Raw genomic sequence first — 53,239 nt, forward strand, 5'->3', positions numbered from 1 at the left:
AAACTCGATTTTGATAAGTAGTTGGTTTCCCCATAGGTTTGAGTCCGAGGACCATGCAATACCTTGGTTCTGTCCAAAACTCGATTTTATAAGTAGTTGGTTTCCCCATAGGTTTGAGTCCGAGGACCATGCAATACCTTGGTTCTGTCCAAAACTTGATTTCTATAAGTAGTTGGTTTCCCCATAGGTTTGAGTCCGAGGACCATGCAATACCTTAGTTCTGTCCAAAACTTGATTTCTATAAGTAGTTGGTTTCCCCATAGGTTTGAGTCCGAGGACCATGGAATACCTTGGTTCTGTCTAAAACTCGATTTTGATAAGTAGTTGGTTTCCCTATAGGTTTGAGTCCGAGAACCATGCAATACCTTGGTTCTGTCCAAAACTCGATTTTGATAAGTAGTTGGTTTCCCCATAGGTTTGAGTCCGAGGACCATGCAATACCTTGATTCTGTCCAAAACTTGATTTCTATAAGTAGTTGGTTTCCCCATAGGTTTGAGTCCGAGGACCATGCAATACCTTGGTTCTGTCCAAAACTCGATTTTGATAAGTAGTTGGTTTCCCCATAGGTTTGAGTCCAAGGACCATGCAATACTTTAGTTCTGTCCAAAACTCGATTTTGATAAATAGTTGGTTTCCCCATAGGTTTGAGTCCGAGGACCATGCAATACCTTGGTTCTGTCCAAAACTTGATTTTGATAAGTAGTTGGTTTCCCCATAGGTTTGAGTCCGAGGACCATGCAATACCTTGGTTCTGTCCAAAACTTGATTTCTATAAGTAGGTTGTTTCCCCATAGGTTTGAGTCCGAGGACCATGCAATATCTTGGTTCTGTCCAAAACTCGATTTCGATAAGTAGTTGGTTTCCCCATAGGTTTGAGTCCGAGGACCATGCAATACCTTGGTTCTGTCCAAAACTTGATTTTGATAAGTAGTTGGGGGAATCACCCCCTCGACTATGGTGTGGGACCTTAGTTTGAGGGGAATTAGCTCCTCAGCCAAGCCCCTAGAACCATTCGTGCTGCTGACGCTACGAAGCGCAGCCCCTAGTAAAGTAACATAACCCCTAGTGGAACTTTACGCTTGAACACTACATCCGGCTGCTGGAGATGATGACCCCCTCAACTATGGCGTGTGACCTTGGTTTGAGGGGAATTAGCTCATCGGCCAAGCCCCTAGAACCATTCGTGCTGCTGACGCTACGAAGCGCAACCCCTAGTAAAGTAACATAGCCCCTAGTGGAATTTTACGCTAGAACACTACATCCGGCTGTTGGAGATGATGTGAGGGATTGTCTCAACCCACTACCTGTGCCAAAACACAAGCATTTTCCACAGACGACATCAATTGTAAGGACTCAGTTTGTAACGACCCATAATAGTGTTGGATTTGCATGTAAAAAGGCCCAAACAATATCATTTATAGAGCGTGGGTTTGAAAGGTTAGGCCTTAGTCACCAGACGGTGGGTTTTTCGTGGTGTTCATACATAATTTAAATCGTATTCGCCCTGAGAGTCTTTCTCCTGGAGGCGGGCTAGGAGGCTCTGGTTTTTGGCCATTTTTCCCAGCCCCAGCTCTGGATTGCTTACTTTTCCTTTTATACTCGCATGTGTTCCTTATCCTTCGTCCACGTGTAGGATCGACTTTTCCAAGACTGATACTTGTCCCATCAGCCTATATCCGGAGTGGTTGGGGGTGGTTGTAAAAGCTGGAGAGTATGGCTCTGTCAAGTGCAGAGTATTGAATGGCAGTAAGGGCAGCTTTCCCTGGTCGTTATACTTTCCAGCGTATCCTTCTCTATTGACCTAGATATTTTAGATTTTTTCTAAACCGTTCCTATACCGTTTTTGCCCTTCCTTCCAGTGAGACCTTGGACATGCCGAGGACTGAATTGTCCTCGACTGTGTCCCAAGACTATTTTGTACTTGTATTACCGATCCTGAGCCATAACCTTCCTCGGCTCGGGCCTTGGGCCCCAATGAATAAATGGGCCAGGGCCACAAATTATTGGGCCCCACAATAATAATTTAAAAATTTTTATTTGTCTACCCTTAAAAAAAAAATTGGGAACACCCTCAGTTTTTTTTATGCCAATAAAATAAAATTTTGCTCCATAATTTGTTCTACATTCAGTGGATGAATGATTACTTGGTTGTGTACATTGAAAAAGATGTAGTTTGTAGTATTGATAATGAGACAATCATGCAATAATTTCAAAATATAAAAACTCGTAGAAGACAGTTGTAAACTTTATGTATTTGCGTTTTTTTTTTATTGTTGTTGTCAACATATGAATTTCTCTTTTTATTAAATAGTATAATTTATACTTTTTAAGGAACACCCTGAGAAAAATTCCTAGAGCCGCAACTGATGATGAAAGTACAGGGGTGGGTTATGGAAGCCTAACGAAGTGAACCTTAAGTGGGTAAAGTGTCAACTTTTAAACCACAAGTAGGCAATATAAATTTTGACAAAATCACAGGTAAGTAAGTTGTAATTTGACAAAAGCGTGGGAAAATGGAAGTATATATTGGCTGTTAATACAGCCAGCAGCGCATGCTCATGATATATATCCAGCTATATATTAATTGTAGGATTTTGTTGCCTTCATAGAATTTATCTAAAGCTAATAATGAGAAAAAAGAACACTCAAAATTAAGTCAATGCATCATGCATGGGAAGGGTTCCATCACTCTTTGTGTGGATATGGTTTGTGATTTGCTTTCTCCTTCTAACTAAATTAGCTTTGTTTTTCTTGTACTCCTATATTGCTATCTTCTGTGCGTTTCTGTATGAATTTATTGATCTTCTTTCTTATTTTATAGATTAGTTGTGCATAGACATGGAAATATTGTAGCTGGTCTCATGGCTCTCAAGAAAATTACATGTTTAGACCCCAAATTACGGCTTATATCAATTTCAAGTTAATTACCAATTTAAGTCAAATTTTTAATATGCTTAGCCAATTAACATATTCATGGATACACAAACGCAATAGCAAAAAATCAATTCCTGTTGTCACAGAATTTTTAACCAATTGACTTAAAGCCAAAATTGTTTTGGCGGTGTACTCCATAGCCTTTTCTGTTCATCAAAACTTCCTATTATTGCAGACTGCTTCATATCGCCAAGCCTATTTGCAAATAGATCATAATAGGCTGTAGGTTTCACATTTTCCAATATTTTGACCAATTTACCATCTTTTTCATCAATAACGGTTTGTCCATCTTTAGATTCAATCCCTTCAGCATAGATTTTGACGGGCTTTACTTGCACAGTTGGCTTCAAATCACCAGCAAGTGCAACTGCACCAAGGATTTCCCCAGAGAATATATCCTGTAACCAAAAATCATGAAAGCTAATATGAAAATCATGGAAAGGGGAAGAGGGGCCGGGCAGTAAGTGCTTCAATTAAAAGATTAAAATTTTGGCTAAATCTTGTTACACACTCCTTATTGCTCACTCCCGTACACACTTCCAATGAAATTATGTTTTCAAAACATGATTCCAGCCAACATGTGTGTACAGTGAATGTGCAATAGTTGGTGTGTGATAATCATCATCCTAAAATTTTTACCATATGATTATATAAATGGTGCAATTCTTGCAAGTGGTGTAGCCTTGACAGTAATCGGCTGGCAAACTTAGCTTCAGGTGTCCTCTTTGCCTCCTGCAACCTTGCTAAGATCCTTGGTAATGAACTGACTCTACGCTGGATGCCAAGTGGAATAAGTGTGATGTTAAGCTATGAATCAAAAACTTTCTTTGCAGCCATAGGGTCAAGAAACATATTGAATTCTGCATATTTGTTGGAGCGAACAGTAAAGACATTTCCTTTGTCCCAGTGACCATGACTGATGTGCCCTCCAACTATATACACATCCTGCAATGAGATTTAAAATCATAGGATAATGTTAATATCATAAATATGTGTTTTATCCAATACCTGATTTATTTTAACATAATGTCAAGGCAAATGTTGAGCTATTTCTTCCAGCTTGGCAATACAGCACTTTGTGTAATGAGAAAAGAACAGCATGCTTCTCCTAGACATCTCTATATATATTTCTGCAAAGATTTTGGGTGGTAATTTTACTTAACTCTTAAGAGAAGATTAACATCCATCACAATAGTTGGATCATAATCTTAGATTGCCCATCCGGCCACTTTCAATTCCTTCTCAAATTTAATTTACCTAACAGATTAACAAGTACAGTTACCTGGATAAAAGAGGTAGTATTTTTCTCCGATAGAATTATCTTTGCTAGATTAGTAAGGGGTCCATTGGTCAGTATGGTAATCTTAGATCCTGGATCAAGTGTTTCCACAACAGACTCCCAAACTTCCAATGCAAGAGGCTGTCTGAGTTCAGGGTGATCAGTGTTTCGAGGAGCTCCATACTTTACAGAGTTCTCTGCTGTATACCTGGTACAGAACTCTAGATTTCAGCCTCACCCTCAAGACTCTTCACACCCAAATATACAGACAACAGCAAGAAAACACTAGCAACATGACCATGACTGAGATAAGATATAAACATGCGCAAGATGATAGAGCCAAAAGTTATTCTGATGTTGACAAAAAGCTGAACAAGTATAGGATCATGACAATGCACAAACGTATAAATCTTGTGGATTACTTTATATATGAAGCTCCTGATGCTTTGTTGCATGAAGAAATTGACTTAATCATCTGCATCTTTAATTTATACCGGATATCGATTTGTCTCCTCAAAGACACCTAGAAAAAAATGTATTTTTTCCTATTAAGTATATAGGAGGGAAATGTTTCCTTATTCAAAATGAAAATATATATATATATATATATATATTTATTAAAATGATGACAAAAAGGTTGTGCAAGTGAAATGAATACTGAAACAAAATAAATTGACCGATGACACTAAGATATATGTTGTGAAGCAAAAACTGGAAAACAACAAAACATTATGAAAGTGTCAAGACACAAGCCATCAAGGAAAACAAAAAATAAAGACATAGGCATTGTTCAGCCGGTCTGGAAGGAATCTATTTGACATAATTTAGAGAGTTCGCCATCTTACTCAACAGAACAATGTGTCACCTCTAAATATTCGAGCTCGCTCACCCAAGTTTAACCTTAATGTTTCCTAGTCAATCAAGGGTATATTCTTGCTCTCATTGATTACATGGCTTCCTTTAGTACAGAACATTTTTCATAGGAGATATTAAATTAAATTCTTTACTTATCCTAGCTGTATTCACCCATGACAAATTGCATCTTCTTCAGCTAATAAAGTACATCAATAATAAGTCTTTGCCTTTTATCAACTCTAAATGTGCAACAAAATGCTTATAAATACAATAAAGGAACATTAGAGTTAATGAGCAAAGTGTTAACAAAATATTAATGATATATGGTAAAGAAGGAAGTAACTGTACAAGAGTGGTGGCTACACAAGATAAAATAATTATTACAGATTGTCATACTTTTTAAAATAAAGCAAACAATTTATTTCAAATTATATGTCCCTAAAGATCTAAAAACTAACAAATTAATGCACCATATATAAGAGTAGCCTTCATATGCAGTTGTTATAGGAACATAAGTACCTTCTGGGGCTTCGTGGCAATTCTCGTGCCAAACCATAGAGAGTGTCAGAGTCGATAAGTCCACCACTCCCATGTGGGATGGCCTCAATGTATTTGCAGTCTCCAACAGCTGAGAAGATTGGATCAGATTGGTTCATTGCAAAAACATCTCCAAGACCAACCGAAATATCATCACGGCCCATCATATGAAGCAAATCATAAATGATATCTATCGTTGCAGCATCTGCCCAACCGGTTGGGCTTACTATTATTGCCTGGATGAAAGAAAAAGGATAATGCACATTAAAACTGCTGCTATTGATATAATTGAATTTTAACAACCAAAATAGTTTCCATTTTTAGTCACACATATTTTGTGCAATATGTTAAGAATGAGTCAATGTGTGGTAGTATTTAAGCAGAAAGAAACTTGTACAAAGTACTCAGAATTACAAATTGTTAGAATAGTGTGGAAACCAAAAGCTAATAGTCATAAAAGAACCTAAAACATGGAGTCAGTGAAAGATGAAAAATAAAAGACCACTCTACCTTGAGGTTGATCACTTCCACAGGAACCTTAAGCAGGTAAAACAGAGCTAGAAAATCTCCAGCACTCATATCCATGTCAAAAACAACAGGTTTCCCAAATTGTTTACTTCCAAAATTTGGTTTGTGAAAAATTTCTTTGTAATGAGGAAACTGTGTTGTAAAATTAAATCTGCCAGAATGTTGAGGGCGGTTTAGAGTCTGCAAAAAAAGTGTAACATAAATTGATCATATATATGTCATTGTCAGGGCCGGCTCAAGGCCTAGGCAAGTTAGGCCTAGGCCTAAGGCCCCACCAAAAAAAAAAAAAAAATTCCTTAGGAAAAAAAGGCCCCACCTTTCATAGTTAAAAGCCCAAATTTTTATACAATCATATATATTTTCTAAAGGTTGTATATTTTTTTTATTAGTGATATACAAATTTTACTATTGGCTTACAAATTGCCATGTTATTAATCACAAAAAACGTGATATAAATACTCATTAGTTAAATTGATGAAGTTTATCAATGAGAGACAATATCACATTATATTTTGAACATTTTATAGTTCTTTTAATTAGCGCATTTTTCTTTTTCATTTCTATTAAGACTCTCAAAGTACGAGACCAATAGAACCTTAACTCAATTGAAACCTAAAATATTTCAAAAAGATGTTACAAATGTGTTAAATCATCAATTATAGATTAATCTCCCCTAAGAGTTTGAGACTTTGATTTTTGTAAATTAATATCTTACAAAACCATACACCAAATAATATCTATCTCTCTCTCTCTCTTAAAATCAAAATATAAAATTAAAAATTAGATTACAACTTTATTTAACTATACATCTTCTTATATCCAAAATAAAGTATCTTTTTCAATCATAATATATTTTTATTTCTTTTTATTAATATTTATAATTCAACTATGATATTCAATTCTCTATATGAAATTAACATTAGTCTAGTTGGTATTATTTATGTATTTAATATATCAAATTAACCTTAATTTGATTAGTATTAAATAATTTTGTTTAATTAATATTTACATATTAAAAGTCCTGTATAAATTTTTCACCTTAGACCCCAAATTATGTTGGGCCGCCCCTGGTCATTGTAAGGATGAAAAACAACCATAATGAGTGCACAAGTGTACTTCAGGATACAGTTACACACGAATTGTGCATGGAAATCTTGTGTGTGTGTGTGTGTGTGTGTTCAAGAGTATCATGTGTAAAATATTAAATCAGAGATGAACGAAAAATATTCAAGAATTTATGAACAAAATGAAACATAGATAAACTTAAATCCAAGAAACTTATAAAAAATTCTGTGTCTAGTGGGCTGGCAATATTCTGATTAGGTTTTGCTTTCATAGCAACTAGCACATGAACGGCTTCTGGACCAGTTAGCTTTGCTGTATAACCATCCTATTGAATTGTTGCAATAGATAGCACATGAAAATTTGAACAAGACAAAATATAAGTCTAAGCGATATTATTAATTCTCAAAAATAGAAGAACACTACAGCACAGCCTGCATTTAAGTGTTACATATGTTTTTATATGTATCAATGTATGTATATTTGTATTTCCCCAACCAAAGCAAAATTATGCAAAAGAGAAGCGATAGCTTTTGTGGGCAAGATGGAACAAAAATGAGGCCAATTGGTGGCAACATCTAAAAGGTTTCTATGAAATGTTACAAGACTAAGCAAGAGATACTACCTGGCACTTTCCCTTCCCATTCTTAACAATGCAAAATGGATCTCGAAGTCCAGTCTGAACATGACCACTATGTACTCCACCCTTCTTTAACTTGAATTTTGGAACCTGACGGCAATCAAAGAATGGATTGGAGCCATCATACACCCCATAAGGTTTGTTTGAAGTAACTACAATAATATTCATATACTTCATTTCAGCAAATTCATTTTCCCCATTATGGTTGTGTGAGTTACCCATGATTGAAGTTGCGATACCAGATAAAAAAGAGTCCCACATAAAATAGCTCTGCAATAAGTTAAATTGTATTACAATAACTTGATCTATTAAATTGATTCAAATCATATGTTTCAAATCATATGTTTTGTAACAATGTATGTATATATCATATAGATAACTTGTAGTCAAAAGTCTTGAAAAGAGCAAGATCGTGTCAACATACATTGACTGAAAGTTAAGCTTAAGCAACTTTAAGAAATTACCTTATAGAATTGGTCATCAAACCATGTATCACGAGCTATTTTCAGTGACTGGAAGCAGTACTGTGCCTCATATGTATTTTGATTCTTTTCAAATGTGTCAAAGAAATCCTTATTGATGGGGATGGTGTTTGTTGCATCCAAAGGAACAAGGGTGATGGGAATACCAGAATGAAAAACCTGAAAAAAAAAAAAAAAAGGAAACATTGTCAAATGCTGGCACTTTAACTTCTAGAGATACACCAATAAAAGAGATATACTATATTGATGTAATGCCATTATAAAAAAATAATAATAATAATAAATAAAAATAAAAAAGGAAAACCTGTATGCTGTGTTACTCTGTCAACTAAATGAATATTAATGACAATGGTTGGTTAATAGTAAGTTTTACAAACTGCATTACCTGGTATGCAGCAAAAGGATCTCCAAATATATTGAACTCTGCATATGGGTTACTAGTATAATCTGTGAACATATTACCACGGTCACCACACTGCTGAGGCATGCAAGATGAACTTGAGTTTTGAGGGCAACAACCAGTTGGGTTCTTTGACCTCACTCCACCACCCATGACATAGATATGCTTGATATGTTTCTTTAGATGTGGATTATTCATAAGGAAAATAGCAAAATTTGTATGTGTTCCTATAAGAAAAACAGTTATGGGACCTGCTGATATTTTGTCAATCATCACTTGTTGTGCCGTTGGTTGCCAAAGAGGAGTATACTTCCTTCTCCCCTGATTACATGACTAATTATGTGAGCCAGAAATATAAATGATATGACCATCATGAATCAAGAAATTAACAAATTTTTAGTTTTCTCATGTGTATTAATAGAACAGTTATTGAGGTTTAGATACAATATTTGCAAACAAAAAGCATACAGATGGTTTAGGGTCCTTGGCTACTACTATAACACCTTTCCAAAATCAAGCAATAAAACATCAACTTATGATTTGTATAATAATGATGGGCACTAAGAACTATTTACTTTTTTTATATAAGTAAGGGGACTAAAAACTATTTACTTTTACCTTATGTAAAATACAATAAACCTAATTTATACAAAAAATTTGGTCAATGCTTTGTTTCATACTTAAATAGTAAATATTATTGTAGAGGAAGTACATTTACTATATAAACAAACCGTAACATCAATTCTACAAAGGTAGAGATTTGCCCTGTTTAGGTGTCTACATTATTCCATGACCTTATTTTGCCACTCTGGTCACCATGATTTCAAGTCAGAATTTCAACTTGTCTGTTTTTTCTTTTTTCTTTTTTGGAGAATGTTCTTTTTCATGTTTCATTGGTACTTTATGTTAGGATTTTTCATTTCTGTTTAACAGAAATATCCTTGCCACTTCCTTCCTCAGACCATTTCATTTGCACACTTCCAACTCCCACATCATAATCATCTGGCAACCTACAAGAATTTGGGGCTTGGACTCAGCTTGCTCAATCAATCACAATGTCAATCTATAAATAAATTTTGCTGGACATTTTTATTTTTTTGATCATGTACTTTTTTTAAGCAAATAAAAATAACTCCATTAAAAAAACAAGGAGGAAGCTTAAATAATATGGAAACATTTACTGTATCTTATGCTCAAGGTATCCAGCTCTAGCTAACTTCTACATATAAAATGGTTTCAACTAAATACAAATTGAACATAAGTTCTGAATCCTAATAGGGCATACAGAAGGAGAATAACCATTTACAGAACATTCAATGAAAGTTCTATACTTACAAATGCAAAGTTAAAAGGATAAATATAAAGAAGTAAAGTAGGATACTGAGACAAACTTCCCCAACCAAAGCAAAGCCATATCCGCAAAATGCAAAGTATCAGCCAACATGTTTCAAGTAAATTATTAAAATAAGACTGCTGGGTCAATGCGCAAGTAAGCCTATCAGTTCTAGTTGCTACGGAAAATCAGACAATGATTTGAGCATTTCAATTGCTCATGTGATACCTTATTTTTTTCTAAACCATTGTCAACTGAGGACGCAAAGAGTCCATGGAGAGTATCATTATGCAAGTAGATCAACGTGCTGTAATTTATGGGGATGCAGATCCACAACAAGCACAAGCAACAAAGATTTCATCCAATATTGAAATTACTGTACAAATTCATACCTGTGGGAGGAAAGCCTTTCGGATTCCATAATTGGAATCAATATCCAATCGCCCTCCTTGACCAATAGGAATAGCTTGTCTATATCTACAATATCCTAAAGTTGTAATCCCCTAATACATCAAGCTCATGGTTAGACCATGCACATAAGAACATGGGTAAAATTAAACCATTACATTGCGGATTCAGTATGGCTTTTAAGCTAAGCATCCAGAATTATGGATTTTAAACTCAATATAGTGTAAGGATGCTTTCAGACTCATTAAAGATTTATTTTAGGATGTCAAGGTAAACGTATATGATCTTTCTTGTAAATATTACATAAAATTCACACCTGATCAATAATAGGAAGATAGCCTCCAACATTTGGCAGTATTGTACCATCTTCTAGTATCCCACCGTCACCCCCACCTCCAATAGCAATGTCATCACGGCCCATCATGTAAAGAATGTCATAGATTTGATTCACAGAATGTCCAGCATCGGTCCATGAATTTGCATTGATAGTGACTGCCTGCAGCAATATAATACATGATTCACTATTTCTCTCTCTGAAATAATAAATATAGTTGGTCCATTTAAAACTTGAAGCAGATAAGTTGGTAAAATATACCATTGAAAACAACAGCAGATAAAGGCACATTATGTAAGTATATGATGAATGGAACAGTCTATCTATTACCAAAAGCAACTTATTAGTTATCTAATCTGACTTTAGCTTGAGAATAAATTCTAAATTCACATGCACTGAATCCTAGAGATGCTTAACATGGCAAGTCAGGCCAAATTATGTGAATTATCTGATTCACACATCATTCATCAAGGAGTAAAAGAAGCATGAACCATAACTTCCAACAAACATCATATAACACAAAATTCTGAGTCTTCAACTTCCGACGCAAGATATACTTATGAAAGTTTCTTGAAAATTTTTCAACAGTTTGCTACCAAATAAAATGCTAAAAATTTAATGACGAACTGACTTACTTCCACCTCAAACTGTGATCTATTTTGCTTCAAAAGGTACAAGAGGGCAAAGAAATCGTCAGTATCAACATCTGTATCTAAAAGAATTCGATGTGGGAGACCATCCACAGTGTACAGATTAGCTCCAATAACAGCAACTCCTATAATCCATAACACTACAACCCAAAAATTTCTCTGCAATAACATTCTCATGGTTTCACTCAAAACTCAGAATTCTTTTTCCTCCAATAGCACAAAACATTAAAAACAGATCCTTCTCGGTCCTGAAACATACAACACAAAACAAAGTATTACAAAAAACATACAAAAAAAAAAAAAGATAGTCCTTACACTTGTCCATCATGCACACACCTAGTTACATGCACGTAAATGACCATAAATGACACAAGTTCAAAATAGAGGAAAGAAACAACTACTTACTTCTTGCCACGTCAAAACACTATATATTTTTCTCTCTCAACTAAATGTTTTAGCAAAGCACGTTCTTGACAAACCCACCAGCAACCTCCCTCCCTCCTTCAACATTTCTCTAAGGAATTGAAACTTTTATCTCTTGGAAGAGCATTGGTGAAGATGTCTGATGCTTGTTCTCCAGTGTTACGTGCAAAAGAAGTAATTGCATTGCATATGTATTTACATCTTAGTAGGATAAGGGAATCTGTTAATCATTTGATTGGATTGTAATGGCTAGTGGAGCTAGTCTTTGAGTTTTATTAGGATTGGTTGTTCCTAAAATGCAGGGGTTATCTTGTATAAAAGGAGCAGTAGTTTATTTGAATAAAATCATCAGAAAAATTATTTAAGCAGAGTAATCTGTTGAGGTGTCATTCAACCTTGCAATATTTGAGTTGAATTTCATCATCTTCCAAAACCTCTCTAATGATGTGATGCTTGAAGGCAATATGCTTAGTATGACTATGGTATATGTTTCATTTTGTTCATAAATTCTGGAATATTTTTCATTCAACTCTCTAATTTTAATATTTTACTCATGATACTCTTGAACACACGCACACGCACAAGATTTCCATGCACAATTCATGTGTAACTGTATCCTGAAGTACAGTTGCGCACTCATGATACTATGCACAATTCATGTTAACTGTCTTTCACTCACTTACAATGACATATATATTGATGAATTAATATCACATTTTTTTGCAGGATCTAAACGGCCCTCAATATTCTGGCAGATTTAATTTTACAATACAGTTTCCTCATTACAAAGAAGTTCTTCACAAACCAGATTTTGGATGTAAGCAATTTGGGAAACCTGTTGTTTTTGACATGGATATGACTATGAGTGTTGGAGATTTTGTAGCTGTGTCTTACCTACTTAAGGTGCCTGTGGAAGTGATCAACCTCAATGTAGAGTGGCCTTTTATTTTTTATCTTTCACTGGCTCCATGTTTTAGGTTCTCTATGACTATTACCTTTCGGATTTCACACCATTCTATCAATTTGTAATTCTGAGTACTTTGTACGAGTTGCTTTACTACGATACATTGACTCATTCTTAACATATATATTGCACAAAATAGGTGTGAATGTGACCCATGTAAAAAATGGAAGCTATTTTGGCTGTTAAAAGTCAATTATATCAATAGCAGCAGTTTTGAATTTTGATGTGCATTTTCTCTGTTCTTTCATCCAGGCAATGATAGTAAGCCCAACCGGTTGGGCAAATGCTGCAACGATTACTTCATATGATGGGCCATGATGACATTCCGGTTGGTCTTGGAGACGTTTTTGCAATGAACTAATCTGATCCAATCTTCTCAGCTGTTGGAGACTGCAGATACATTAATGTCATCCCACATGGTAGTGGTGGATTTACCGAGTCAGACACTCTCCATGGTTTGGCACGAGATTTTTCAATTAGCCCCAGAAGGTAATTACGTTATATAACAATTTGTTATATACATCAATTTGTTAGTTTTTAGATTTTTTAAGAAACATATAATGTGAATTAAATTGTTAAAAAGTACAACCGTAGAAATTATTTTATCTTTTGTAGCCACCCTTGTACAGTTCCTTCTTCATTTTATACAATAAAGTTTGGCTCCAAACATGTTTAGTTACTTGGACTCCAATCACTAATAGGACAATGACAATATTAGTCCTTATCATGTGTAATACACATGACTTACTTAACACAACTAACCAATGAATCATATGTGCATTACACACAACAAGACACATATCATCTTTTTATTAGTGGTTGGAGCTCAAGGCCCCAAACATGTTTGGAATCAAACATTTTCCTATCATTAATATTCTGTTAACTCATTGCCATTAAAGCTAATGTTCCATCATTGTATACAAGCATTTCATTGAGACCTTGAGTCAATGAAAGGCAAAGACTTTATTCTTTGAGCTACTTTTATTAGCTAAAGAAGACCCAATTTAATATGGGTGAATGCTGCCAGGGAGAAGTAAAGGACTTATCTCCTAGGAAACAACTACACAGCAATCTAAGCGCATCGTCAGGCCTCTTCCGCTCACACAACCTAGCAGAATAATAAGTTATTTCATTTGGGCAAATATCCCCTTTGAGTCATTTCATCAAACAATTGGAATGCATCCTTAGAGCTGCCACTATTACACAACCCATCAATTAAAATGCAAAAGACCACATTGGGAGGACAATTTAACTTCAACGTGTGATTACAAACAGCTAAAGATAACAACAACACCTGCTGTTGAACTATAACATGTAAAACAGAGTTGTAAGTAGTGAAAAAACCAGGCTTACAGTCGTCAAAACTTTAATAGTAGAAAAAGACTTCCATGGCCTTTTCAGCAATACCCATTTGAGCATACCCTGAAATGAAGCATCAGGAGGGATTGGAAATGCAACGGTAGAGTTTTTGAGTGTGTTCCAATACAAGTCAAAGGAATGAGGATGGTTGGTTTGGGGTGGCTTTGTTGAGGAATGAGGATGGAGAGAACTACATTTGGGAATAGTGGTAGTCACATGGAATTTAATTATTGCTTCAACTAAAAACTAATTAATGTCTTAATCTATATCTATATCAATATATAATACTAAAAGTTGAAGCCTAGTATTTAATGTTGTTACGCTCATGTTGAGCCAAGTTAACAGTTATGTCATTTCTATCATATATTTTTTTGTATTTGTCCAACAATTTTAAAATAATTTCTATCAATTTTAAAATACTAAAAAATATGAAATAAATCTCATCCCTATCTCCACCATAAAACCCACTTCTTATCTATATCTCTCTTTCAACTCATCATCTTCCTCTTCTCAAAAAAAAAAAAAACACACACACACACATCTTCCCACCAAACAAACTGCTAATGTTTCTCCTATTAATGACATCACCATTAAATCTCAATTGCCTTAAATTCAACAATCAATTCTCTCTCTTTCTCTCTCTCTTTTTGACATATCATCTCCTTATCTCCACCATAAAACCCACTTCTTATCTATATCTCTCTCTCAACTCATCATCTTCCTCTTCTAAGAATAAAAAAAAACATCATCTTCCCACCAAACAAATTGCTAATGTTTCTCCTATGAATGACTTCACCATTAAATCTCAATCTATATCTATATAATACTAAAAGCTAAGACGTAGCATTTAATGTTGCTACCCTCTCATTGAGCCACATCAGCAGCCATGTCATTACCAACATTTTTCCTGAATTTCTCTTATAATTTAAAATGCATTTCCTAAATTTTAAAATACTAATAAAAGAAAAATGATCTTCAACTTTATCTCCACCATAAAGCCCAATCTTTATAGCTTTAATTATAGACTTGTATCTCACATTAATGATGACCAGCATGAAGCCCAAACCTATATGTTGTCCACCATAAAGCCCAAACCCAGCGGAATAGTCTTTAATTTTTAACGGCAAAAAACCCTTTCTGTCTCCCCATCTTTTGCTTTACCCCTGTTTCACGGTTTCAAGCTTGCTAACGGCAGTCTCTCTCTCTTCCAAAGACAGTTTCAAATCTTCACAGTTTAGACTTCAGATTCATAATGCCAGGGCTCTCACGGCTCTTCCTTCCTCCCGATGTTCAAGTCCTTTCAGTTGCTGCCGTTTCAAAAAAACCAAAGGTAGGGTATTTAACGCAAGGTAAAATTTTTACGGTCTCCATGTATCTTTTAGTTTTGTTTTTTATTTTTCAAATTCTACTTATCTTTCAACCTTGCAGTGCCATGACTACACAATTGAAGAGCTCATCACCAAGAGCTTTAATAACGTCATCTAGCAATCAGATTGGCTAGATGAATATGGAGAAAGGTACATCATGAAAACAATACCTAATCTTTCTCCCTCTCTCTGTTTGGTATTGGAACATCCACGTTTCATTTTTTAATCCTTTTGGGTTTTCAATTCTGGCATATTTTTATTTTATTTAGTTTCTCAATTTTTGGAATTCTTTTTTTTTTCTTTGGTTTCTTAATGACACACAAGTGTTTGAAGAAATGCTTAAATTGAACTTTGGATTGGATGTGTGGAACCCAATTGCTTATGCACGTGCAATGCTATTTACATATTTCTTTTAAATTTTGTTGTCGATTGTGATATCAATATTAGTTCTTTGGAAATTTGGTTTTCTTTTTAATGTTGTGGTTTTATTCAAGTATATGTATGTGAGATTGACCCATGTAAGCTCTACATATATATTCATATTGGTATATTCAATTTGTGTTTACCAATTGGGTTTGTGTGTGGCCTTGGGTCATTGCTATCTAATTGGTACTTTCTCTCCCTCAAAAGGTTGAAAACTTTGTTATATTGAGTTATTTGGGTTTCGTTTGAATGGTTTTTACTGTTTTTTACAGGTAAACTTTGGCTTTGAGATTTTTTTTTTTTTTTTAATTTTCTGTTAATAAAGCATATTTACACTCAAAAGTTATTGGGTTAGTAAGTGAAGGGTTCCAGTGTTGATTAGCTTCTTATTTATGGTTTTTAGGGTGCATATACTTTATAGGAATTTGTAAATGTTTTGGCGTTTTGGCTGCTTTTTGTTCAGGTGAATTTCATGTAAGACGTGGTTGAGATTTGTAATAGAAATTGGATGTGAAGTTGACCACAAAGCACTTGCATGCCTTAAAATCAAATCCACCATCTGGTATGGTTGTGCATATTCTACCTCCAATTCTTAAAGTATAGTAATGTCCTCTTCAAACTTATCAATCTTTGAAACCTTTTTAGTTACATGATAAATCATTTCATCTTGGGTCTTTCACATCTTAATTCCCCAGAACCATTATTTTCCATAAATTCAACCATTAGTGCAAATTGTTCAATGTTGATTGGCTTTTGAAAGGTTAGGCCTAACAAGTTTTCATGGGGAATTCAATTGCCGACTTTGGTAAGTTGGGTCCATCAAATTAACAAATCATTTTTTTTTTCATGAGTCCTTCATTTGCTACTTAATATAACATTGCAAGTGAGATTTTAGATGGTGGTTTGTTCTAAACCTCATGGATGCTATTTCAATGCAAAGGACCTGGTCACTTTCTGAACATGTCAGCCAAGCAAATTATAAGTTTGAATTTCTCGGTTGCAGTTAATCAAATTTTTTTTTCTGGGGTGGGGTGGGGGGTTATTTTCAATTGCAAAAATTAGGAACTTTTCTATGCAATTTGGATTTTTTATATGAAAATTTCAATCTAGGACCATTAGCTATTTAGGTTTTGCAATGTTAGCCCATAACTGCAGCTCCTAAAACATGGCAATGGTAGCCACCTATTTCTCCTCATCTCAAAATGAATATGGCACTTACCTTTTTCAAAAAGCCACGAATTATGCAGGTTTGGGCATTATTGTTAAAGATAGTTATGGTTCTCTTATTATAGTCCATACTGAATTAATTCCTTGCCAAAGATTGTGGATGGTTGCCACAGCTATGTTGAGAGCATCACACGCGTTAATTTAATATTTTCATTTCAATACAGTAAATTGATTTACAAAGCAAGTAGTGTTATGGTCAAGGGTGAAAGTTTTTAATTTGAGTACTCTCTCTTTCTCTTGGCTTTTAGATCCTTTGGACATATTTTGATATGATTAGGCAAGGTCATTGTGCAAAATCCATTGTACCATTTAGAGTACTTAATATTTTGCATTTCTTACTCTATGCAAATTGAGTGCAGTTGATTTTATTTGTAGGAACTGAGGGCAACAATACCAAATCACAAGAAAAGGTGGTGGCATTGATGAATAACTACCAAATTTGAAAGCCATTGAAGGTACTCCCTTTCTCTATCTCTCTTGCCTTTATTTTTTTTTCTTTGAACTGTATATGGAGGTTGCATTGGACTTGGCCAATACACCACTAAAAAATTATGACAAACTGTCTGAAAAATGAGGGGGAAAAACCTCTTCCTTTTTTTATGGACCATACAATAAGGGTAAGTTTGTATCTTTAAGATTTTTCCTTAACGTTCCATTTTTTAGGTTTTAAGTATTATTGAAGAGAGACACAACTTGATTATTTACTATTTAATGGTCCTTTGTTCTTTTTTTTTTTTATTTGGTTTTGTTGTGTAGATTGCAAATTGTCAAAGTTGAACTTTAATCTGAAGGAAAATTACTGGCTAGGGTGCTTCAACGTTATTTTGGAGCATGGGTTGCTTTTTTCACTATAGTGAGGAAAGTCAATTTACTTTCTATAATATTGTGCCTTTTGTTTTCCGTATCTCAATGCATTATTTCTAATACCTTTCAAAAATTAGGATCTCTATGGACTAATCTCAGAACCTCCAGCTTTATTAGGTAAATCAATTAATTTACGAGAGGTTTATGTGTAGATTACTATGTAGAAGTCAGATTAATCTCTTGAGAGGTTTATGCTTTAAGGGAACGGAACGGTCAACTCTTGAGATTAAATCTCTCCTCCTCCACTCTTTGTTTGCTTGGTGTTCTGCTTTCTCTTCTTTTTCTTGCTCTAATCTTTTTGTTATGCTTGATCATTGTAATTTTTGATCTTGATGTAAATCTTTCCATGTACACTCCTGATGTACCTGGGGCTTTTGTTTTCTGAAATATCGTTATTTATAAAAAAAAATAATAATAAATAAATAAATAAAATACCGTGTAGAAGTCAGATGGATATAGGGAAAATAGAGAGATTGCAGAGAAATGGGTTCAACTATTTAGTACTCCCTATTTCTTAGTCATAGCTATGAATGCAATGGACATATTCAGTTGATAAAAATTAACTTTACAAATTAGTTGGTTAGAAATATGAGGTATCATAGTTGCAAATTGTTTATAAAATTCTTGACATGAATAAAGGAATTTTCTTAGAGTGATTTGTAAGTAGATTTTAATACGGTAGAAATATAAATATAAATTTCCATTTTATATGTTGGGTATGATTTGGTGCACATCAATCAATCATTACATTCATGCTTTGTTCATAATTTCTTTATATAATGTTATCAAATTAATCCATGATGTGGAAGGAGTTGAACTATGTGGTACCCTTAAAAATTTTGTTGACTTAACAGCATGTTAGTAGTACAATTTAGTTCTTTCTCTTCTTCTTTAAACAATTTTTATAAGTAATGGAAGAATTATTCACTAATGGGATAGGTTCTTTGGATGACTTGGAGATGGGAAATAACACAAAATTAAGTGCAGAGAATACTCAATTAAGCTAGAAGTTTTTTAAGTAGTTTATTAGTTTCTCATTTGCTTTACTGTTTATCTTGGCTGTTAATGTATGTTTAGACTGCAATAATGAAAATTAGTTTATAAGAGATGAGGGCATTTACCAAGTTATTGTATTCATTTGTCAAGGATCACCTTCTTTGAGATCCATGGTGTGGTTGATCTAAAAAGAACATTCTAGGAAGTAGATAATTGTAATATTTATTCATGCATAATTTGCAAAAAGAAGCAACTACAAGTTTACAGCATAAAGGCAAGTTAAATGATTTATAATATAAATGCACAGACCCATAAGATAGTTGGAGATGACTGGATAATCTACCAATGGTTTCTTTGCTATATTACATGGAGAATCATGCTAAGATTAAGTACTGGTAATGATCTTTTTGTGCAAGGATAATTTGTAATTAAAAATATATATGTGCAACATAGCAATATGACATAGAAGGAGTTTGGATTCGAATTATAAGTGGCTGCGTTTGCATTTTCTGACCTTTTTTTGGTTCCAGCCGCACTATTTGACCAAGTCAACTGTGAACAGTGCACGGATGTACTGTTCACGGACCCACAAATTCCACTTTTCAGTTACTTTTTTATTAAAAATGGGTCCCACAATACTATTTACACATTTAAAAATTATTTTGCTACAATGTTTTTAGTTTTCAGTTTTCAGTTTTCAATTTTAGCAAAATAAGTTCTATCCAAACAGACCCATAAATGTTTTGGTTTACAGACTCATCAAGTTTAAATGTCGAGGTGCTTCAATTCTGGGGGTAGTAGCTCGAGATGAAATGTAGTCTTATGTTAAAGCTTGGACAAAGAAATTTAATTTGAATGATCCTTTAATGGCAAAAGCAGTGTTCATTAAAGGATCACTGTAATCAAAGGGTTGGAGCATATGGTTTATTGTGTAGGGTCTGTGGCATTATTATGAATCCAATGGATGAATATTTTTAATAGAGGAGTTTGAACAGATACTTTGATAGGTACAATCTCTCTCTCTCCAACATGAGTTGTAATGAAGCTGAAAAGGATAGAAGTTGTTAACATGCATATTCTTTTGAAAAGCTTTGAGAATACAATGTATTTAAATAGATATTTCAAAGTATCTTACTCGTGCATCACACGGGTTAGCGACTAGTTACTTTAAATTCAACAATCAATCCTCTCTCTCTCTCTCTCTCTCTCCTTATTTTATGGTTTGTGCTAGATTTTTTTTACAATGTTGTAATATAGTGTTTTTATTTTTTTTCCACTTTTCAATTTTTAGTCTTTTTCTTTATTTTCATGTTTACAATTTTTCTATACATAATTGCATTTTAACCATTTAAATTGTTTGTGTCTAAAAAATTGGAATGCATTTTATTGATTTAGTACATGTGAAACAATTAAGCTCTTTTTTTCTTTTTCTTTTTTGGTTTGGTAATGTTTTGTTTTGTATTGTCTGTTACTATGTCTGGATTCCATAGATAGAAAATAAAGAGTATAATTTTAATGGTTTCGTTTTTTTTTTTTTTTTAAATCTATGGCAAACTAACCTTTCTCCTAACCTCCTCCACAATAAAAATCATTTAATGCATTGATATTAATGTTATGGTATTTTTTTCATCAATATTAGCCCAATTGAAGGAGCTTTCCTAATAGAGTTTTTTTTTTTTTTTTAGAAGAGTCAAAATAAGAAGTTAATAATTGATTAAGGTAAGAGAGTCATTAATTAACACATGGCAGCCATTTTAAAACGGCTTTTCTCCCCATCAAAACATTCATTTGCCTCCTTTTGTATTTAAAACCCACTGATTTAATTTTTTTTATATAAATTTTGAATTGCTCTCTTTCCACCCCATAAGTCACCAAATTACAAATAGAATTGGAAACTCCCTTTGAGTTCAGTTTTTTTCTTTTCTTCCCCCTCAACTTCTTTGCTTTTCAGCTACAAATTTTATGGTTTGTGCTATATTTATATATATATATATATATTTTACGATGTCATAATACATTGTTTCTTTTTTCTTTTTTCCAATTGTGAATTGTTAGTCTATTGCTTTATATTCATGTTTAAAATTTTCCTATACATAATTGCATTTTAACCATTAAAATAGTCTAAAAAATTGGAATGTGTTTTATTAATTTAGTACATGATCATTTCCCTCCCATTTATTTATTTTATTTTATGAATGGCTTTGTTATTTGTTCTATTTATGTTTAATTCTTGCTAATTTTCTTTAGTCTCATCTAAATCTATGCTAACTTCTAACTTCTTAGGGTACTTTGGAAGAAGAAACAAAATCTTCTACATATTATGATCAATAGGTCTGGAGCATATGGTGTTCCTCTTTTTCTTTTTATTTGAGATTATAACTTAGTTTTGTATGGTTTTCTCATTAATTTTACGATGTAAATAACTTAACGGCAAGTCATATATACTAATGTATTTTTTTTTTTTAAAGATCTAATCTCTAATTCTTACCATTTATCATCTCAAAAAAACAAATTCTTACCAATTATAATTTTTAAGGAAACAACTCTAAAACGCTTACAATGTTTAACTATTGCTTTATATTTTCCATGATAATACTAATATCCATTACTCTTACTTGAAGCATATACCTCGATGTTATCTCATTCTCACATAAAAAAATTTGGGAAAAAAAATAATGAATATGGAAAGTCTCTAATTTTCCATAAACCAATATGGTAGTCCAAAAGTTCTCTATTCAAAATTGCTATTATGTTACCACATTTAATTCGATGAGTTTATACACACACACACACACACACACACACACACACACATAAACACCCATATATGCAACTTAGCAGTTACAAATACAATTTTTAATTACCAAAATATACAAGGTCACTTCCTCTTCTCTAACCTTTCCCCTCTCACGACACTTATGTATCATTTATAGCTTTTCCCCTTCTCCTACATATTTTAAATATATATATATTCTCTTTTTATCTCTTTTAAAACCAATAAGTTTAGTATTTGTGATGGAAAAATTTCAATTATCAATACATGTTTGTTTTTTTATATCTACTACATATCTTTTTTCTTTTTCTTTTTTTGATACAAAATAGAATTTCTACTCTAACCTAATTTAAGTATATATGTGTATGAAGCTCCTTCCTAGAGACTTGAACCCCGGCTCTTACCCCCACACCCCACAAGCACTTATACTTGTGGAGTGACCACCGCACCAAGGGTGCGCGGTGGTCATATCTATTTGTTTTAATGCTTTATGATAGGCATTTTACAAGTTCTAGAAGTTCTTAGATTAATTAGAGTGGAGAAAGTTAATATATGAAGGCTGATAAGTATTGTCAAGATAATAACAATAGTTTTTTATGTTAGTAAAGCAATTTGAATAACATAGCTTAAATGATAAATGGTTGTTAGGTTGTCTATATGTTGGTATTACTAATCAAATTCTCTTACATTATTTCACTTTTTGTATTACTAAATTTTTTTTTTACTTTCACATAGGTCACACTTTTTAGCAAGTTTTCCTAACCATATATATATAGTCATCTACTTGGATGATTTCCTTAGCAATTCTACAATCATCAATGCATTACTCTTGCAGTGTAATTATAGATTATTGCATTGTTTGTTGACACATGATAATTTATAATTCAAGATCTTTTCCAACTATTTTCTTGGCTAATTTGTTAAAAATTAGAAATTGTGTTTGGCTTCATCTTGCTAGGTTCTTTTTTCATGATCATTGGTTTATATGCTGTGAGTTGGGCTAAAGTTAAAGACCTGGGAGAGATCAAACAAGATACAGTTGTACAACTACTACATGAATCTTTTAGAGAACATGAGTATTAAATGTATAAATTTCTCAGTAGCTTAACATAATGAGGTGATTCCATGGTATAAAAAAACAAATATGGACATGTATAAACAATTATATCATGAATACGTTTGCTTTTATCTACCCCTTTTATGTTTTTTATTGATTGACTAAAATCAACTACACATTTAGCTTCTTCTCAAAAGAAAAAAAAAAATACTACACATTTAGCTTCCTTAGTTTTTCAAAATTTTTAAATTGTGTGTAAAGGAAAAATATAAATTAATACATGTTTTGGGGAGAAATTTTTAATAGTTGATTCTCATATATGAGTTTAGTGATTATCGAAATATAAATTGTTATAACTTTGTTTAATAATTCTTATGCAAAAAAAATGAAAACAAATTTTGAATATGTAACGCCCCAAAATCATAAATAATAAAAGTCTATTCAATCTAAATAATCCATAAAAAAATATATTAAATAAAAGCAACCAGCAACTTAAAATTTCATCACAAATGTTAGAGTTCTAATCCACCAAAGGTAAAACATCTTCAAAATAATTCTCCAATACAATGTTTAATGTCATAAGAATAATAATAAAATCCTCAGTTCCACAAAATAATTCGTAACCGTTATCTTCCAAGAATCTCTACTCCAATAATCCCTCTAATGTATCTATAAGGGGAAATAAAAGGAGGTGAGATAACTCAATAAGTGGAATTTACTAACATTAGGGTATGGGAACAAACCTTTCAAATAAATAATTCTTACAACAAATTCATAACTTGTAACTCATCAATATTTTATCATCAAATATTTCATTATAAAAAAATATATTTATATTGTGAGCCATAATATATATCAATACCATCATATAAATAATTTCATAGGCTTTTCTCGTAGTCAACATTTACGCTCCATTGACAGGGTTGTGTTGTCCCATTTTAGGACTAGAACCTCCTTTTCATCCCTTTTCTTAAGGATGGCTCCTTTAGAACCTAAAGGTACACTCCCTTGCTAAGGAGCTTCTTTTTTGGATCCTCAATAGTATACTCCCTTGCTAAGGAGCTATCAAATGTGCACTGTCCCCTTTTCTGATACCGTCCCTTGCTAAAAACTAGCTACAGTATGATTGTCCATTGTTAAGGACGAAATACAATATTGAGCTTTTAATCACGACTTGCCATAGGTTTTCAAAACATATTCAATATGCTCACAAAAATAATCCATTCATAATTCTCAAAAATATAAAGATATATTCACACATACAAGTTTAAATAAATTTAGGTTGTCCCACAAGGTTTTCATAAAACAAATAGTCAATGTGCACGTCAAGCATTTATAAAATATCAATTTATATATAGAATATCAACACATTTCTCGATATGAGAATAGTTTGATAATCAACATTGTTTTGGAAAAACTCCCAAAATTAGTAAACACCATTTATCTCTTATTTGCTAAAAAAAAAAAAAAATCAACCATCCTTGAGTCACAATAAATTAGTAGAATTAGAACCTAGCAACACCAAAAGTAGGTCCATCAATACACAATTTCCCACTTAACCATCTGTTTTCACATTTAAAGGGTTTAATCTATCAACATTAAAGCCTACGAAGGTGTTTAGTTTCTTTTAAATACTCTTCAGCTGTGTCAAATTTTGAGCTTACAATTACTGCTGCACAATCATATCTTTTTGGCTCTACCTAATCGGATTTTGGCTTAAAAATATTGCTGCATAATCAGATTTTTGGGCTTAAAAGTTGTTGCATACTGTAGTGGCTTAGAGATGATAATTAGTGTCACTAGAACGATGCAGAGGTAGGTATCTAATAACATAATGCTGCCTTTTTCCATTAACATAATCCTAGCTATGCAAGAAACTTTAATATGGCAGAAAGATGGACATGTGATCAACCTAATTTATACCTTACTTTATCAATCCAGTTGCCTAGTATTCCCTTGATGCCACTGGACTAGGATTTAGACAATAATAAGGGTGTGGATGCATGCCAGTTTGACGATGAATAAAGTGAGACTATAAACAATTATATACAAACCACAAGGCACTCTTGTTCTAATATAATAATCCTAGCTTTAGATCTATAATAGCAGCCCCTTTTTTTTCTATTAGGTACGCCAAAATAGATGCTATAAGAGTGGGAACAAAAGCTAGCCATTGAGTATTTCAACCCTCCTAAGTTTAGAGCAGAAGAGGGTCGTACCTGCAGTCTCCACTCACAGCCACAGTGAAGCAAAGCAAGATTCAGTAGTGTGTTGCCGTTGAAGCAAAAGGAAGCCCCATCAGCAAATACACGTGTAGCTTAAGAAGTAAAAGACTAGATTTTTTTTTTTTTTTTTTAAGCTTATCAAGACCCATATATTTACTTATGCCACCTTACTTGGGCTTCATACTCCATAGTATTTATCTTATTTTTAATATCTTAGGCCCAAATCAATTAAATCCATTTAATTGTGGGCCTCCTTTTTAATTTACGTATAAGAATTAAATTAGTATCTGAAAATTCAATTAGTGTACAAAACACTAATGAATGTTTAGACCCCCAAATACAAAAATACCAACACAAGCTTATAAACAAACAGTATATGTGCAGAATATGAAAGATAAGCTATATCCAAATTGGTAACACACTCTAAACCATAATTAATTACAAACACAATAGCAATTAAAAGGTAAAGAGAAAGAAAAGAGAGATGCAAACACAAAGATATCACGGCAATGTGTTATTGAAGAGAAAATCGAAGAACTTGACGAAAAACCTCTCCGCCACCCTACAAACGGTAAATGATTCACTAAATAATATAGTTGGGATACATGAATAGCAAAAGACTCTCCAAGTCTAATCTACCCAGTGCACCTAAGCCATCCAAACTTCTTGCTCCAACAGGGTTACATCAAACCTTGTCTTCTTTAGCTTACCGGATCCTGCAATAAGCCCATTGCATCAACCAAACGAATTGGTCATCTCTAAACTACTTCCCAAGCACCAAAACACCTCCTCACTTATATGGGTATGATGAGATAAGAATTTGGCAAATATACCTCTCAAGGATATGTCAATGGAGAGAGTGAGAATAGAGGAATTTGGAGAATCAAATGATAAAGATTGTGGATGAGTCAATCTTGTTTTTCTCTAGGGTTTCTCTCTCAAAATTCTCTCTGGAAGCTCTCTACATTTCGTGGGTATAAGGGTATTTATAGTAGAGTGTATGAGAAATGCGAAAAGTCAGTTTTCATCCAAACAGGGCATTTTGGCAACTCAACCTCACGACTGGAACGAGTTGCGAGTCTGAGCTGCAAGCTAACTATCTGGCCAGACTGGAATTTTTTGTCCTGTAGTACTCTAGCTGTCATGACCCTTCAGCTTCCCTACATGCTCTACACGTGTGTCACTTTGGCGACTTTCCAGTCGCGAGTCAGTCGTGGACTCCTTTGATTGCACGCATCTTAAGTTTTCTTCACACTCTCTCACACACAACCCTTACATAAAACCCACCTAAATACTGGATATTTAATTGCTAAATTACAAGCAAATTTGGCACAAAATAAAGTCAACACATGATTAAATAAATTCAACCTTACAGTATCAAAATTATAGGGTGTTACAGGATAAATTGCTCATTAACATCTCCAAAAATGCAAAATAATATTAGCTTTCATATGAAACTATCAAGATTCATTTTCATGTTCTAATAAAAATTATACATTCTCCTTTTTTTTTCCTTTTTTTTTATTGTGTTGCATTTTGGTGCATATCTCACTATATTATAACGTATTACAAAATATTTTGTCATATATAATAATTAAAAATAAAACGCAACGTGTTTCCTTGGCAAAAATATATATATATACAAAAAATCAAGATATAAACTTCTTTAGTCACATAATATATATATATATATATATATATATTTATATATATTATATATTATATTATATTATATTATATATTACAGTGTAATCACATTATTGTAAGATGGGTTTAGGACTATTATTTATAAGTCTTAACCACTATTTTCATTTTTTTACTTAACATAAAAGAATATGATGTCAAATTTTTCAGCGTATCGCACGGGTTTACGACGAGTTTAATGATAAAAATCAACCATCATAGAGTAAAAACCATACTATCATATCTATTTTATGGTCTTATATTTAGGAAATTAACTTTCATTATATTACATGTCATTATATAGAAAAAAAAACAAATTATTAAAAATAATATAATTTTTATAATTAAAAAAAATCCTATAAATTCACTTTATATAAAATACTTGTGTTATGCATGTGTTCAATCATCAATGACTTTTATTTTTTTTTAATTAAAATAAACATGTTTATATTGTGACCGTAATTAGTTTTAGTTTAAGTATAAAATATATGTCCTAGTTTTACGGAAATGGATTTTAAAATGTAGATTGGGTTTCCCCACAAATCAACACATTAAAAAAATTTAACATGAGACTCAGTATAAATGTATTGAAAATTTTAACATGAGTTATTTAGTTTGAACAAAATAAGTGAGATTACAAGGAAAACTAAAATAACTTCTACACGATAGCTAATCTAAGAAAAGGAATTTGCAAATCTGAAAGTGTTGTAGATGCAACATCCATAACTAGCATATTTAAATTTATTGTTAATTAATTGTACAATTGCAAACTTGATAGGATGGTAAAAAAATAATTAGACAATGAACATTTGCTACAACAAAAACATAGAGAAAGAACAAATTTGAGTGGAATTTTGTGACCACTTTAACATGAAACATGGTCTTATAAACATTCTATGTAAAGAATACCAGCAATTTTCTGTTATCAGAGAATTTTTAACCAATTGACTTAAAGCCAAAGTTATTTTGGCTGTGTACTCCACTGCCTTTTCTGTTCATCAAAGCTTCCTATCACTGCAGATTGCTTCATGTTACCAAGCCTATTTGCAAATAGATCATAATAAGCTATTGGATCTACATTCTCCAATATTTTCACCAATTTTCCATACTTTTTATCAATCACAGTCTGTCCATCTTTGGATTCAACCCCTTGAGCAAAGATTTTGACAGGCTTTACTTGCACGGTTGGCTTTAGATCACCGGCAAGTGCTACTGCACCAAGGATTTCCCCAGAAAATATATCCTGCAACAGAATAACATTTAGTCTAGCAGCTAAACAGTGGAAATAACTAGTAGGACATCCAAGATTCTTCAATTGAGGGAGATCCATGGGAGAACCAACATTCCCCTGTATCCAATTTGTCATCATCTACAAAACTATTAGCATTTTAAGTGGGCGGCTACACTCTAAAAAAACCATCCCAATGATACAATCTAAAGGCCTTTATTAAAATAATGTTGAAATTGGATTGGATATCTCAGTAGGGAGGCCAGGACTATGCCATGTAGATCATTGAATGTGCATGAAAGCTAATATGTTTCTATCCTTAGTATGAAAACCATGGAAAGGGAAGGAGTGGCAGTAAGAACTTTAATTAAAATATTAAAATATTTTACCATGTGTTTATATAAAAAGTGCAATTTTTGCAAGAGGTATATCCTTGACAGTAATCGGCTGGCAAACTTAGCTTCAGGTGTCCTTTTTGTCTCTAGCAACCTTTCTAAGATCCTTGGTAATGAACCAACTCTACGCTGGACGCCAAGTGGAATGAGTGTGATGTTAACCTTTGAATCAAAGACTGTCTTTGCAGCCACAGGGTCAAGAAACATATTGAATTCTGCATATTTGTTGGAGTGAACAGTAAACACATTTCCTTTGTCCCAGGGACCATGACTGATGTGCCCTCCAACTATATACACATCCTGCAATGAGATTTGAAATCATTGGATACTGTTAATATAAAAGATATGTGTATCATCCAATACCTGATTTATTTTAACATAATGTACCCGTTTGGATTCAACTTAAAATGGCGTTTGCATTTTGTAAAATGCGTTTTTTTTTTTTTTTTTTTTAGCCCGCAATTGTTGACAGGTCAACTGTGAACAGTGCACCCGTGCATTGTTCGCAGGTCCCACAAATTACATTTTTCAGCAACTTTTTCATTAAAAATGAGTCCCACAGCACTATTTACACATTTAAAAATTATTTCGCTATAGTGTTTTCAGTTTCAGCAAAAATAAGCTCAATCCAAACAGACCCAATGTCAACTGTCAAGGAAAATGCTGAGCCATTTCTTCCAGTTTAGCAGTATAGCTTGTGTCATGAGGAAAGAAAAGAATGCTTCACCTAGAAATCTCTCTATATTTCTGCAACGATTTTGGGTGGTAAGTTCATTTAACTCTTAAGAGAAGATTAACATCCACCATAATGGTAGGATCATAATCTTTGGATTGCCCATCCACTTTTCAATTCCTTTTCAAATTGAATTTACATGAGAGATTAACAAGTACACTTACCTGGATAAAAGAGGTAGCATTTTTCTCCGATAGAATAATCTTTGCTAGATTAGTAAGGGGTCCATTGGTCAGTATGGTAATCTTAGATCCTGGATCAAGATTTGCCACTATAGAATCCCAAACTTCCAATGCTAGAGGTTGTCTGAGTTCAGGATGATCAGTGTTCCGAGGAGCTCCATACTTTACAGAGTTCTGTGCTGTATACCTGTTACAGAACTCTAGATTCAGCCACACCCTCAGACTTTTCAACACCCAGATAGATAGACAACATTAAAACACTAGCAACATGACTATAACTGAGATAAGATATAAAAATGTGCATGACGATAGAGCCAAAGTTATTCTGATGTTGAGGAAAAACTGAACTAGTATCATGACAATGTACAAACATATAAAATTTACATTGATTACTATATAAATAACCAGTGAAAATAAATTTTCTATATAGCTCCTATTGCTTTGTTGGATGAAGACATTGACTTAATCGTCTGTCTCTTTAATTTATACTGGATATCAATTAGTCTCCTCCAAGAAACATAGAAGAAGAAAAAAAAAAACTGATTTCTTCCTGTTAAGTATATGGGAGGGAAAAATTTTCTTATTCAAAATGAAAAACATTATTTATTAAAATTATGACAAAAGGATATAGAAGGATTCTATTTGACATAATTCAGAAAGTTCGCTATCTTATTCAACAGTAAAATGAGTCAGCTCTAATTATCCGAGCTCAATCAACCAAGTTTAACCTAATGTTTCCTAGTCAATCAAGGGTATATTCTAACTCAAATAAATTATAAGGCTTCCTTTAGCTCAGAACATTTTCCATAGGAGATATAAAATTGAGTTCTTTATTTCTCCCTAGCAGCATTCACCCAAATTAAATTGCATCTTCTTTAGCTAATAAAGTACATCAAGAATAAGTCTTGGCCTTTTGTCAGCTCTAAATATGCTATGAATATCTTAATGTTGAATCAAGGTCTCAATGAAATGCTTATAAATACAATGATGCAATATTAGCGTTAATGGGCAATGGATTAACAAAATATTAATGATATATGATAAAGAAGTAACCGTATAAGAGTGGCAACAAAATATAAAATAATTTTAATAAGTTGCCATACTTTTTAAAATAAAGCAAACAATTTAATTCACATTATATGTTTTCTAAAGATCTCAAAATTAACAAATTAGTGCACCATATATAAAGAGTAGCCTTCATATGCAGTTGTTATAGGAACATAAGTACCTTCTGGGGCTTCGTGGCAATTCTCGTGCCAAACCGTAGAGAGTGTCTGAGTCGATAAGCCCACCACTCCCATGTGGGATGGCCTTAACATATCTGCAGTCTCCAACAGCTGAGGAGATTGGATCAGTTTGGTTCATTGCAAAAACATCTCCAAGACCAACCAGAATGTCATCACGGCCCATCATATGAAGTAAATCATAAATGATATCTATTGTTGCAGCATTTGCCCAACCGGTTGTGCTTACTATTACTGCCTGGATGAAAGGAAAAAAGATAATGCATGTCAAAACTTCTGCTTTTGATATAATTGAATTCTAAAAACCAGATAGTTGCCATTTTTATTTGGATCACACCTATTTTGTGCAATATGTTAAGAATGAGTCAATGTGTCGTAATATTTAAGCAGAAAGCAACTTGTAAAAGCACTCAGAATTACAAATTGTTAGAATGGTGCAACAACCAAAAGGAAATCATCATAAGAGAACCTAAAACATGGAGCCAGTGAAACATGAAAAATAAAAGACCACTCTACCTTGAGGTTGATCACTTCCACAGGCACTTTAAGGAGGTAAAACAGAGCTAGGAAATCTCCAGCACTCATATCCATATCAAAAACAACAGGTTTCCCAAGTTTTTTAGATCTAAAATTTGGTTTGTAAAGAACTTCTTTGTAATGAGGAAATTGTGTCGTAAAATTGAATCTGCCAGTATGTTGAGGGCGGTTTAGAGCCTGCAAGAAAGTGTGATCTAAGTTCATCAATATATATGTCATTGTGAGGATGAAAGACAACCATAAGATTGCATTAATTGTACTTCAGGATACAGTTAGAAATGAATTGTGCATGGAAATATTGTGTGTTCAAGTGTAGCATGTGTAAATCAGAGAGTTGAATGGAAAACATTCAAGAATTTATGAACAAAATGAAACATGGATAAACTTACATCCAAGAAACTTATAAAAAATTCTCTGTCTAGTGGGCTGTCAATGTTCTGATTAGGCTTTGCTTTTGTAGCAACTAGCACTTGAACGGCTTCTGAACCAGTTACCTCTGCTGTATAACCATCCTATAGAATTGTTGCAATAGATAGCTCATGAACATTTGAACAATTTAAAATATAAGTCTGAGCAATATTATTAATTCTCAACAACTGAAGAACACTACAGCTCAGCCTGAATTGAAGTGGTATATACTATACGTATTTATGCATGTATCAATACATGTATATATGTATCCCCCAACCAAAGCAGAATTATGGGGGAAAAGAAAAAAAAAAGAATTGGAGGGTAAGATGGAAACAAATTGAGGCCAATTGGTAGCAACATCTAAAAGGTTGTCTAAGGAATGTTACAAGACTAAGCAAGCTACTACCTGGCATTTCCCTTTCCCATTCTTGACGATGCAAAAAGGATCTCGAAGTCTAGTCTGAACATGACCACTATGTACTCCACCCTTCTTTAAATTGAATTCTGGAACTTCACGGCCATCAAAGAATGGATTGGAGCCATCATACACCCCATAAGGTTTGTTTGAAGTAACTACAGTTATATTCATATACTCCATTTCCGCAAATTCATTTTCCCCATTATGGTTGTGTGAGTTACGCATGATTGAAGTTGCCACACCAGATAAAAAGGAGTCCCACATAAAATAGCTCTGCAACGATTACAGATAATTGGTAGTCAAAGGTCTGGAAAGGAGTAAGATCATATTAACATACATTTGACTGAAAGTCAACATTAAGCACCTTTAAGAAATTACCGTATAGAATTGGTCATCAAACCATGTATCACGAGCTATTTTCAGTGACTGGTAGCAGTATTGTGCCTCATACGTATTCTGATTCTTCTCAAATCTGTTAAAGAAATTCTCACTGATGGGGATGGTGTTTGTTGCATCCAAAGGAACAAGGGTGATGGGAATACCAGAATGAAAAACCTGAAAGAAAAGGAAACATTGTCAAATGCTGGCACTTTAACTTCTAGAGATGCACCAATAAAAGGATTATACTATGTTGATGTAATGCCATTTTTTTAAAATTTAAAAAAAAAAAAAAAAAAAAATGTTTGGTTAATAGCAAGTTGAACAAACTGCATTACCTGGTATGCAGCAAAAGGATCTCCAAATATATTGAACTCTGCATACGGGTTACTAGTATAATCTGTGAACATATTACCATGGTCACCGCATTGCTGAGGCGTGCAAGATGAGCTTGCATTTTGTGGGCAACAACCAGTCGGATTCTTTGATCTCACACCACCACCCATAACATAGATATGCTCAACATTTTTCTTTAGATGTGGATTATTCATAAGGAAAATAGCAAAATTTGTATGTGCTCCTATAAGAAAAACAGTCATGGGACCTGCTGATATTTTGTCAATCATCACTTGTTGTGCAGTTGGTTGCCAAAGAGGAGTATACTTCCTTCTCCCCTAATTGCATGACAAATTATGTGAACCAGATATATAAATGATATGATCTTAAGAATCAAGAAATGAACAAATTTTTAGTTTTCTAGTGTATTGATAGAACAGTTATTGAGGTTTAGATACAATATTCGCAAGCAAAAAGCATACAGATGGTAGGGTCCTTGGCTACTACTAAAAAACCATTCCAAAATCAAGGAAAAAGACTTCAAATTATGATTTGTATAATAATGATGGGGACTAAAAAAATATTTACTTTTACCTTATGTAAAATACAATAAATCTTATAAATATATATATATATGTTTCGAACTAAAATAGAAAATATTATTGTACAGTGAGCACATTAAATAATTGAACAAACTGTGATCCAGCATCAATTCTACAAAGGCAGAGATTTTCCCTAGCAATAAAGAGATCAGTAGAGCAAAAACTCTTGCCATTTCCTAGTATATGAGTTTAGTAACCATACTGAAATTTACTAATAAAATGAGACAAACACAAGAGGAACCTATTTAGGTGTCTTTCTTATTCAGGACCTTATTTTGCCACTCTGGTCACCATGATTTCAAGTCAGAACTTCTACTTATGGGAGTATTCCTTTTGTTAGTCTTTTTTTTCACTTTTTTTCGATAATGTTCCTTTCATGTTTCACCATTACTTTATGTTAGGAATTTTCGTTTGTGTTTAACAGAAATCCTTGCCCCTTCCTCCCCCAAACCGTTTCGTTTGCTCACTTCCAACTTCCATATCATAATTGATCTGGCAAAATACAAGGATTTGGAGCATGGACTGAGCTTGTTCATAATCAATCACAATGTCAATCTATAAAAAACATTTGCTAGACATTTGAAATTTTGATTATGCTCATGCACCTTTTTTTAAGCGGATAAAAACAACTCTATTAAGAAAATGAGGAGGAAGCTAGAATACACGGAAACATTAATTATAAAGTTTCAGTATCTTATGCTCAAGGTATCCAACTCAAGCTGACTTCTACATGTAAATTTATAAAATGGTTTCAACTAAATAAGAATAACCAAAAACACAGCTTGATTGCAAAGGCACAAAATACAAGTTGGAGAAGAGTCTTGAATTCTAATAGGGCACAGAAGGAGAATAACCATTTACAGAACATTCAATGAAACTTCTGCATTACAAATGTAAAGTTAAAAGGATAAATAATAAGAAGTAAAGCAGGAAATTGAGACAAACTTCCCTGGCCAAGGAAAAGCCTTATCCACAAAATGCAAAGGAATAGTCAACATGTTTCAAGTGTATTATTAGAATAAGATTGCTGGGACAATACTAAGCCTGCCCATCAGTTCCAGCAGCTATGAAAATCAGTCAATGATTTGAGCATTTCAATTGATAATGTGATAACTTATTTTCTGTAGACCATTGTCAACTGAGGAGTCAAGGAGAGTGTCATTATGAAAGTACATCAAAATGCTATAATTTATAGGGATGCAGATCCACACAAGCACAAGCAACAAATATTTCATCTAATATTGAAATTACTCTCCAAATCAGTACCTGCGGGAGGAAAGCTTTTCGGATTCCAAAGTTGGAATCAATATCTAATCGCCCTCCTTGACCAACGGGAATAGCTTGTCTATATCTACAATATCCTACAGTTGTATTCCCCTGATATATTAAACTCACAGTTAGACCATACACTTAATAAGTAAATTATTACATTGTGGATTCATCATGGATTTTAAGATAACCAATCAGAATTAGAGCCTTTAAACTCAGAATTAGAACCATTCGCGCAATATAGTACACGGATACTTTCAGATGACTTATAAAAGATGTATTTTAGGATGTCAAGTTACACGCATATGATCTTTCTGGTGAATTATACATAAAATTCACACCTGTTCAATAATAGGAAGATAGCCTCCAACATTTGGCAGTATTGTACCATCTTCTAGTATCCCACCATCACCCCCAACTCCAACAGCAATGTCATCACGGCCCATCATGTAAAGAATGTCATAAATTTGATTCACAGCATGTCCAGCATCAGTCCATGCATTTACATTGATAGTGACTGCCTGCAGCAATATAATACAGGGTTCACTATTTCTCTCTGTAATAATTAACGTAATTGGTGCATTTAAAACTTGAAGTGGATAAGTTGGTAAATTATACCATTAAAAACCACTGCAGATAAAGGTACATTATGTAAGTAGATGATGAATGGAACAAATATGAATAATGGAAGTAACGGTATCTATATCCAATAGTAACTTATTACTTATTAGTTATCTGATCTGGCTTTAGCTAGAGAATAAAATCCTAAATTCACATGCACTGAATCCTAGATATGCTTCAATAACATGGTAAATCAAACCATTTATGTAAATTATGAGACTCGAACATCATTCATTAAGGAGTAAAAGAAGCATGAACCACATCTTCTAACAAACCCATCATATAACACAAAAGTTTTGAGTCTTCAATTGCTGAGGCAAGATTTACTCATGAAAGTTTCTTGAAAATTCAACAGTTTGCTACCAATTAAAATGCAAAAAAATTGAACTTGCAAATCGTTTCTAACTTTTTTGGAAAACTGACAAACACGACTCAGTCGTCGACCAAGTCAGCATAAGAAAATGAAAAAAATATCAGCAACATGTTGTACTGTAAATAACAAAAGATTCATGATGAACTAACTTACTTCCACCTCAAACTCTGATCTGTTCTGCTTCAAGAGGTACAAGAGGGCAAAGAAATCATCAGTATCAACATCTGTATCCAAAAGAATTCGATGTGGGAGACAATCCACAGTGTACAGATTAGCTCCAACAACTCCTATAATCCATAACACGACAACCAAGAAATTCCTCTGCAGCAACATTCTCATGGCTTCACTCAAAACCCAGAATTATTTTCCCTCCAAAACGACAAAAACATCAAAACACAGCTCTCTGTCCTGAAACATTAAAAAAAAAAAAAAACACAAAACAAAGTGTAAACAAAAAAAAAAACATACAAAAACAAAGTAATATCCAACACTAAAAGTTCAAAGAATTAAGACAAGTGTGGAAAAGTACAGAGGTTGTTGGAACAGGAAGGACTATAGGTGAAATGAATCAAATGATGAAGATGAAACATGGTAAGCAAATGCCAGAGCGCAAGAACCGCCGGTTAGCTTTAGAGGAGACAAAAACCGATGCAAGTTTACGTCTTCAAAGTTCAAAGCCAGAACTAGATTCTGGGACTTTTGACTTTAGAGAGAGAGATAGAATTAGTTATAATTTCTCTTTGCTTTTCTGTCTTTTTATTGATTTGAAGAGTACACGGCAATGGCATCATGGGCATCATGGGACACTGTGTGTACAAAATCTTTGCACACATACATGAACAAACCAATGCTTATAACATTACCTTTAGAACTTCTAAAAAGTAAAAACCTTCGATTATTACCAGGGCATCAATATTTGACTTTGACTACTCTCACACATGTATATATATATATATATATATATATATATATATATATATATATAGGATTTTGCTAATGTGTGCTTAAGGGCACACAATAATTTTTATTTTTGGAAAAAAAATTTTCTGAAATTGAAAAAGTATTGACAGCTTTTTTAATTCTCGAAAAAATGTTTCCAAAAATGGATAGCTTAATTTGTGTACTTAACTGAATCATAAGAATGACTATTACCACAACATTGACATGTGCTATCAAAGGTAAAGCCAGAAAATTTCTTAAGGGAACAAGCTAAATCAAAAAAATATATATATTTAAAAAAAAAAAAAATTTTAACTCGATCCTAACCATGAAATCCACATTTATAGTTTCTTCTAAAAGGGAAAAAAAATCATTTACATATCCCTAATTTTCTAAATAAAAAAATTCAGGAAATATCTCCAACATATTTATGAGATGTCTTCTAAATTCTTTTTTTTTTTTTAAATACTTATATATTTATGAGATATCTCCTAAATATTCTTTGATTCAATGAGCTATCACGGCATAAGAGTAATTAGAGGAAAAAAAACAATGCATTAAAAATTTGTAAAGTTTTTTAAAAAAAATATATAGTAAATGCACTTTGAATTAACGAGTTATGATATAAGAGTAATTAGAGGAAACAAAAATGATTTATATTCATTTATATAAATGTATTACATGTTTTTAGTAAAAATCTAGGGGGCATTAATTTATATCTAAATTAATATTTTTTTACCAAAAATATAGGGGGAGGAAGGATTTTTCATGATACTTTTTTAGAAATTCAACTTATGTTGTCCACTTCATGATGATTGGTTTTTATCATTAGGCTAAGATCTTAATCGGCTTTTGGTGTAGACAGGAATTTGAATCCTAGATCTCTTGTTCAATAATAAGAAATTTTACCAATTGAGTTAACTGGAACTCACTCATAGTAATTGAGTTGACAGATTTTTATTAATTCTGGTCTAGGCTTACCACTAATAGCCCATTAACATTTACAACTTTCCAACTTGACAATTTTGAAATTTTTTGTAAAATTTGTTATGACTCTAAAGTTACTGGAAGAGGGGAAGAAAGAAATGTACTAATTTTGTAAATTTCAACCATTAAAACCTACTCCATTATAGCAGCCTATGGCTAAAGGGTGCCATCTATTAGCGTTGTAGACTTGTAATCTTGTAGATTCTTTTTTTTTTTTTTTTTTTAGGGGAATCAATAGTAGACTTTATTAGAAAATATTAAGGCATACAATAGGAAAGAGAAAATATAGGCATTCCTTTTTACCCAAACAAATACCTCTTTTTCTTCGGCAAGACTTGTTAGTGTTTAAAATACAAGAATTGCAAATACAGTGAAAAGAAGTTTGCCTAAAATATTTTTTTTATTTTTTTATTTTGGAAAAACTTTAGTCTCATTGAGTATGAGGAGGCTGTAACTTAGCCACCTCCAAAGGCTCCACAATCACTTTATCAATGTAGATTCTTAAAAATGAAATATAGTCAACTTTATTTTTAGAGTGTAAGAAAAATCTTTAAAAAAAAAAAAAAGGACAAGTTAACCCAAAAAAGGACAACTTTATTTTTTAACATAAGCAAAACCTAAAAAAATGACAACTTTATTGTACATATATTTTGTGTGTCTACTGTATTGGTTGACATTGCTTGTACAAGGTAAACTAGGATTTTTCTTTACATTGTAACGTAAAATTAATATATAAATATATATATATATATAATGTTGTACACATTTGCAAAAAAAAAGTACAATATATATATATTTTTTTTTTGATGAACCAAAAAGGGGAGGCAGAGGTGACCATTGTGACTCACCCCCTGGGTATGACCATAGGGACACCCCCAGTAGGGAATGTTGAATTAAATCATAGCTATTATGGTTGATGATAACCACAGACCTCACCCTAGTAACTCGAGAGAACTGGTAATCAAGGGCTCCTCAATAGGGATACGCAAATTCCTCCCTAGGTACTCGTCCGGGATTGAACTAGGGACCACAAATCTGATTCATAGATCCCAACCACCAGGCCAACTCTCTGCGGGGAAAAAATGCACAATATTATACATATTTTGTGTATATGTTTACATTTTAATATAATTAATAATATAAACTTATAATTTTTTCTTGGTATGATGATAAAGAACTGTCATAAGAAGTGGTTAAAACACTCTTTAAAAAAAATTGTAAAATCTTTTATAAATATATACACTCCCAAGAGTTGGACCCACGTGAGATATCATTTTCTTTTCGATAAACCCCACGTGAGATATCATTGATCCAAAAAGTACCAGACCAAAAATTTCAAAAAAAAAAAAAAAAATCCAACTATGGAATTCACTGTTTAGATTGAATTAATATGAGATCTAATGATGGAACATCTTCTTGATCCTTTCACGTTTGAAATGGCCATGATCAATAGTAAATTCACTATTATTAATTCTCTAACCTAGATTAATGTCGGATTTGACACCAAATCCATGGTATATGACGTGGATAAATTCTAAAAAAATTGAGTTAGCAACATCTTCAATAAAGGTTTTCTATTGTTAATGGCCTTTGGATTAGTAGCATCTTATGATAGGTCTATTATGTGTGGTTCAATCCTAATAACTTGATCTATCATATATGTATGTTTTCTATTTATGTGACATTTCCACAGTTTCTCCAAATTGTTCCACGCTTAAAAAATTAAAATCAATAATAGTTCTTCAATAACTCTAACGATATAAATGTGATTGGTGCTCATAAAGACAAAAAATAAAAAAATAAAAAAATAAAAAAACTATTATTTAATCTTTGTAACAAATTAAACTACATACTTACTTTTAATCATGGTACTTTAAACCCTCAAATATGGTCTCTAGAGTTTTATAATTTCTAAAGATACGTTTGGTAGACTGAATGTAGATTACATTAGAAATAGTAATTTTTATTATTGAGAATAGAAGACATTGTAATAGAATAATTATTATTATCCATAAGTTTGGTTGTTATATATAGAAAGCTTGTAAGAGCATTACTATTGGTGGTACTAAAAGGCCATAATGCTATTTTTAGCACCACCAACTACAAAATTGAGGCTGCATTGGTGAAGCCAAAGCTAAAAATTTTGGCTTTTCAGCTACAGTGCATAGCGATGTAGCTCAAAGGTTTAAAAAAAATAAAAAATAAAAAAATTATGTTGCGCTCACACTAGTCAGAATATTTTAATATTTTCTTTTCTTTCCTCTTTTCTTCGTTCTCTGCCCCTTTGTATCTCTTAATCTTCCTTCGCTATCTCATTTTTCCTCTTTTCTTTTCTTCTCAAATTTTCTCTCTCTTTCTTCTCAAATTGTTCTCTGCTGTGTAAGGGTCTCTTCTTTTGTCATATGGATGTAGGTGTGGTGGGTGGGTCATGCCGTGGGGTTTGTGTGGTTTTTGGCTGATTTGGGATTGCTGGGTCTGTGTTGTGGGTTTTGGTTTGGGTCATGCCGTGGGGTTGCTAGGTTTTTTATTGATGTGGGGTTGCTAGGTTTGTGTTTGTGTTTGTGGTGGTGGTGGTGCCGCTGTGAGTGCTTGAAGACAGTGAAGAACAGATAAAAAAAATAATAAATAAATGAATTGTTTATTGTAGTGGATATATTATTTTATTGTGTTGTTTATATTCTTTTATTGTGTTGAAAACTAAAATAAAATCACTGATGTTAGGTGTTTTGTAAAGTGAGAAAGTAAAATAGATAAAGTAATTTTTTGTAGTGCCATATAGTTAAATTTATGGCTCCACCAATATGGATGCTCTAAAATATAATGTATAAGGGAACTTTATATTTTTGGAAATATATTCATTTTAAAACTTATTATATGCACCAAGTAATATCTATTACTTCCATTTTAAAGAGGAATACCTATTCTTCAATTTAAAGAATAGTTATTCCAATGTAATAACTATTTCATGTAATAAAAATGCAACCAAATGACCGAATTGCTATTACACATGAATAATTATTTTATTACAGGAGTTATTACAGCATACCAAACGCACCCTAAATGTTTGGCACAATAATGAAAACGTGAGGTTTGAAGTGATGCATTTGAAGGCACGAGGCTTATTTCATCACAATCATAAAACTAAAGGTATTTTTTTTTACTTTCCCAAAATATTATCAATAATGGATCATATAAAATAATGTTATGACAATCACAACTTACCACCTCAAAAGCGTAAAAAAAAAAATTATAACAAATTTTGTTTCCCTAACATCACTTTTATCTATTGACTTCAATTTTTTTTTTCAAATATTGCCTTTTACTGTCTTTTATAACATAAATTTTTTTTAGAAAAAAAATCATATAATGGACATGTACCTGATGTGTGTTTTTCAAAAATAAGTAGGATGATGTGTGTTTTTTAAATACTTAGCATATTATTCTTGAGTCTCACATTACTGAGTAGGCATATCATGCATCTGGTGTATGTATCATTTCTCTCACATAGAGTTAAAGTAATGTGAAGAAAATACACAATGTATCCAGTATATATTTCCTCTCTCTCACATGGAGGTGGGGTCCACCTCAATGTGAGGAGGAAATATACATCGGATACATTGTGTATTTTCTCCAAATTATTTAAGAATGTGTTTCGATTTGAGTTTATATATTATGTATGCTTAATTTGATATATTTATATGTAGCCTTATTCGTGTGATTTTACAACAGCCAATTTGGGATGTGATGTAAATTTCAGTTTATTTTAGTACTATTTATGACTTCATTTCATTTTTTGATATAATTCATGGGTCCTATTATACTATTTAACTAGTTTTTAGCTTTTTTTTTTTATAATATTTTCAATAAAAATTTTTCAATTTCAACTAAATAAATTGTTCCCAAGCTGAATAAGTAGTTTTAGTCCCATTTTTCTTAAACTTTGATTTAAGCCAGACTCTTTGTTATTAATTTTTCGGATTATTAAACTTTTTTCTTTTGCTAAAAATTTTGTACATTCTCATAAATATTTAACTGTTACACGTCTCTGACTAAGGGAAACAAATAAGAAAATCCAAAACACCGACAAAGATGAAGACAAACAAAATTAACCTATCTGGGGGAACAATTAAGAATCAATATCCAAAGGAAAGTGACCTTTAACCCGCTGTATAATAATGACACACAACATACCATCTAAGAGAAGGAAAGTGTCGTTTCTCAAAAAAAAAAAAAAAAAAGAGAAGGAAAGTGTCCTTTAACCCGCTGTATAATAATGACACACAACGTACTTTAACCCGCTGTATAATAATGACACACAACGTACTATCTAAGAGAAGGAAAGTGTCCTTTAACCCGCTGTATAATAATGACACACAACGTACTATGTAAGAGCATGCGAAATCTTGCATAATGTAGAAAATTCTCCATTTTACATATTTTGATCCAAAAAAATTCACGGATGTAAAATTATATATAAATACATAATTACTACAGTAGCCTTGCATATATATGCATGGTTACTGTAGCACTTGTATTTAATATTTTAGTAATTTTTTCACTCTTCTTGTCTCTGATTGCTCTCACTCTCCCTTTTTCTCATTTGATCAAACCATCCGATCTCTCACCGATCAAAGTGTGTGGATCTCGCCACCGCTGCCGATCACACCATCACCAATCAAAGCGTGGATCTTGTCTCTAGATTTCTCGTTGTTTGATGGTTTTGATTAGTGGATTTCTCCACGCAGAATGGATTCATCGACATATTCACATTCTGGGTCTCCACACCCCATTTCTCTAGACTCTAGTTCATCAAATCACCTTGATCTCTTGCCTATCCTTTTTTTTTCTCTCTCTCTCCCACAATTTTGATAGTGCTTTAATTCTTTTTTTAGAAATATTATGTTCATAATAATTTCACAACAAATTATAAGTAATAGATTATTATAGGCTATTTATAATCAGTAATAATTAACTACTTATGAATTTTTTGTGAAAATATTATAAAAATAGTACATTTTTTTTCTTTTCTTTTTTTCTCTCCACTCCCTTACAATTTTGGCAACTCCATTGCCACAATTCCTATTTTTCTCTCAGGCATTCCTCCTATTTCGAGCAATCCTTTACATTTTGGGTAGGAATTTCGTTAACTACATCACTAAAATTCAATTTTTTTTTCTCTCTCCCATCACATCATTTCTCTTTCCTCTTTCATACTTTTTCTCAAAATTTCAACAACACTATTATTAAAATTTGCTTCTCTTCTTATTTTTCCAAATAAATTTAAACAGTACTCATATCACAAATAAACTTACTCTGGTACTCTGTCTAGCAACTCTTCTTCTTTCTTCATTCATTCTATCTTTAAAAAATTCTGGTGACATAACTTTGTATACAACTCATCCACGTAGTGAATTGTGGTTGGTAAAAAAGAGACCACAACTCATCACATGGACAAATTGTGCATAAAATTGTGACACCACAACCACTCTCTATCTTTTTCAGTACTTTGTTTTTTTTTTGGGTCTTTGCGCTTTAATCAACGTGTATTTATGTACGTGCTTCTTTCTATGGCTGAACATATTTGTCACACCTGGATTGTCCTTGTCCTTTAATTGTAATCAATTCTTTTTTTTCTTTTTCTTTTTTTGAGAACCTATTGAAATCAAATCAAATACAACAAATAAGCTTTAATTTTTTTCCAGTTTTGGCGGTTGGCATTGTGGGGACGTGGACCATAACATGTTGTTGCCAAGTTTAACATATAATCTTATATCATATAGTACAAATTCCATACTTAGAATTAATTAGTGGTGACAAGTTGATTAACATTTTCCCATTTAATCCCACCCAAAAAAAAAAAAGTACATTAAAATGACTTAGGTGCTTTTGTAATGTTGTTCTAGTAATATTGTTTGTATTTTTTGAAAATATATATGGGTGAAAAAATGTGTAATGTTATTTAAACACTGAAAACTATTATTCAAAACTCCCTATCAAACAACCCCTTAGTTTTTGGGTAACTTATTTGCTCAATATATGACAAAAGATAATTTTTAAGCTAAATGCATGATAAAAAGTTAAAAATTAACTTATTTTTTGGTTAAATTTATTATTTAAAAAAAACTATATATGAAGAAGTAAACTAAATAAGATCTAAAAAAATAAAAACTAATTAGTAGGATTTTTTTTAGGGCAACTAATTAGATCGTTAGAACTAAAGCTAAAATTAGAAATTTTTGTTTGGGGAACCAGCTCCTATTTTTGCAAGCTATATCTTTAAAAATATTTAATAATTATATATATATATATATTATAATTTTTTTTTAAATTTTTTGGGGGCCATGGCCCCTGACCCTTAGCTGTAGTTCAACCACTTATTAGCAAAGTCGGCTCAAGGTATTATGGGGTTTAAGGCGACAACTTTAAGTGAGGTCTATTCTTATACTTTGAATATTAATAGAATATTTATTTAACTTTTGGTTTTTTTATTCATTTAAAATCTATTTTTTAGAAAAAAATTACAAATTAAAATGAACTCATTGCATTATTCAATAACTATACAACTAAAATAAACACTATTTATTAAATGAAGTAACCAAATACTAAAAAATTATGATTGAAAATTGTAATAAAGTTATATATTTGATATTTCTAAATAGAATGTGAGTATAAATTTTTTTTTTGATACAAGTATAAATTTATTTACTAGTGTAAGATTAATAAGTTTTTTTAACATTTATGTGTGAGAGATTAAATGATTGACCCATCCAATGAAAATATTTTTCTTTAATTGGTTTTTCTTTGATAAAAAACAACTATTTTTTTATTTATTGGTGAATATTTAAGACTTAATTAATACTTTTATTGATACAGAAATATCTCTATTGGTAAAAATTTATGGACTTTTTTTCATTAGGGGCCTTAAGCGGTTGCCTATTTGGCTCACCCATTGAACCGGCACTGCTTATTAGAACATGATATAAGATTAAGAATGTTGCATATTTTTGAATAATTAGTAGAATGCACTGCGTGTTTGAACATGCCTGTAATTTCGATCGTGAAAAATTTTGTAGATTAAGCTTAAAAAGAAACTTTTTTTTTTTTTATCACGAGGAATAGTAATCAATTATTTTGACATTATTTTTATTCAATTTTTGGCTCCAAGTCCTAATAACAATTAATAGATTACTTATTTATTAATCACAATTCACAGCTGTCTATGCAAAAAGATAAAATTCTCAGCATCCACGTGCAAGTGACTTGCAAATAAATAAAATGGGCCTAGTTTATCTTGTTCAATCTTAATTGGATGTTGTTCATCACAACTCCCAACTGATTTTTAAATTGCTTTGACAGTTTCGATAGTTGTTGTTTAATTATATATCAGCACCCCAACTGCAAGGAAAATCAACACCCACATATATAATACTAAATTAATATATTGATGAACCCCTTGGTCAAATGTTTCTAAAAAAAGTTTCTACGTCTCATAAACAAGAAGTCGATGTGAGAGAAAGAGAGGAGCTCCGGATATTATTTTAATAAAAAATTTATTGGTGATAGGGGAAGCTTCCCAGTAAATAAAGAGAAATTATACAGTTCTTTGGTAGATCATGAATATATAAATACTAGTTGCATCTCATTTAGGGTCTCTTGGATATTACTTATTGCTAAAAAATGAAAATATTGTAATAAAATAACTTTTAAATGTGTAAATAGTGCTGTGTGACCCATTTTTAATGAAAATTTTATTGAAAAAAGAAGTGTGTGGATCCCGTGAACAGTGCACATGACCCACTGACAAACGCATTTTTCAATCTTGGGCTTGATATTTTAGCTACTGTAGTCGTGGATCCCACGAACTACAAACACCAAACGCAAAGCATTGGATATTTCAGTAGTATCCAAATGTTCACTTAATGTATAAAAATACTAGAAGAAAGTATAGATGATGCTTTCGTTTTGTGCACGGGATAAGATATGGTGAAAATAATTGAAACTCATTTTATTGGATGATCATGATACTTTCTAGAAATCGAAATTCTTGATCAATGGAGGATAATATTATTTATTGTGTATTGGATGAAAGTCAATAGAAGATATGGGTGATGCTTTCATTTTGTGTACAGGACGAGATACGAAATCAACTCGTGTCAGTTAGGGATGTCCACGGGTCGGTCCGGGTCGGGTTTGTGCCCAACTCGAAACTGACTCGATGACATTGGATTTCCGACGAGAAAACCCGTCGCCGACCGCAAACACCAACGGGTGAGGTCGGATCAGAGTTGTGTGATCGGCGGTCGGATTGGTCGAAGCCGACGATGATGCCGCCGGAGATTCCATTTTGACGACGACTGTATTTTTCACCGGATCTTCGCCGAATTTGTGCAAAAATCACCGGATCTAAGCAAAAAAAAAAATCAAATCGTCACCTGATTTTTGCAAAACTCACGAGATCTGAGCAAAAATACACCAAATCATCGCCGGATTTGAGCAAATACCATCGGAGTTTCGCCGGATTTGAGCAAAACCCATCATATTTTCAACGAGTATGAGCCTTATTTGAGCAAAATCCATTAGATTGTAGCTGGATCTGAGCGTAAACGACGAGATCTCCCCAAATCCGGTGGAGATTTCATGGATCTAGCTGAAATCTCGCCGAAAAATGCTATAGAGCTCGGTCGGTTCGGGTTTCTTCAGGTTTTGGGGAGAAGATCCGAGACCGATCCGCCCAGATCGGATTCTGGAGAAGAAAACCTGACAGCGACCGCCGGAGTAGTTAGATCGGCCGACGGTCGGTCCGAGTCCGGTCGGATTTACCGGGTGGGTCGGGCCACCGGTTGAGTTGGACACCCCTAGTGTCAGTATCGTGTCTCCTTCAATACATAAAAGTACTAAAAGGAAATCAAACTCTAGAAACTGATGTAACAACAAATGTAATTTGTGTCGTAAGCAACTCAACTGATAGGAATTAGAAGCAACTTAGCTTATTCTTAACCCAACCAATGAAACCAGCTGTGTTATATGGGACAATGTAGTGAGTGAGGTTTAACTCTTTTTTTTTTCGAGTAATTAACACCCCAATCAATTTATTATTATCTCTTAAAGGTGTGGCCCACCATGTTAAGATCCTATTTCCCAGCCATTGAATGAGCACTGATTATTGAAGTTTGATACAATTGCAGCCCCACGTTTACTGCTCTTTTGAGTCTTTTCAATAGTGGAGGATAAAAAAAAAAAGTGCATACTTAAACGTATTGGATAACTAGAATGTTTTAAAAGTGTGATTAAAGGCAAAGCAGAAATGGATTAAGAAGAAGCTTTATTTAAGAAATCAATTTTCTAATCCATGTTGTGCACCAAAAGGTGCTTTCCTTTCTGCCATGAGTGCAAATTGTTTATTCTGGTCAAAGCTTACCTTTCTTTGCTAATGGAGTGTTTGAACACACACACTGTTTTTTTTTTCCTACACACCAAATACCATTATTGTAACCATCAGCTACAAGCAAGTTCAAGTTCAAGTTCAACACAACTACCATTGTCAAAAAGTTCAACGCAACTACCAGAAGCAATCAGCTAGAATATCCGGGAATAAAAATACCAATCACACTAGGTCAAGTTTTTTATTATAATAAAATTAAAATGATTATTTTCATGATAATGTACGGCTCTGATTGGTCGGTCATCTCAATCACAATGATGACCCATCAAGTCATCATTTTAATCATTGTTCAAACTTCAAAATATCCCCTCTCATAAAAAATTTAAAAAAAAAAATCCCCACAAAGTACAAGTTTTGTTCCAATGAAATTATTTTCTAAAACAAGTAAAGATCCTTTCCCTTCTTCAAGCATTCACATTAGTTGAGCTTTTTTTTTTTCATCTTTTTTTTTTTTTTTTTTTTGGTGGAGAAAAAGCATAAGGTTGCCTTATTTATTCAGAAAAGGCAACATCAGATACAAGTAATTTAAAAACATTTGGAAGGACAGTCTCCATCCAAGTAAGCAGAAGAAAATAATACCTAGCTAGCTCTCCGAACTAATGTATAAACAACAGAATTACTTCGCCTCCTAGTACGGGAGAATGAGTGGTTCAAAATCAAACCAAAAAAATAGACTGGTTGCACAAATGGTCTTATTACACCATTAGTTGAGCTGAATAGTATAAATCCTAGTGTTTGCACAAATGGTCTAACACCATTTCAAATATATATATTTAAGTGGGTCAAGATAGTGACCACACCCATAAGCCCTTTTGGAGATTATTAAAAATAAAAAACATAAGCCTCTAAAATTTGCTTAATAAATCTTAAAAAAACACCCGCATAAGCTTCTGTACTCATCAGACAAAATCCAATTTTGCTTCCAAATTTAAAAGACCGATCTACTCTTGTCTTTATTTGTTGAGTGTTGTGTAGATGATTGGGGGAATAATAATAAATAAATAATATTTTAATCAAATAAATAATCAAATATGAGTGTTTTAAAATAGAAAAAACATATGAATTGTGGTAGGCAAAAAGTAAAAACGAAGAAATTAAGATGCTTATAAGTGTATTACTATTTGCTCATACAATTCATTTTTAGAGGTAGAATGCAAGGTCAACCTTTAAGTACCCATTCAATGACAAAAACTGATAGTCTGATCAATCTTAGGTGTATAGTAAAACTATTCAATTAGAAAAAGCCCTAAAATGACTAAGTGTTTATCCTCAAGTTTGGTCCAAGAAAGAGGTTACAATTGGATACTTTCTCTTTGTTCTCTCTTTTTCTCTCCTCCAAAAAATCCTCCCTAGATCCAGGTGCTTCTTGGCTTTATATAATTAGCCAGAAAGCATCTGGACTCTACATTTTTAGGGTTAGGATTAGATCTCCCTGATACTTATCTTATCAAGACCTTGCTAGAAGGTCTTACACTGAAATGTGAGCTGTATGGGTATTGTTCATGGTCATTTCCTCATTAATGCAGTCAGCTTAGTGGTTGCAGTGCATTTAATGCGAAGGGGATGGCTGCTTTGTCCTTCATTTTTCTTCTCTTCCTTGTTCAATGCCAAGTTACCATTTTCCACTTTCGAGTTGCACCATGCCCCTTTTAACTCTACCCCTCAACTTTTTGAGGTTAGGTGGGCATCTTCGGTGCCTTGGCCAATTGTGGTCGTTCAACCTCTTTATGAATTAGAGAAGTACTTTCCGAGGACACCTTGCCAATATTCCCTGAGGTCTACCTCCTCGGAAATTCCCTCACCCCCTCTATCAACTGTCTCGAGTCTTCATCCCCCCACATGAATGATCTTAAAGTGGATCTATTGTCTTCAAGAAACTTGATGTATGGTATGCAAAAGGATATTATATTTCAAGTATATACACCCAACTCTCTCATAAGACTTGAAACATGATATATCCTCTCGCATGGATGAACTACCTAATTATTTTTTTTTTAAGTAGTTTTATTAATTATTTGTCTTGTTAAGAGATAGACCCAACAAAAACAAAAGACCACAATAAGTTGCCCTCTATAATAAAAATTTCTTGAAGGAAACAGCTTTTCAACTCTTGAGGCCGTACATAAATCTAATTAAAAGGAAGTAAGCTAGCTAGGCTTAGTCTTACGGCCAACTTAGTGGACAACTTCATATATCATATATATATATATATATATATATAAAAGATGTGACATGAGAATCATATATAAAGGAGTGGAGTCCATAACTTTGTATTAAACTATCAAATTATTAATTTAAAAAACACACACATGTGACACGACACAATGTTGTTTCAAATTAACTAGGGGAGCCCATAGCTTTGCATTTTTTAGAAGAGAAAAGAACCACACAGAGAGAGAGAGAGAGAGAGATGATATGACTAGTATAGTTCTGTATTATTGAATTAAAGTAATCATTTAGTACTCTCCCATAGAGATGAAGTTGTGTCAAAAATCAAAATCTTGACGTTATATATATAATATAATATAATCTCTTGTTAAGAGGAAAATGAGAAAAAAAAATGAAAAATAATAATTCTTTGTTTCGATAATTCTTTTGCTATATGTATCTTGATTCTAAATTTATTGGATTTAGTTTGAGCTCACAATTAAGTTATATCTTGTGTTAGAGACTAGTGATTCTAATAAGTCAATACAAGATTAGTGATTCTAATTAAGAAGAAACCTAAATATATATTAGTTAGGTCACCATTCCTAATTTTCAATTCAATGAAAGGAATCATGAGAATTAGGTCCCTATATCACCTCTATAAAACAAGGCAAGGATCATTGGTCCCTAGCAATAATGGTCATTATATATATATATATATATATATATATATACGTACCCTAGCAATAATGGTCATTATATATATATATATTAATTAATTAAAAAGAATAGAAACCAATATTTTGTGTTTGTGTCTAAAAAGACCTTCCTTTCAATAAACGTAGAAGAAAAACCCCTAGGCTTCTACTAATAGCACTGTTTTGATTGCCTAACCAGTAGGTAGGGATCATAAATTGTGTTCACTACAGACCTTAGGGCTTAGTTCCTTTTATGTTTTCTTTTCAAGAGCATGCGGAGTACTTCAAGTTAAAAGAAGCCCTCACAAACCCATATGTTAAAGTCAAAACAACATTGTTTTTAGGCTATTGTTCTTCCCTCACCATGCTTTTATGCTTTTATATTAGTTTTTGCAGAAAAAGTTTATCTGATTCTTTTTTTTTTTTTTTTTTTGGCTGAAAGTTGGTAAACATGTAATTGTAACTAAAAAATAATTTAAAGTTTAAACAATTCTTCATATTTGAACACATAAATTAATAAGTTGAAATGGAAGAAAAAAAAATACACACATATATATATCCAACAACAACAACAATAAACAAAGTTTTAATCCCAAGATTTTGGGTTGGTTATGCATCCTCTAACATATTAATTAAGATTGACCATATTTATAGTAGAAGAGTGACTAAATTTTAAGCTGGCTGTCAACCTACCGCAACCCTTCCTTTTTCCAGATTTGAGACCGGCTATGAACAAAACAAAATATATGACACTAAACATAGAGACATGGGAGTTAGAGAAAATAACTAATTCAAAAGCTAATATTTAGTGTCTGTTTAGCCTTAGATTATAAACCAGTTTTTTGCTTTTTAGTTTTTATGTACAGTTTTTTAAAATCTCAATTTTTCTTACTTTTTCAAAATATAAATATACTTTAACAAACTTTCAGTAAAAAGTTAAATAAATTGTTTTCAAAACGTACACTTAGTATGAAGTGTATCTTTTTAATATCCTTTCACTTGGGTGATTGGGTGGTATGGATAACATGCTCTTTGGACCAATCCCACAATATTCAACGATATTTTTAATTCATTTTACGCTAATAGAGGCAGGTTAAAGTTAAAGAACCACTTTATTGACATGTTTAGGCCAAGAAGGCCCCCAAAAGTAGCCGTAATTGGTTTGATTTATCTAATAATCTAATTGCAAGATTGAGACTACACCAATATAATAATCAAAGATCTTTTTTTTCAGAACAGAAAAAAGGGTAAAATAAGAATTTGACCAATCCATTGATAAGAGAATGCATCTCTCTTATTGAAACGTAGAAAAAATTGGTCGCTGAAGAAGATGCTGGCTATGATGCTAAGCAATGATGATTTGAATTTCACGGGGAGACCTGGATGTTAAATCTAATGTTGAAGTTTTTGATAAAGTGCGAATTAGAAGATTCCATTTTAGATTAGACTTGCAAAAGATTTTCCAAGTACCGTACAAGCCAGACTATGAACAAGGGTGTGTGTGGTCACTGGTCATGCTAATGTTGTGAGTTAAAATATAGATAAATTGCAAATTACACCCCTAAAGTTTGAAGGTGTTTAATTGAATTTTACACCATGAAATTTCAGAATTTAAAATTTACCTCCTAAAGTTTGGGGGTTTGGATTTTGCACTCTTGACGTTTTAGAATTTGTATTTCATCCCCTAAAGTTTGGAGATGTTTGAATTTTACACCCTAAAATTTCAGTATTTGGGGTGTAAAATCCAAATAACTCTAAACTTTAAGGAGTAAAATCTAAACACTCCTAAAATTTAGAAAGTATAATCCAAATTCTAAAACGTTAGGGTGTAAAATCTAAACACTCCCAAACTTCAAGAGGGTAAAACCCAAATTCTAAAACTTCAAGGTATAAAATCTAAACACCCCTAAACTTTAGAAGTGTAATTTACAATTTACCCTAACATATATAAAATGTTTACATTACCACAAATTTTATTGTAAAATAAAATATTTAAAAATTGATATAGTAGTAATTAATAAATATTTGAATTATTTTATTATGAATAGTAAAGTATCAGTTTATAAGAATTATAAAATTAAATTTGTAGTGTCCTAGGTCACTTTTCAATATAAATATATATATATATATATATATCTATCTTTAGGGCAATCTATATTTATTAAAGCAATCAACCAATTACTAAATAGGTTTCATTGTATTAGCCCCCAAAAATGAAAATGGGAAGAAGAAGAAGAAGAAGGAGAAGAGGTTTAATTGACAAGGCTCCATCATGATTTTGTCCTTTTTTTCTCTCTTTTCTTTATTGCAATTTTAATGTTTATTTTCTAATGCCACATATAGTCAATATTTTGAATTTGCCTAGCTCAGTTTTTGTAGTCTTACTAAAAAAAATTTTCATTCACAAGGCCACGTCATGATTTTATCCTCTCTCTCTCTCTCTTTTTAACAATTTTAATGGCTATCCTCCACTACCACATATGTTCAAAAATTTGAATTCCCTTTCTTAATTTTTAGTCTTTACTAAATAGGTTTTCGTTCACAAGGCTGCACCATTTGTCTTCGAAAAAATTCAGATGCAAATCAATTTGGAGGTATCTTTCTTCAACCCATCTAAATTGCTAATATTATCTTCTTCCTTTTCTTTTTCTAACGTCTAATTTGCTGTCACGTTTTCTATCTTATTCAGAGAAATGTACAAGACAGGCAATTTGTGTTTTTTTCTCCCCTAATCTTTGAATTGAATGCTAAAGTTCATTTTCAAGGCAGAGGAGGTACCAAGCAACATACAAAGATGTTGGACTTTCTGCCCTCTGTTCCACATGCTCCAGACAACAAACAGAAAAAAGCAATGGTACAGTTTCATTAGGACAATTATGCTTATTCGAGGTGTCAAATGGAGAATATTCCTATTCCGATAGGGGGGGGGGGGGTGTGGGGTCCCTTAATTTTAGTGGCTGTTGTGGCACTCTCAGGGCCCAAGGGTCCATTAAGATAGTTATGAGACTATGACTATTCAAAGTTTCAATGAATAGTAGAGAAGATGTTACTTCAAATTAAGTGATCCATAGGACCCATTGATGTAAATGACTATTGTCTGAGGGTCCATAATTTCGCTTCCGACTTTGACCTTTATAAATTAGAATAAGATCAGAAAGTGAGAGAATGATAGTTTACCAAAAAAAAAAAAAAGTGAGAGAATGATGGCCAAAAATAAAATGTGACAATTTAATTTATTGTTGTCAATCTCAGGCTCCTCTCACACAAGCTTCATGGTTAGGTATGAAAAGACATCCCCGGACAGTCGGTAGCACATTATTGTTGAGCATTCAGCAAAACAAAATACATGAATTGGAAATGGGGTATCAACTCAACAGTCAAATAATTTTTTTTAGACATCACCTACACGAAAAAAGATATCATGTTTTTGGTGTATACAGTATGCCTGTGTTTAGCTCCAAATTAAAAAAATCAGCTCATTTTACTATTTAGCT

General features: G+C 32.7%; 2 protein-coding genes and 1 pseudogene across 4 annotated transcripts; 1 reads left to right on the forward strand and 2 right to left on the reverse strand.

Annotated features, from left to right (window-relative positions):
- Positions 1-3,026: 3,026 nt before the first annotated feature.
- LOC115994316 lies at positions 3,027-11,950 on the reverse strand (annotated as a pseudogene). Its single transcript, XR_004093189.1, has 13 exons — positions 11,849-11,950; positions 11,429-11,691; positions 10,776-10,955; positions 10,444-10,554; positions 8,704-9,039; positions 8,301-8,477; positions 7,822-8,106; positions 7,378-7,524; positions 6,117-6,314; positions 5,589-5,842; positions 4,218-4,422; positions 3,575-3,880; positions 3,027-3,333 (listed from the first exon to the last, which is right to left on the reverse strand). The product of XR_004093189.1 is annotated as an uncharacterized LOC115994316 (transcript).
- A 345-nt stretch (positions 11,951-12,295) lies between these two features.
- LOC115994317 lies at positions 12,296-13,306 on the forward strand. Its single transcript, XM_031118405.1, has 3 exons — positions 12,296-12,348; positions 12,593-12,796; positions 13,083-13,306. The coding sequence occupies exons 1-3, from the start codon at positions 12,316-12,318 to the stop codon at positions 13,146-13,148; spliced, it is 303 nt and encodes a 100-aa protein (XP_030974265.1). The 5' UTR covers positions 12,296-12,315; the 3' UTR covers positions 13,149-13,306.
- A 14,280-nt stretch (positions 13,307-27,586) lies between these two features.
- On the reverse strand, positions 27,587-36,382 carry LOC115994318. 2 transcript variants are annotated; one of them, XM_031118406.1, is made up of 13 exons: positions 36,061-36,378; positions 35,685-35,939; positions 34,879-35,058; positions 34,535-34,645; positions 32,669-33,004; positions 32,331-32,507; positions 31,941-32,225; positions 31,513-31,635; positions 31,103-31,300; positions 30,571-30,824; positions 29,325-29,529; positions 28,422-28,727; positions 27,587-28,047 (listed from the first exon to the last, which is right to left on the reverse strand). In XM_031118406.1, the coding sequence occupies exons 2-13, from the start codon at positions 35,868-35,870 to the stop codon at positions 27,766-27,768; spliced, it is 2,643 nt and encodes an 880-aa protein (XP_030974266.1). In that variant the 5' UTR covers positions 35,871-35,939; positions 36,061-36,378; the 3' UTR covers positions 27,587-27,765. The 2 variants fall into 2 exon arrangements, with proteins under 2 accessions (XP_030974266.1, XP_030974267.1); XM_031118407.1 differs by lacking the exons at positions 27,587-28,047; positions 28,422-28,727; positions 29,325-29,529; positions 30,571-30,824 and having other exon boundaries at positions 31,228-31,317; positions 36,061-36,382.
- Between the last annotated feature and the right edge of the window lie 16,857 nt (positions 36,383-53,239).

Source organism: Quercus lobata, chromosome 6 (assembly GCF_001633185.2).
Source record: "Quercus lobata isolate SW786 chromosome 6, ValleyOak3.0 Primary Assembly, whole genome shotgun sequence".
In the NCBI taxonomy this organism is placed as follows: domain Eukaryota; kingdom Viridiplantae; phylum Streptophyta; class Magnoliopsida; order Fagales; family Fagaceae; genus Quercus; species Quercus lobata.

Coding starts and splice junctions, on each gene's coding strand:
- LOC115994317 (XM_031118405.1), top strand. CDS start 12,316: ATGCTTGAAGGCAATATGCTTAGTATGACTATG. Junction 12,349..12,592: donor ATATGCTTAGTATGACTATG/GTATATGTTTCA, acceptor ATTTTTTTGCAG/GATCTAAACGGCCCTCAATA. Junction 12,797..13,082: donor TGGAAGTGATCAACCTCAAT/GTAGAGTGGCCT, acceptor TCTTTCATCCAG/GCAATGATAGTAAGCCCAAC.
- LOC115994318 (XM_031118406.1), bottom strand. CDS start 35,870: ATGAGAATGTTGCTGCAGAGGAATTTCTTGGTTGTCGTGTTATGGATT. Junction 35,059..35,684: donor GATCAGAGTTTGAGGTGGAA/GTAAGTTAGTTC, acceptor ATATTGCTGCAG/GCAGTCACTATCAATGTAAA. Junction 28,048..28,421: donor ACTTTTTATATAAACACATG/GTAAAATATTTT, acceptor ATTCTGTTGCAG/GATATATTTTCTGGGGAAAT.